Source organism: Scyliorhinus torazame, chromosome 18 (assembly GCF_047496885.1).
Source record: "Scyliorhinus torazame isolate Kashiwa2021f chromosome 18, sScyTor2.1, whole genome shotgun sequence".
NCBI classification, from domain to species: Eukaryota; Metazoa; Chordata; class Chondrichthyes; order Carcharhiniformes; family Scyliorhinidae; genus Scyliorhinus; species Scyliorhinus torazame.
In genome coordinates, this window is record NC_092724.1 from 118,749,111 (window position 1) to 118,807,629 (window position 58,519).

Consider the following 58,519-nt stretch of genomic DNA (forward strand, 5'->3'; position numbering starts at 1 on the left):
TATGGGGATGGGGTTATGGGGATTGGGTTATGAGGATTGGGTTAAGGGGATGGGATTATGGGGATGGGGTTATGGGGATGGGGTGATGGGGTTATGGGGTGATGGGATGGGGTTATGAGGATGTGGTTATGGGGATGGGGTTATGGTGTTATGGGGATAGGGTTGTGGGGATGGGTTTGTGGGGATGGGGCGATGGGGATGAGGTGATGGGGATGAGGTGATGGGGTTATGGGGATGGGGTGATGGGGATGAGGTGATGGGGATGAGGTGATGGGGTTATGGGGATGGGGATGGGGTGATGGGGATGAGGTTATGGGGATGGGGCCTCAGTATAGTGCTCTTTTGGAGGGTTGGTGCAGACCCAATAGCCCAAATGGCCTCCTTCTGGACTGTAGGGATACTATGGACTATTTGCCCTCTTACTCCCAACTTTGCTCCCTCTCCCAATTTTATCCCATTGCAGGTTTCCCCTCCCAACTGTGTCTCTCCTCCCAGTTTCCCCGCCTCCTCCCAGTTTCCACCACGTCCTCCAGATTTTACTCCCTCTCCTCCCAGTTTTACTCACTCATGCCAGTTTAACCCCCTCCTCCTAGTTTTATGCCCTCCTTCTAGTTTCCCCTCCCCAGTTTCCCCCCTCCCCATTGCACCCCTGCTCCAGCTTCCCCTCCTCCCCAGCTTTTCCCCCTCCCTCTTTCCCAGTTCTCCCTTCTCCCTCTCTCTTCCCCAGTTTCCCCCTCCACCCAGGTTTCCCCCACCCGTTTCCCCCACCCGTTTCCCCCTCACCAGTTTCACCCCTCTTCCCAGTTTCACCCCTCTTCCCAGTTTCACCCCTCTCCCCAGTTTATTCCCCCTTGCCAGTTTCCCCCTCCCTCTTTCCCAGTTTTCCCCCTCCCTCTTTCCCAGTTTTCCCCCTCCCTCTTTCCCAGTTTTCCCTCCCTTTCTCTTTCCCAATTCCCCCTTCTCTCTTCCCTTATTCCTCCCTCCTCCCAGTTTTTCCCTCTCTCTTTCCCAGTTTCCCCCTTCCCCTTATCTCTGGCTTCACTTTTGCATTACGTCACCTCAGCTCAAACAAAGCCTGTTGACCCAGTCACCCGCCCCGCCTCTCGCGACTAACCGACAGCAGCAGTGGCCAATAGGGCACCGGGACTTTGTGCCGCCCACCAATGAGGGGTGGGAACTCCCGGGATTTGAGCCAACGGGAGAGCAGTGGGGGCGGGGCTTGCAGCGGCTTTATAAATAAACAGCGGCGGCGCGCGACAGTGAGGACCGTTAACGAAAGGATCAAGGCAACAGTAAACCGGCGTGTGAAATGACCACAACCACCACATACCAGGGCCTGGACTCCACAGGCCGCAGCAGCTCCAGGTATTCCGGTTACCCGCGCAGTGCGGGGGTCTCCTTCGTCTTTTATCCCGGGATATGCGCCTCAGCAGCCCCCAGGACAAACCCGTACACGGACACCTTTGCATTGGGGGAGAGATGGGTGGTGCCACCTTATCCTCCAGGGGTGGGGTTTGAACCCTCTGCCCTGGGGCGTCAGGTCCATCCATCATGCTTCCCCGGGGTGAGGTTTCTACCCTTTTGGGGGAAGGGGTGATGGGGATGCTGTTCTCTTGGGCGTGGAATCTGAAGTGGGAGATGACCCTTGGGTTTCTCTTTATCCCTCCCCCTTTCCAAGGGTGGGGTCTCCAATCTGTTGTCTGCAGGGGAGGGTGTTATATCCTATAGGCGAGGATCTGTGCTGTGTGTGGTGTGGTTGGGGGGGGGGGGGGGGGGGTGGTCTGCGGTTGTGCCCCCTGCCTACCCTATTCCAGGGGAGCTGCCCCTTTGTAGCATCAGTGATTGTGTCCTGTTTGTATTATTGAAGCCAATTGTCATCTGGTTCTTTGAGGCAGACGCAGTGTTCAGACAATTGTGGACATTGGGCTTAGTGGTGGAGTCCATTAACAGCTGCTGCAGGACGTTGGCACATCTATAAACAGTACTGCAGTAATGACCTTAATTGGGCAAAAAGAGCCCTTTGTTTCATTCTTGTGAAAAATGTTCTTTGTTTTCCAAACGTATGACTGTAAGGATACAGCTGAATAGTTGTGACTGTGCATCTTGAACTCAAATTGGCATCCATTTTAATACACAATATTTCCAAGGGTCTGGTATTACTACCAAAGTAGTTGGTGAATCTGGCACTCTCTAACATAGGTTTCTGAATGACTGTTATAGCATGGAATATTACTAATTCAATGAATAAAAATTATATTGGTCCCTGTGAAATGATCCTGCCAAGAAACTTGGTGAGTTTTTCATTCGCTCTTTATTAGAGGAAATTTGTGGACGTCTGTTAACTTATTTCTATAATGTTCAACAATTCTGTTCTTGGGGTTGGGGATCACTGATTGGGCAGGAACCTGGTTTTTCTTCACCCTTGCCCCACCCAATGTTTTTTTTAAAAAAGGTTAAGATAATGATGGTTGCGTTCTGAGATCAACCTGTAAATTGTCCCGATGATTCTTGAAATGCATATGTTGTCTGCACTGTATGAGACTGCTTGTGTTTGGGTGTAAACCTTTTGTCTGGGCTTGGTGCTATCTGGGCCAGGTGATCATGCAGCACTGGGAACTTGGTCTGTCATTAAGGAGGATTTGCAATTATATTTTGCTTATTTAATATTGTGCATTCTACCATACATATGCAAGCATTGCAGAACTGTAATTAATTAATTCATGGTTTAGATTGAATGTTCACCGTCTGGTGCAAACACTGGTGCTGCTATTTAGGGAGTGGTTATGCATTTGCTGTCTCGTTCAATAATGGCACTTCACTGGCATTTTAAATATGCTCCTGTTTAAAATGCTTCCAGTCTGGGAACCTTTCAATCAAATGAGTTTTCTTGTGATTTCGTGTAGAGAATTAAATGATTCCCTTTTTAGATGTATTTTATTCCAAAAGAGTACAAAACATAAGCAATTTGGGGACCAAACTCCCTAACACATGGTATACAGTTTGTAAGAATTTTCCTCTTTTTCACCCCCTCCCTACGACGACCAGCTCCTCAAACATGGCCACGAATGCCCCCCAACCTTGTCTCAAACCCCTCTGCGGAGCCCCTTAATTCGTATTTAATAGTTTCCAACTGAAGAAAGTCATACAAGTCCCCCAGCCAAGCCACCACCATGGTGATGTTGCTGACTGTCACTCCAGCAGAAATCTTCGCCACGCAATCAGAGGCGAAGGCCACAGCATCAGCCCTCCTCACCTCCATCAGCTCTGGCTTCTCTGATATCGCCACCAATGGGTCTGGCACAACCGCCAACCCACTATCCTTGTTAGTGCCATGAACACTCTGCCCAAAATCTCCCTAACCTTTCGCAGACCCAGGTCAAATGAACATGATTTGCTGGTCCTCGTCCACACTTCTCGCACTTGTCTGTCACTCCCTGGAAGAACCCACTCATTCTTGCCCGAGTCATGTGTGCACTGTGCACCACCTTGAACTGTATCATCCTTGCACATGAGGTTGCATTTACTCTTCGTAGCGCCTCACTCCATACACTCCAGTTTATCCATCCTCCCAACTCTTCCTCTCTCTCCTCCTTAACCTTCATCACGTGCTCACCTCCCTGATCTCCCAGGTGCCTGTATATGTCTTCGATCCTGCCTTCCACATCTGGAAGCAGCAGTCGCTCCAACAGGGTGCACCTTGGCAACCTGAGGAACTCTTTCCAAACATTCCGTGTGAAGTACCTCACCTGCAGGCACCTAAACTCACTTCCTCCCGGGTGCCCTACCCACCCCTTCAGTTCCTCTATACTGGCAAATCCTTCTTCCAGGTAAAGATCCCTCGCCTTGACCAGCCCCACTTCCTATACATGACATCTAACCCTCCGGCTCAAAACCATGGTTTACGCACAATGGTGTCAACACCAAAATCCCCTTTATCCGAAAGTGCCTCCTCAGCTGGTTCCAGACCTTCACAGTGGAGTGCACTACAGGGCTCTCCGAGTGTTTTCTTGCCACCATTGGCAATGCTGCCATCATCATAGCCCTCGAGCTGGATCCCCTACAGGATTCTTCCTCCATCTTAACCTGTTCTATCCCTTCTCCTTCCCACCATCGCCTCACCTTCTCCACGTTCGCCACCCAGTTATAATGTAGCAGGTTCGGCAACGCCAATCCTCCCTTCTGCCTCCGTCTCGTTAACAGTGTCCTCTTTACCCTTGGTACCTTCTTTGCCCATTCTAAATTTGAAATAATCAAATCCAGTTTTCAAAAGAAGGCCTTCGGTACAAAGATCAGGAGTGTCTGGAATATGAATAGGAACCTCGGCAGAGGCTTTAGTCAGCGCAAACAGCAGTGACGACAGTGGACACCCCTGCTTTGTCCCCTGTGTAGTTCAAAGTTCTGTGAACCCATGTCATTGGTTCTCGCACTCACCATCGGTGCCACATATAACCTGCCACAAACTTCGACCTAAACCTTCCCAATACCTCAAGCAGGTACCGCCACTCCACAAGGTCAAACGCCTTCTCTGCGTCCATGGACACCACTCTGGCACCTGAGCTCTCAAAGGGGTCATGATCATGTTTAGCAGCCTTTTATTACTAGAAAGCTGCCCTTTATGAAGCCTGTTTAGTCCTCCGCAACCACCTGGGACACCACCTTCCATCCTTCCCGGCACCAACTTAGCCAGTACTTTCACGTCTGTATTTAACAACGATATGGGCCTATATGACCCACATTCCAATGGGTCGCTCCCCTTTTTGGTATTAATGTGATTATTGCCTGCGTCATCATCTCCGGGAGCTCCCCCTTCTCCAACACCTCATTTAAACGCCCCAAGAGGTGTAGTGCCAATTCCATCGCAAACTCCTTATAGAATTACGCCGGGTAACCAGCGGGCCCCCGGGGCCTTCCCCGACTTCACACCCCTTGTACTATCTAATACCTCCCTCAGCCCCAAGGGCTCCTCTAGTGTCTGCCTTTTCTCTTCCTCCAACTATGGAAACTCCAGTTCATCTAAGAACCGTTCCATGCCCATCTCTTCAGCTCCTTTTAAAGTAATCCCTAAACATCTTGTTTATCTTCCCCGGTTCCGACACCACATCCCCTGCCCCAGTCTGTATCTTCAATATTTCCCTGGACGCTGTCTTCCTCCGTAGTTGATGTGCTGACATTTGACTCTCCTTCTCCCCATATTCTTGCCCTATGCTGCTGTCCTATACCCCCCCCCCCCCCCCCCAAAATCATCAACCTATCAAATTGCCCCTGTAATTTTTTTCCTCCTCACCAATCTGTCCGTGGTGGGCACCCTCGAGTGCTCCTGTCTACCTCCAGTATCTCGCTCGAGCTGTTTATATTCCTCCCTCCTTTCCCTATACACGTGTGCCTTGAAAGAGATAATCTCCTTGGACCACCGCTTTTAGCGCTTCCCAAAATTTGACCGCTGACGCCTCCTCGTTTTGGTACAATTCTCCATACTCTTTAATCACAGTCCACACTTTGTCTCAAACCCCTCTATCTGCCAACAGCCCCGAATCGAGCCTCCACCCTGGCCTCTGATCCCATCCCAATCTAAGCTGAATCCATAGCCAATGGGGCACATGGTCTGAGATTACTATCCCTGCGTATTCTGCCCCCTCCACCCCAACCCAAACCTCCTGGCTCACCATGGAAAACCTGACCCACCCATCCCTTCCTCAGCCTAACCTGGTCCTTCGTGCGGCGGTGCATCTCATGCAGAAAGACCACCTCTGCTTTTAAACTCCTCAGGTGTGCAAAGACCCAAGACCTCTTCACCGGTCCATTGAACACTCGCACGTTCCATGTTATCAGCCGTACTGGGGGCTTGCGCCTCCATTCCCCTCGACCATCTGCCATCCTCAATTCTTTCCCCCCCCCCCCCCCCTGTTAATTTTGCCCTGTACCCGGCCCATCCAAGATGGCCCCTTTTTCTGCCCATGTTTCTTCTCCAACCTCGCCTCGTTGCATCACCCTCCCTTCCAGGGACAAAGGAAAAAACACAGCCCCAGGCAGCAGGTGGGTGGGGACGGTCGTCACCTTACAAATTTTTCACTCCTGCTACCCTTGTCGACCCGACGATAAAAGCTTTTACATCTGGGCCCCACTGCCTTATGTACCCAAAGATCTGTGGGTTGAGAATCAGCCTCTTTAGTCACTTGAAGATCCATGGCAGAAACGTGTGACCCGAAGGGGCAGCCGGCAACAACTAACCATTATTTGGGTTCAATCAGGATTACTTGACTCAAGAGCTGATTACGCTTGGTCCAAGCAAGGACAAAACTGAATTTTGGAAGCGGGTTGAGTAACTGCCTGGTGTTATGATCCCAGTTGATGTTAACTGGGCAGGAAGATTCCTGACTGGACTCAACCCGCTGGCCTCCCTGAACAGGTGCTGGAAAGTGGCGACTAGGCTTTTCACAGTAACTTCATTGAAGCCTACTCGTGACAATAAGCAATCATATTATTATGGCTCAAAGGCCAAAACATTTTTTGGGGTAAAACATGGGATGGAGTTTGGTGAAACATGGGAGGAACAATCACAGGACTGCTAATTAGTTTCAATGACAAGAAAGCAGACATTTGTTAAACATGCAAACATTTACCACCTCCCACTCTTGGCTTAACAAATACACAGCTTTAAAGATTAACATGGATTACATAGTACATCTTAAACTACAGTGGTCTCGGACAAGTCCCCTTTAAGCGCACAAGATGACTGTGGTCAAATACACACACTCTGCTCTGAACCCAAGTTTTACTATCTGTGGATTTCTCCTCTGAATCCCCCCCCCCGGATGATCACATGAGTTTCCAAACTCCACTCCCAAAAACACACTTCAAAATCTTCTCATAATAGTGCTTTCTGTCAGAGGTTTGCATTCTGAAATTAAGTTGTTTTACAAATTACTCCCAAGTTTCTGTTCCACTTTTAACAGCGAATCCAGTTAACAATTTTAGCGAACCCCTTTCGGTTTCATTTGCTTTAACTGCTTTTACATAAACTCCAAGATCCAGCCACCAATTTCATTGGTTATTTCAACCCATGCTCCACAGGCTGTAGTATAAAATCTCAAAGTTGATAATTACTTCAGATGTATCCCTGACATCTCTTCCTCCTTCTCAGCTCAGTCTGTCTTTACTGAACACCTCTCTGTTAATCTTTAACCTCCAACTTCTTGGAAACTTCTCTTCATTCTTCAGCTTAATTAGCTGCTTTTCAGATCTCTGCACTTGGTTTCTTAACAACAATTACTCCAGGTATGGCTTTAGCAAAACTGAGGGATATGTTCCCTCTCTAGCCCTCTAAAGTAACAGCTTCCAGCAGAGCTAAGAGAGCAGCCTTCTCTCTCTCTCGATCTACCTCCAGCTGCAATCAAATTAGCTAAAACCTCTACCATGCAAGGCCCCAGTTGCTAAGCAATGTCCAGATGCATCTGCTGGCCTATTTATTCTTCACACTGTCACGCCCTCTAAGCACAGTAAAATCACCGCTGGAACTTAACCAATCCCCACACACACAAATGATTATATTTAATGATTTAGGTTTTTACCCTTCCAGGCACAGAAACATAAACTAAATACTTCCAATCTGTAATGTTTACCAATACAAATATGAATTCCTTAAACTACTGGTAAAATTGAAGATGGTGCAATTTGGCAGTGGTTGGGGGAATAGGCAGAGCTTTCCCCTAGTTAGACCAAGCACAGGCCTAGATGGTTGTGGTTCCTGGAGGCTAAATATCCTAAATTAAAGGGCAGTGCCCTAGGTCCAACCTTTGACCTTCCCTTCAAAGTAATACAAAGAACAAAGAAATGTACAGCACAGGAACAGGCCCTTCGGCCCTCCAAGCCTGTGCCGACCATGCTGCCCGACTAAACTACAATCTTCTACACTTCCTGGGTCCATATCCTTCTATTCCCATCCTATTCATATATTTGTCAAGATGCCCCTTAAATGTCCCTATCGTCCCTGCTTCCACTACCTCCTCCGGTAGCGAGTTCCAGGCACCCACTACCCTCTGTGTAAGAAGTGTGCAAGTTCTGATTTTCCCCCAGTGTTCAGTTCCATTCACACTGCCTCTGATATTTAAAGCCCTGTTGTGGCTTTGTGCAGACTGGACTACTTCCAGGTTCTGGGCTGATGTGTGGCAAAAGATGTTACTTGTCACTTAAGAGCCAGGCAATGACCGTTTCCAACAAGAATTTCATCCCTTCCCTTGACACTTCCTTTGAACAAGGGTGTACTATTGGCAGTTCTACAGTATTTCAATGTTTCTATATCTGAGGAGAATTGAAAGATTTTGTCCACTACCTCCCCAGTTTCCACCCTTGCTTTCACAGTGCATCCCATTTGGTCCTGTTGACTTACCAACTTTAGTACAGCCAGCTTTTCCAAAACTAATTTTTAAAAATAAATTGAGAGCATCCAATTATTTTTTTTCAATTAAAGGGCAATTTAGAGTAACCAATCCACCTACCCTGCACATCTTTGGGTTGTGGGGGTGAGACCCACGCGGACACTGGGACAATGTGCAAACTCCACACACAGTGGCCTGGGTCCTCCGCTCCGTGAGGCAGCAGTGTTAACTGTGCCACCCTTTCCAAAACACCACCTATCCTATTTTAGCCCATCCAATATCTCAACTATTCTTCCCCGTTCACTATGACTTCAGCAGCATTCTTCTCGGTGAACCCACCTAAGCCGCCCGCTCTCGCGCGAGAGGGCGGGCGAGTGAGGGAGGGCGGGCGGGCGCCCGCTCTCGCCCGCCCGCTCTCGCCCGCCCGCTCTCGCCCGCCCGCTCTCGCCCGCCCGCTCTCGCCCGCCCGCTCTCGCCCGCCCGCTCTCGCGCGCCCGCTCTCGCGCGCCCGCTCTCGCGCGCCCGCTCTCGCGCGCCCGCTCTCGCGCGCCCGCTCTCGCGCGCCCGCTCTCGCGCGCCCGCTCTCGCCCGCCCGCTCTCGCCCGCCCGCTCTCGCCCGCCCGCTCTCGCCCGCCCGCTCTCGCCCGCCCGCTCTCGCCCGCCCGCTCTCGCCCGCCCGCTCTCGCCCGCCCGCTCTCGCGCGCCCGCTCTCGCGCGCCCGCTCTCGCGCGCCCGCTCTCGCGCGCCCGCTCTCGCGCGCCCCGCTCTCGCGCGCCCGCCCTCGCGCGCCCGCCCGCTGAGTACGATGTAACCTTTTCATTTTAAAAATAAATTTAGAGTACCCAATTATTTTTTTACCAATTAAAGGGCAATTTAGCGTGGCCAATCCACCTACACTGCACATTTTTGGGTTGTGGGGGTGAGACCCACACAGACACTGGGAGTGTGCACAAACTCTACACGGTCAGGATCTAACCCAGGTCCTCGGCACCGTGTGGCAGCAGTGCTGACCACTGCATCACCGTGCTGCCTGATGTAACCTTTTTATTTTATGTGATTTATTTTGTGATTAGCTAAATGCTAGAAGACCTAATTGAGGGCTAATGGGTAATTCAATGTTCTGGGGGCTGATATTTATGGAAGTTTGTTTTTCATTTTGTAAGCAGAGGGTTGCAGCCTCCTGGTGGAGGATCCAGCATCTCATTCGGGGTGGAGGAAAATGTCAAGCCAGTGCATTCTCGTTCAAACAAAACTGCATCAAATATCTTTGGACCACCAGTGGAAAACCAGCCTGTGGTTAGAAGAAGCAACCCACCAGGTGCAGTATAGTAATTCAAAAATAAAATACTATAAATGCTGGAAATACAAAATAAAAACAGAAAATGCTGGGCATACTCAGCAAGTCGGGGAACATCTGTGATGAGCGAAACCTTTAGTTTTGGGTTGATAACCCTTCAACGGAATTGAATAAAGATAGAAAAGTAGTAGGGGTTGAGCAAGTGAAGGGGGTTGGGTGGTGGTGGAGGAAGAAGAATAAATGGGAAGGTCTATGATTAGACAGGAGAGATCAAATGGCTAAAGGTTTCAGAGTACAAGATGAGTGGTAATGGGTCTAGTAAACAGATAGAAAAGTGTCCAGATGAAGTGTGATTGGCTGCATAGCAGCCATCTGAAGGTAATATGAAGGGATACAGAAAGAAATGAGGCAAAACTGAACCAGCAAAGAAAATGGGAGGCAGAGGTCATGTTTCTAGCTGTTGTCTCCACATTGAGTCCAGAAAGCTGAACACTGCCGAGTTAAAAGATGAGGTACTGTTCCTTGAGCTTCATTGGAACACTGTGAGAGGTCAAGGCTACAGATCAGAATGAGAGCAATGTGGAGAATTGAAATGACAAGCAACCAAAAGGTCAGGGTCACACTTACGGACTGAACACGGATTTCTGCAAAGCTATCATCTTGTCAGCATTTGGTCTCTTACTGTAGAAGCAACTACACTGAGCAGTGGATAAAATATACTAAATTGAAAGAAGTACAAGTAGATGCTAAATCACTGTTCACTTGGAAAGAGTATTTGGGGCCTTGGATGGCAAGAATAGAGGAGATACAGGATAGGTCTTGCCTAACTTGCACAGAAAGGTGTCGTAGGGAAGGGGGAGTTGGGTGTGACTGATAAGTGAACCTCCGGTTGTAGAGGGAACAATCCCTTTGGAATGCTGAAAAGAGAGCAGGGGTCTGGTGATGACAACACACTAGAGATGTCTGAAATGGCAGAGCGTGATCTGTTGAATAGAGGCTGATGGGGTGGAAGGTGAGGTCAATGGGAGCCCTAACATAATTCTGGAAGGGAGAGAATGGGCTGAGAGAGGTGTATGAAGTGGATCGGACACAGTGGGGGACCATGTTAACTATGCGAGGGGAGGTTAAAATTCTTTGTTGAGGAACGGAGAAGACTTGGCAAAAGTGCTAAAATGAAGGGCTGTATTGATTGATGGGAGATGGTTGAGGAACGGAGCAGACTTATCAAAAGTGCTAAAATGAAGGGAGATTGATGGGAGATGGAGAAACTGGGAGAATGGAAGAATGTCCCAACAGGAAGCAGTGTGTGAGGAAGTGTAGTCCAGGTAGCTGTGAAAATTCATGGGCTCCCATTGTGTAATGTCCAGCTGAATTTCAGCCTTGAATGTTCTCTACAGTCCCTCATCTTTAAGAACATTCATTCTTAGTGTGGAAGATTGTCTGATATGTCTGAGGCGTTGCGCGTGGAGTCTGAGGCGTTGCGCGTGGAGTCTGAGGCGTTGCGCGTGGGGCTCGAGGCGTTGCGCGTGGAGCTTGAGGAGATGGGAGAGGTGCTAAATGAATATTTTTTGTCCGTATTCACACAGGAAAAGAACAATGTTGTCGAGGAGAATAGTGAGATACAGGCGACTAGACTAGAAGGGCTTGAGGTTCATAAGGAGGAGGTGTTAGCAATCCTGGAAAGTATGAAAATAGATAAGTCCCCTAGGCCGGATGGGATTTATCCTAGGATTCTCTGGGAAGCTAGGGAGGAGATTGCTGAGCCTTTGGCTTTGATCTTTAAGTCATCTTAGTCTACAGGAATAATGCCAGAAGACTGGAGGATAGCAAATGTTGTCCCTTTGTTCAAGAAGGGGAGTAGAGACAACCCCGGTAACTATAGACCAGTGTGCCTTCTGTTGTGGGCAAAGTCTTGGAAAGGTTTATGAAAGATAGGATGTATAATCATCTGGAAAGGAATAATTTGATTAGAAATAGTCAACACTGTTTTGTGACGGGTAGGCCGTGCCTCACAAACCTTATTGAGTTCTTTGAGAAGGTGACCAAACAGGTGGACAAGGGTAAAGCAGTTGATGTGGTGTATATGGATTTCAGTAAAGCGTTTGATAAGGTTCCCCACGGTAGGCTATTGCAGAAAATACGGAGGCATGGGATTCAGGGTGATTTAGCAGTTTGGATCAGAAATTGGCTAGCTGGAAGAAGACAAAGGGTGGTGGTTGATGGGAAATGTTCAGACTGGAGTCCAGTTACTAGTGGTGTACCACAAGGATCTGTTTTGGGGCCACTGCTGTTCGTCATTTTTATAAATGACCTGGAGGAGGGCGTAGAAGGATGGGTGAGTAAATTTGCAGATTACACTAAAGTCGGTGGAGTTGTGGACAGTGCGGAAGGATGTTACAGAGGGACATAGATGAGCTGCAGAGCTGGGCTGAGAGGTGGCAAATGGAGTTTAATGCAGAAAAGTGTGAGGTGATTAATTTTGGAAGGAATAACAGGAAGACTGAGTACTGGGCTAATGGTAAGATTCTTGGTAGTGTGGATGAACAGAGAGATCTCGGTGTCCATCTGCATAGATCCCTGAAAGTTGCCACCCAGGTTGAGAGGGTTGTTAAGAAGGCGTACGGTGTGTTAGCTTTTATTGGTAGAGGGATTGAGTTTCGGAGCCATGAGGTCATGTTGCAGCTGTACAAAACTCTGGTGCGGCCGCATTTGGAGTATTGCGTACAATTCTGGTCGCCGCATTGTATGAAGGATGTGGAAGCATTGGAAAGGGTGCAGAGGAGATTTACCAGAATGTTGCCTGGTATGGAGGGAAGATCTTATGAGGGAAGGCTGAGGGACTTGAGGCTGTTTTCGTTAGCGAGAAGAAGGTTAAGAGGTGACTTAATTGAGGCATACAAGATGATCAGAGGATTGGATAGGGTGGACAGTGAGAGCCTTTTTCCTCGGATGGTGATGTCTAGCATGAGGGGACATAGCTTTAAATTGAGGGGAGATAGATATAGGGCAGATGTCAGAGGTAGGTTCTTTACTCGGAGAGTAATAAGGGTGTGGAATGCCCTGCCTGCAGCAGTAGTGGACTCACCAACATTAAGGGCTTTCAAATGGTCATTGGACAGACATATGGACGATAAAGGAATAGTGTAGATAGATGGGCTTTAGTGTTTTCACAGGTCGGCGCAACATCGAGGGCCGAAGGGCCTGTTCTGCGCTGTAATGTTCTATGTTCTGTGATGGAGGCAATTCTGCTGAATTGTACATATGCTGGTGTTTTAGTCTTCCACTTTCTGTAATTTGCTATCAAACACTTGTAGTGGCAGTCTCCCAGCAGATCTTTGTGTAGAATATCATTCCAAAGTTTCAGTGGACTATGTGTAATGCAATTCAGCTCATACTTGTGTTTATGTTGCCAGAGCAAACTCTGTACAATGTTAATCTGTTGAACAGTGTATGGGAGTTTTTGGGAGGATGAAACCAGGTGTTGGAATAACTGAAAGGCTGTGCTGCATCCCAAGACAAGTCATGAATTTTCAAGTCAAACATTATACTGCTCTGCGTATAAACTAAACTATTATGAGAATTTATGTGGTTGGAAGCAGACTTGGGTTCAGAAAATTAGGGATGTAAACATGTGGCTAAAGGAGTGGTGTGGGAAAGAGGGGTTCCATTTCATGGAGTGCTGGCATCTGTATTGGGACAGGAGACATCTGTGCCATTGGGATGGTCTCCACCTGAACTGATCTGGGACCAGTGTTCTAGTAGAAAGGATAAATAGGGTGGTCACAAGGACTTTAAACTAGCAAATGTGGAAGGGGTGGGGAAGGGAAGGGTAAAATTGCAACAAGTATAATAGTTAATTGCAACCAAAGCAGGAGGTCAGCATGTGAGAAGAAGGTAGAGGTTAATAGGAATAGGCAGGGCCAGTCTAACGACTACGAATGGGAATGGAAATGTTTTTTAAAAAATCAAAATTTAAGGGTGACTGGAAGTGAAAGTTGATGATGAGGCTGAGTGTTATCAGAGATAAAGGAGATCAGAATGCATGAAAAGCATAATGAACAAGAAAATCCTACAAGGGAATGATAAATCAGTAGGGCATATTTAAAAACGTTGTACCTAAATGCACGCAGTATTCTGAATAAGGTCAATGAGCTGATGGCACAAATAGAGACAAATGGTATGATCTGGTACAGGAGGACCTGGACTGGAGTTGAATGTCCAAGGGTACTCTATATTTTGAATGCATAGACAGGATGGAACAGGAGGTGGAGTTGCATTATTGATGAGAGATGGCTTCCAAGATTGTTAAGAAATTATATTGGCACTTAAGGGCCAAAATGTTGAATTGATCTGGGTGGAAATTTAAAAAAACGAGGGAAACAAAATCCTTGGTAGGAGTAATTTACAGGCCCCCGGCAATACTTCCAAGTGGGGCATAGTATGAGGGCTTGTGAAAAGGGCACAACGGTAATAATGGGTGAATTTAATATGCATATTGCCTGCACTAATCAAATTGGCAAAGGTAACCTCGAGTGCGATTTCGTAGAGGTATGAGGGATTGTTTCTTCGACCAATATGTTATGGAGCCAACCAGGGATCAGGCTATTTTAGATTTGGTATTATGTAATAAAGAAGGGTTGATATGTAATCTTGTTGTTAAGGACCCTCTTGGAAGGAGTGATCACAGCATGCTAGAATTTCAAATTCAGATTGAGCAAGAAAAGACCGTGCCATACTAGAATTTTAATGTTGGCAGAGGTAATTACACAGGCCTGAGGAAAGAGTTGCCCAAGCAGACTGGGCACAAATAGTGGGTAGGACAGTTGTGGAACAATGGTGGATGTTCAGGGAGATATTAAATACACTTGAGGAAGAGAAATTAGAAAAGGGAGAAAAACGTTCCATTGTTAAACAAGAAAGGCAAAAACTAGGGCATGCCATACTGCAAAAGCTAGTGGTTAGCTGGAGGATTGGGAAAACTTGGGTTCAGAAAAATGCCACTAAAAATAAAATCAAAAGAGCGAAGATGAAGTATGAAAGGAAACTGGCAGAAAACATAAACACTGATACCAAATGTTTCGCTAAGTATATAAAGAGGACGAGAATGGCCCTTGAGAGGACAATAATGGTGAAGTAATAATTGAGAACACAGATGGTGGAGGCACTGAACCAATATTTTGATTCTGTCTTCACAATAGAAGATAATAAAACATTTTCCAAAAACTGCAGTTAATGCGGAGGCACCTGGTGCAATAACCATCACTAGGGAAATGGTATTAAATAAACTTGTGATTAAAGGCAGATAGATCACTGGGACATATGGCCTGCACCCTAGGGTATTAAGGGAGGTAGCAGCAAAGATAGTGGATGCATTGATTATGATATTTCAGAATTCCCTGGTTTCTGGAAGAGTCCCGATGGAAACCTATTAGTGTGATCCCCTATTCAAAAAAGTAGGAAACTATAGACTGGTTAGCTTGACATCTGTGGTGGGGAAGTTGCAGGAATCTATCATTAAGGAGGAGGTGACTCAACATTTGAAGACAAAGCTCAATCCACCAGTGTCAACATGGTTTTTATGAGACCTTCAAGGTGGATAAGGGGAAACCTGTGGGCGTGGTATATCTAGACTTCCAGAAGGTGTTTGACAAGGTGTGGCATAAAAAAACTGATCCAGAAGGTGAAATCGCACGGGATTGGGGGTGGAGTACTAGATTGGATTGAGGGTTTGCTGACTGACAGAAAGTACAGGGTCGGGATAAATGGGTCCTTCTCTGGCTGGCAACTGTAATTAGCGGGCTGCCACGGAGGTCAGTCCTCGGACCGCAACTGTTCACAATCTATATAAATTATCTGTCAGCAGGAACAGTGTAACACAGCAAAATTTGCAGATAATACTAAAATAGGTGAGAAAGCAGGCAGTGAGAAGGTGGTAGAGATTTTGCAGATTGATATAGAGAGGCTAGGAGATTGGGCCAAAATTTGGCAGGTGGAGTTTGATGTAGATAAGTGTGACGTTATTTATTTTGGCTTAAAAAATAGAAAGGCAAATCATTAATTAAATGGAAAGCAGATTCAAAATGCGTCTGGGTAGAGGGTGTCTTTGTTCATGAATGTGCGGGTTAGGTTGGGTTACAGGGATTGGGTGGGGGAGTGGGCTTGGGTGAGGTGCGCTTCAGCTGGTCAGTGCAAACTCGATGGGCCGAATGGTCTCCTGCACTGTAGGGGATTCTATGTTCTAACCTCATGGTTTTCCTTCCTCCCCTTTCTTCAGTGGAGTGACGTATGTAATTTTTTAATCTAAAGGAGCAGTTTTCAAATCGGGAAAGTGTCAGAAGATTATAGTTGGTGCACCTGTTCTCACCTATTTCCTTAAACCCTGGGATGGTGGGACAGCACGGTGGCTCAGTGGGTTAGCCCTGCAGCCTCACGGCGCAGAGGTTCCAGGTTCGATCCCGACTCTGGGTCACTGTCCGTGTGGAGTTTGCACATTCACCCCGTGTTTGCGTGGGTTTCACCCTCCCAATCCAAAGATGTGCAGGGTAGGTGGATTGGCCATGCTAAATTGCCCCTTAATTGGAAAAAATTAATTGGGTGCACTAAATTTATTTTAAAAAAACCCTGGGATGGCATCATCTAGTCATGGGGATTTGTTACTCTAGTGCCATTGTTTTCTCCCTTACTGTTACTTTGTTAATTTTAGTGACTTTTCTGTCCCTGATTCTGTATTCGATCCCTTTAGATTGATTGCTGACTCTTTTGACCATATTACCGTCATCAATTTAAGCAGGCCATGTCCACATTTGAATTGATCTCCTAGGTAAATGAAGCTTCGCAAATTCCCTGTTGGATTTATTAGTGACAGTCTTGTAATTATCACCCCTAGTTTTGGTGTCTCCACAAGTGGGAACATTTTCGCAATCGTACATCTACCTTTTCAAGCCTTTCACAATATTCACAACCTCAAGTCCGGCCTGCAATCTTTGAGAGCATACTATATTTTAGTGCCCATTCCCCCTGCACATTGGATTATTGCGCTAGTGAGGACATTGCCGTGGCTCTGTTGGAGCAGGAAACCAAAACTGTATATAGCAATGCAGATGTGGTCTCATCAAAGCTGTGTCATTGCATTGAAACTTCTTTTACACTTCACCTTTGTAGTTAAGGAATGGGGGTAGAATGTACCATTTGCTTTCCAAGATGATGAATATGACGTAACCCTTTATTTTGTGATTGGCTAAATGCTATAAGATCTAATTGAGGGCTAATTTGATGTTGTGGGGCAGCACGGTGGACGTGTGCTTAGCACTGCTGCCTCACAGCTGCAAGGACCCGGTTGGATCCCGGCCCTTGGTCCGTGTGGAGTTTGCACATTCTCCCGTGTCTGCGTGTGTCTCTCCCCCACGACCGAAAGATGTGCAAGTTGGGTGGATTGGCCATGCTAAATTGCCCCTTAATTGGATTTAAAAATTGGGTACTCAATTATTTATCATTTAAAAAATTTGGATGGAGGGGGGTGGCAGCGACCATCTTGGGTGGGTCCGGGAGTTGGGCCTGGAGGAGTCTGTTCAGATTTGGGTATGGCTGATTGGGGATTAGGTGGGGGGTGGATGGAGCTCCCTGACCAAACTGGCCTCATGGAATGTGAGAGGACTGAATGGACTGATCAAAGGTCTCTGGTGTTTGCCTATTTAAAAAGTCTGAAGGCAGACGTGGACTTTATGCAGGAGACTCACCCGAGTCTTAAGGACCAAACAAGGTTGAGGAAATGGTGGGTGGGACAAGTGTTCCATTCGGTGTTAGAAACGAAGACGAGGGGGGCGGCGTTGCTCATCAACAAAAGTGTGGCACTTTCGGCAAATAACATAGTGGGGGATCTGGAGGGAAGATACATGATGGTGAGTGGAAGGTTGGATGGGGTACCTGTGGTGTAAGTGATGTGTATGCTCCTAACTAGGATTTGGATACACATTGGTTGATTATGGGAGGAGTCTTAAATTGTGCTGGACTGGCTGTGCCCCAAATCCCTGAAGGTGTCGGGGATGACAAAGGAATTGCTTGGGTTCATGGAGTGGGTGGGTGTCGCTCCGTGTAGATTTGGGTCCCCGAGGTTGAAGGAATGTTTTTCTTTTTCGCATGTACTCTTGATTTTTAAGTCCTGCTTTAGGTGTGGAAGATTCCAAATACTCACTGATTGTTATATCGGATCACATGCCACACTTTGTGGTACTGTGCATGGAGAAGGGGGCCACCCAGCGATCGCTGTGCAGGTTAGATGATGCACTGTTGGCAGATTAAGGAGGCAAGTAAGACGATTTGGGGTGGCTTTCGGCACATATGTTGAGTTCCATTAAAAACAAGGAATGGGGTCTCCTTCCACAGTATGGGAGGCATTGAAGGCAGTAAATAGAGGGTAGTTAACCTTGATTGAGGCACATAGGGAGAAGGTGGCGAGTTCAGCTGGTGTTGACAGGAAAAGTGGTCAGCCGGTTACAAGGGGTGTTTTATGAACCTAGGGAGAAGGCCAGTAGGTTGTTGGCACACCAGCTGAGATGGCTGGCGGCTTCGAGAGAGATCACGCAAATAAAGAACTCTGGGGACAAGGTGGTCTCTAACCCAGGTAAGGTGATTCGTTAGCCAGGATGGAACAGCATCCCATGTTGGTACAAGCTTTGATTTTGCTCATTTTGAAAAAGGATAAGGACCCAGTGAGGTGTGGTTCTTATTGACCAAATTATTGCTAACTACAGATGTGAAGGTGCTGGCAACATGTCGAGGGTGATAGCTGAGGACCAGATGGGGTTTGTGAAGGGGTGACAATTGGCAACCAATATTAGGAGGTTATTGAATGTGGTGATGACACCCCGATAGGTCAGGAAAGCAACAAGTTCGGGGTATTTTTGTTTACATGAGTACAAGACGGGGATGTCTAGTTTCCCCCTGAGCTGTTGGTGATGGTGCTTAGGGCGTCGAGGGGAATAGAGGGGGACGTGAAGCATCTAGTGTCCTTGTATGTGAACGGCTTGTTGTATGTGACCAACCCGCTCTCTAGTGAGTAGGATTATGGAGATGTTGATTAAATTTGACTTTCTTTGACTTCCGGGTGCGGTGATGACCAGCTGAGTCGCACATTTCGGCAGCTCCCTGTGAAACGGACTTTTGGGCTCTTGATAGGAGCCCCAACGGCAATTTTGACGGCTAAAAACACTGTGCGGTAAACCAGAAGGGAATCCCCCCTGGATACGGATGGAAAAAGGAGAGGGAAGTGGCCAGATTGCAGTGGATCCTTTAGAACAGTGGCAAGGAAGGCAAGCAAAAACCAAGATGGCGTCGGAAGGTGGCAGTTTAACATGGGGCCCTGAACAACAAGTGTTCTTGAAATGCTGTGTGGAAGAGATCAAAAAGGAAATGAAGAAAGAGCTGTTGGCCCCGATACTACAGGCGATCGAAGGGCTAAAGGAGGAACAAAAGACCCAGGAGCGGGAGCTTCGGGTCGTGAAGGCAAAGGCAGCCGAGAATGAGGACGGTATACAGGGCCTGGTGGTGAAGACGGAGACGCAGGAGGCACATCAGAAACGATGTGTGGAAAGGTTGGAGGCACTGGAAAACAACGCAAGGAGGAACAACCTGAGGATTCTTGGTCTTCCTGAAGGTGTGGAGGGAGCGGACGTCGGGGCATATGTGAGCACGATGCTGCACTCGTTAATGGGAGCGGAGGCCCCGGCAGGTCCGTTGGAGGTGGAGGGAGCATACCGAGTGATGGCGCGAGGACCGAGAGCAGGAGAAATTCCCAGAGCCATAGTGGTGAGATTCCTCCGTTTTAAGGACAGAGAAATGGTCCTTAGATGGGCGAAGAAAACTCGGAGTAGTAAATGGGAGAACGCGGTGATCCGCGTTTATCAAGACTGGAGTGCGGAGGTGGCGAGAAGGAGGGCGAGCTTTAATCGGGCCAAGGCGGTGCTTCATAAAAAGAAGATAAAATTTGGAATGCTGCAACCGGCAAGACTGTGGGTCACATATCGAGAGAGGCACCACTACTTTGAGACGGCGGATGAAGCGTGGACTTTTATTGTGGAAGAAAAACTGGAATGAGCGGGTTATTAAAAAGAACGTTCGAACAAAGTGGTGGGGCAAAGAGGGGTTTTATGTACTAATCCTGCGATGCGGTAACTTTTCTCTCTCCCACAGGTGGTGATGGGGGAGGAGGGGAGGTGGAGGAGATGGGGCGTTGGCCATTGGGGGTGGGGCCAAGGGAGAAGCGCGGGCTTGGTTCCCGCGCTATGATAATCATGGCGGGAATAGAGAAGCAGGAAGGAGGGGGCGTCGCACGGTGCGAGCCGAGGTCACGGGGGGAAGCCGAGGTCAGCCAGAGTTTGCTGACTTCTGGGAGCAACATGGGGGGAGTAATTACGCTAGCGGGGGATCTAGCGGGGGGGGTGGGAGGGGGGAATTACTGGGTTGCTGCTGCTTGGGAGAGGGGGGAGCTGGTATGGGAGAGGATGGGCGGGGGGGCACCGCCTGGGGGAGATACAGCTGCGTGGGAACCGGGTGAGGAGCTGGAAAAAGGTGATGGCTAATCGACAAGGGGGGGGGGGGTAGGAAGCCCCCCAACTCGGCTGATCACGTGGAACGTGAGAGGGCTGAACGGGCCGATAAAGAGGGCACGGGTACTCGCACACCTTAAGAAACTTAAGGCAGATGTGGTTATGTTACAGGAAACGCACCTGAAACTGATAGACCAGGTTAGGCTACGCAAAGGATGGGTGGGGCAGGTGTTCCATTCGGGGCTAGATGCGAAAAACAGGGGGGTGGCTATATTAGTGGGGAAGCGGGTAATGTTCGAGGCAAAGACTATAGTGGCGGATAACGGGGGCAGATACGTGATGGTGAGTGGCAAACTACAGGGGGAGACGGTGGTTTTGGTAAACGTATATGCCCCGAACTGGGATGATGCCAATTTTATGAGGCGGATGCTAGGACGCATTCCGGACCTAGAGATGGGAAAGCTGATAATGGGGGGAGATTTTAATACGGTGTTGGAACCAGGGCTGGATAGGTCGAAGTCCAGGACTGGAAGGAGGCCGGCAGCAGCCAAGGTACTTAAAGATTTTATGGAGCAGATGGGAGGTGTAGACCCGTGGAGATTTAGCAGACCTAGGAGTAAGGAGTTCTCGTTTTTCTCCTATGTCCATAAAGTCTACTCGCGAATAGACTTTTTTGTGCTGGGTAGGGCATTGATCCCGAAGGTGAGGGGAACGGAGTATACGGCTATAGCCATTTCGGATCACGCTCCACACTGGGTGGACTTGGAGATAGGGGAGGAAACAGGAGGGCGCCCACCCTGGAGAATGGACATGGGACTAATGGCAGATGAGGGGGGGGTGTCTAAGGGTGAGGGGGTGCATTGAAAAGTACTTGGAACTCAATGATAATGGGGAGGTCCAGGTGGGAGTGGTCTGGGAGGCGTTGAAGGCGGTGGTTAGAGGGGAGCTGATATCAATAAGGGCACATAAAGGGAAGCAGGAGAGTAAGGAACGGGAGCGGTTGCTGCAAGAACTTTTGAGGGTGGACAGACAATATGCGGAAGCACCGGAGGAGGGACTGTACAGGGAAAGGCAAAGGCTACATGTAGAATTTGACTTGCTGACTACAGGCACTGCAGAGGCACAATGGAGGAAGGCACAGGGTGTACAGTACGAATATGGGGAGAAGGCGAGCAGGTTGCTGGCACACCAATTGACGAAAAGGGGAGCAGCGAGGGAAATAGGGGGAGTGAGGGATGAGGAAGGAGAGATGGAGCGGGGAGCGGAGAGAGTGAATGGAGTGTTCAAGACATTTTATAAAAAATTATACGAAGCTCAACCCCCGGATGGAGGGAGAGAATGATGGGCTTCTTGGATCGGCTGGAATTTCCCAAGGTGGAAGAGCAGGAAAGGGTGGGACTGGGAGCACAGATCGAGGTAGAAGAAGTGGTGAAAGGAATTAGGAGCATGCAGGCGGGAAAGGCCCCGGGACCGGATGGATTCCCAGTCGAATTCTATAGAAAATATGTGGACTTGCTCGCCCCGGTACTGACGAGGACCTTTAATGAGGCAAAGGAAAGGGGACAACTGCCCCCGACTATGTCTGAAACAACGATATCTCTTCTCTTAAAGAAGGAAAAGGACCCGCTACAATGCGGGTCCTATAGACCTATTTCCCTCCTAAATGTAGATGCCAAGGTCCTGGCCAAGGTAATGGCAATGAGAATAGAGGAATGTGTCCCGGGGGTGGTCCACGAGGACCAAACTGGGTTTGTGAAGGGGAGACAGCTGAACACGAATATACGGAGGTTGTTAGGGGTAATGATGATGGCCGCACCAGAGGGAGAAACGGAGATAGTAGTGGCGATGGATGCCGAGAAAGCATTTGATAGAGTGGAGTGGGATTATTTGTGGGAGGTGTTGAGGAGATTTGGTTTTGGAGAGGGGTATGTTAGATGGGTGCAGCTGTTGTATAGGGCCCCAGTGGCGAGCGTGGTCACGAATGGACGGGGATCTGCATATTTTCGGCTCCATAGAGGGACAAGGCAGGGATGCCCTCTGTCCCCATTATTGTTTGCACTGGCGATTGAGCCCCTGGCGATAGCGTTGAGGGGTTCCAAGAAGTGGAGGGGAGTACTTAGGGGAGGAGAAGAGCACCGGGTATCTTTGTATGCGGACGATTTGCTACTATACGTGGCGGACCCGGCGGAGGGGATGCCAGAAATAATGCGGATACTTGGGGAGTTTGGGGATTTTTCAGGGTATAAATTGAACATGGGGAAAAGTGAGTTGTTTGTGGTGCATCCAGGGGAGCAGAGTAGAGAAATAGAGGACCTACCGTTGAGGAAGGTAACAAGGGACTTTCGTTACCTGGGGATCCAGATAGCTAAGAATTGGGGCACATTGCATAGGTTAAATTTAACGCGGTTGGTGGAACAGATGGAGGAGGATTTCAAGAGATGGGATATGGTATCCCTGTCAATGGCAGGGAGGGTGCAGGCGGTTAAGATGGTGGTCCTCCCGAGATTCCTCTTTGTGTTTCAGTGCCTCCCGGTGGTGATTACGAAGGCTTTTTTAAAAAAGGGTTGAAAAGAGCATCATGGGTTTTGTGTGGGCCGGGAAGACCCCGAGAGTGAGGAAGGGATTCTTACAGCGTAGCAGGGATAGGGGGAGGCTGGCACTACCGAGCCTAAGTGAGTATTATTGGGCCGCTAATATTTCAATGGTGAGTAAGTGGATGGGAGAGGAGGAGGGAGCGGCGTGGAAGAGATTAGAGAGGGCGTCCTGTAGGGGGACTAGCCTACAGGCTATGGTGACAGCCCCATTGCCGTTCTCACCGAGGAACTACACCACAAGCCCGGTGGTGGTGGCTACACTGAAGATTTGGGGACAGTGGAGACTGCATAGGGGAAAGACTGGAGCCTTGGGGGGGGTCCCCGATAAGAAACAACCATAGGTTTGCCCCGGGGGGAATGGATGGGGGATATGGAATGTGGCAAAGAGCAGGAATAACGCAACTGAAAGATCTGTTTGTGGATGGGAAGTTCGCGAGTCTGGGAGCGCTGACCGAGAAATATGGGTTGCCCCAAGGGAATGCATTCAGGTATATGCAACTGAGGGCTTTTGCGAGGCAACAGGTGAGGGAATTCCCGCAGCTCCCGACACAAGAGGTGCAGGACAGAGTGATCTCAAAGACATGGGTGGGGGATGGTAAGGTGTCAGATATATATAGGGAAATGAGGGACGAAGGGGAGACTATGGTAGATGAACTAAAAGGGAAATGGGAAGAAGAGCTGGGGGAGGAGATCGAGGAGGGGCTGTGGGCTGATACCCTAAGCAGGGTAAACTCGTCGTCCTCGTGTGCCAGGCTAAGCCTGATTCAGTTTAAGGTATTACACAGGGCACATATGACTGGAGCACGGCTCAGTAAATTTTTTGGGGTGGAGGATAGGTGTGCGAGGTGCTCGAGAAGCCCAGCGAATCATACCCATATGTTTTGGTCATGCCCAGCACTACAGGGGTTTTGGATGGGGGTGACAAAGGTGCTTTCAAAAGTAGTAGGAGTCCGGGTCGAACCAAGCTGGGGGTTGGCTATATTTGGGGTTGCACAAGAGCCGGGAGTGCAGGAGGCGAGAGAGGCCGATGTTTTGGCCTTTGCGTCCCTAGTAGCCCGGCACAGGATATTGCTAATGTGGAAAGAAGCCAAGCCCCCGGGGGTGGAGACCTGGGTAAATGACATGGCAGGGTTTATAAAGCTAGAGCGGATTAAGTTCGTCCTAAGGGGGTCGGCTCAAGGGTTCACCAGGCGGTGGCAACCGTTCGTCGAATACCTCGCAGAAAGATAGACGGAATGGGAAAAAGAAGGCAGCAGCAGCAGCCCAGGATCGGGGCGGGGGGGGCGGGGGGGGGGGGGGTAGGAACCAGAAGGACTCTCAGGGTTGTTAATATATACTGTATAGTATGTATAGGTCGTTGCTACAGATAATTATATATTGGACTGTTAAATTATATTTTTGGAGAGTGTTACTTGTGACAAGGCAGTTGCCAATTAGGGCTAGTTTTCATTTTTGTTATTTATTATTTATTCATTTTTTGTTTATAAAATAGGTCATTGTTATTTGTGTTGTTATAATATTGTGTAAAGGATGCACAATGTACTGTGTTGGTTGACCAAAAATTTTCAATAAAATATTTAATTAAAAAAAAAAAAAAATTTGACTTTCTTTTTCAGGGTACAAACTAAATGTGGGGAAGTATGAGGTATTTCCAGGTATAAGGTTGGGGCCTGGAGAAGTTGCCGCTTCGGCTGGTCAGGTTGAGTTTTCAGATGGCACATGGGCTCTGCACAAGTTGAATGCGGACAACTTGGTATTAAAGTGGTTCGATGTTCTCCATGAAAACGAGGGTCCTTCTGAAGTTTTTAATTATTTTCCTGAATCACCCAATTTTCCTACCTAAAGTTTGGGAAGGTAAATACGATCATTTCGACCTTTTGTATGGGTAGGTAAGGTGCCTCAGATTTGGAGAGCTGTTTTGCAGAGGGATAGATGGTCGGAGGAGGCGGGTGTGGAGGGAGGGTCGGTTTGGGTGCGGATGGTGGAAGTTTTATCTGTAGGGACAAGTCTGAGGGCACTGGTGATGGCTCCGCTTCTGATCTTGCTGGCCGAATACTCCACGAGTCCGGTTTGGGATCAATTTGGGCAACATTTTAAAACTGGACGCTGCCTCACCCGCCGATGGCCCAGGTTTGATCCCGGCACCGGGTCGGTTTCCAAAAAAGACTCCCAATTGCCGGTCCCCTTAAACACTGCTTGTATCTGTCCTCAACCTCCAGAAAGAACCCATTCATGGGGCAGCACAATGGTTAGCATTGCTTCCTCACTGCGCGAGGACCCAGGTTCGATACAAGCCCACTGTCCGTCTGCGTGGGTCTCACCCCCTCGTCTCTCATTTCCCTATATATATCTGACACCCTGCCATCACCCACCCATGCCCCCGAAATCACTCTGTCCTGGATCTCTTGCGCCGGGAGCTGCGGAAATTCCCTCACCTGTTGCCTCACAAATGCCCTCACTTGCATATAGCGAAATGCATTCCCAGGTGGCAGCCCATATTTTTCTGCCCGTGCTCCCAGACTCGCGAACGTCCCGTCTAAGAACAAGTCCTTCAATTTCGCAATTCCTGCTCGCTGCCAAGATTTAAATCCCCCATCTATCCTTCCCGGGACGAACCTATGATTGTTCCTTATCGGGGACCACACTGAGGCACCCGTCACTCCCTTATGTCGTCTCCACTGCCCTCAAATTTTCAGAGTTGCCACCACCACTGGGTTTGTGGTGTATTTTTTCGGGGACAACGGCGCCGTCGCCAGTGCTTTTAGGCTAGTTCCCCTACAGGACGCCATCTCCAGTCTTTTCCACGCCGCTCCTTCCCCTTCCCTCATCCACTTGCATATCATTGACACGTTGGCGGCCCAATAATAATCACTTAGACTCGGCAGTGCCAGTCCCCCTCTGTCCCTACTGCGCTGCAGGAACCCCCTCTTTACTCTTGGGGTCTTTCCAGCCCACACAAAGCTCATAATACTCTTGTCCACCTTTTTAAAAAAGGCCTTTGTAATCAGTACAGGGAGGCACTGGAACACAAAAAGAAACCTTGGAAGAACCACCATTTTAACCGCCTGCACCCTGCCCGCCAATGACGGGGGCACCATGTCCCACCTCCTAAAGTCCTCTTCCATCTGCTCTACCAGTCGTGCCAAGTTAAGCTTATGCAAGGTTCCCCCGTTCCTGGCCACCTGGATCCCCAAATACCGGAAATCCCTTGTTACCCTCCTCAACGGTAAATCGTCTATTCCCCTGCCCTGTCCCCCGGGGTGCATCACAAACAGTTCACTCTTCCCCATATTCAATTTATATCCTGAAAATTCTCCAAACTCCCTGCGTGTCTGCATTATCTCAGGCATCCCCTCCACTGGGTCCGCGACATACAACAACAAATCATCCGCGTATAATGACACCCGATGCTCTTCTCCTCCTCTAAGTACCCCCCTCCACTTCCTAGAGCCCCTCAGCGCTATGGCCAGTGGCTCAATTGCCAACGCAAACAGTAACGGGGACAGGGAACATCCCTGTCTTGTACCCCTATATAGTCGGAAGTGGTCAGATCGTTGCCTATTTATAATCACACTTGCCACCGGGGCCCTGTACAGGAGCTGAACCCATCTAATGAACCCCTCTCCAAATCCAAATCTCTTCAGTACTTCCCACAGGTAGTCCCACTCCACTCTATCAAATGCTTTCTCTGCATCCATCGCCACCACTATCTCCGCCTCCCCCTCTGGTGGGGGCATCATCATCACCCCCAGCAGCCTCCGTATATTAGCATTCAATTGCCTCCCTTTAACAAACTCCGTTTGATCATCATGCACCACCCCAGGGACACAGTCCTCTATCCTCGTCGCCATCACTTTGGCCAAAAGCTTGACATCTACGTTCAAGAGGGAAATAGGCCTGTATGACCCGCACTGCAGCGGGTCTTTGTCTCTTTTCAGGATCAGCGATATCGTCGCCTCCGACATCGTCGGGGGTAGTGTCCCCCTTTCCCTAGCCTCATTAAAGGTTCTCGTCAGAAGTGGGGCCAGCAGGTCCACGTATTTCCTATAGAACTCCACCGGGAACCCATCCGGTCCCGGGGCCTTCCCTGCCTGCATGTTCCCAATTCCTTTTACCACCTCCTCCACCTCAATCTGCGCTCCCAGTCCTGTCATCTCCTGTTCCTCAATCTTCGGGAACTCCAGCTGGTCTAGGACACGCATCATTCCCTCTTTCCCTTCCGGGGGTTGAGCCTTATATAGCCTCTCGTAAAATACCTTAAACACCCCGTTCACCCTCTCCGCTCCCCGTTCCATCTTTCCCTCCTCGTCTCTAACCCCTCCGATCTCTCTCCCCGCCCCCCTCTTCCTAAGCTGTTGGGCCAGCAGCCGGCTCGCCTTCTCTCCATATTCATACTGCACTCCCTGTGCCTTCCTCCATTGTGCCTCCGCCTTACCCATGGTCAACAAGTCAAAGTCCGTGTGCAATCTCCGTCTTTCCCTGTATAGCCCTTCATCTGGAGCCTCCGCATATTGCCTATCCACCCTCAAAATCTCCCTCAACAATCTCTCCCTTTCTTTACCCTCTTGTTTCCCCTTATGGGCCCTTATGGAGATCAGCTCCCCTTCAGCGCCTCCCAGACCACTCCCACCTGGACCTCTCCGTCATCATTAATCTCTAGGTACCTTTTCAATACATCCCCTCACCCTTACACATACCCCCTCGTCCGCCAACAGTCCCATATCTAATCTCCAGAGTGGGCGCTGTTCCGTTTCCTCTCTTACTTCCAGATCTACCCAATGTGGGGCATGATCTGAAATGACTATAGCCGAATACTCCGTTCCTGCCACCTTCTGGATCAGCGCCCTTCCCAGGACAAAGAAGTCTATCCGGGAGTACACTTTGTGGACAAGGGAGAAGAAGGAAAACTCTTTACTCCTTGGCCTAGTATATCTCTAGGGATCCATTCCTCCCATCTGCTCCATAAAGCCCTTAAGCACCTTGGCCGCTGCTGGCCTTCTCCCGGTCCTAGATCTGGACCGGTCCAGCCCTGGGTCCAGCACAGTGTTGAAGTCCCCCCCCCCCATTACCAACTTTCCCATCTCCAGGTCCGGGATGCGCCCCAACATACGCTTCATAAAGTTTGCGTCATCCCAGTTCGGGGCATATACATTCACCAGCACCACCGCCTCACCTTGCAGTCTGCCACTCACCATCACGCATCTACCCCCACTGTCCGCCACTATGTTCTTCGCCTCAAACAATACCCGTTTCCCCACCAGTATAGCCACCCCTCTATTTTTCGCAGCCAAGCCCGAGTGGAATACCTGTCCCACCCATCCTTTCCTTAATCTGACCTGATCCACCAGTTTCAGGTGCGTCTCCTGAAGCATGACCACGTCTGCCTTTAGCTTCTTTAGGTGCGCAAGTACCCTTGCCCTCTTAATCGGCCCGTTCAACCCTCTCACGTTCCACGTGATCAACCGGGTTGGGGGGCTCTTTTACCCCCCCCCCCCCCCCTTGTCGACTAGCCATCCCCTTTTTTAGACCAGCTCCTCACCCGGTTCCCACGTACCTGCTTTTCCCCCCCGACGGCACCATCCCATCCCGTAACAGCTCCCCCTTCCCCTTAGCAGCAGCAACCCAGTTAACCCCCCACCCCTCGCTAGATCCCTCTCTAGCTTAGTTGCTCCCCCCATATTGCTTCCGGAAGTCAGCAAACTCTGGCTGACCTCGGCTTCCCCTGTTTATCCTTAGCCTCCCATCATGTGAGGCCCCCTCCTTCCTGCGCCCCCTTTTCCCGCCATAATTTCCATAGCGCGGGGACAAAGCCCGCGCTTCCCTCTCGGCCCCGCTCCTGATGGCGCAGCTCCCTCTCTCCTTCCCCCTCCCCTTCCCCACCGGCGCCCACATTTCTTCGTGTGTCCCCCCCTTCGAGGGGAAAGACATTTCTCTTTTCCCCCCCCCCCCCCCCCATCTGATTCACAGTCCCTTGCCGCCACCTCAGTACTTCATTTCAAACACTTTCTCCAATCTAGTCCAACATCTCCTCTTCGATTAAATGTCCACGCCTCTTCTGCCGTCTTGAAGTAGTGGTGTTTACCCTGGTGTGTAACCCACAGTCTTGCCGGCTGCAACATTCCAAACTTCACTTTCCTCTTGTGGAGCACCGCCTTGGCCCGATTGACACTCGCCCTCCTTCTCGCCACCTCCGCACTCCAATCCTGATACACGCGGATCACCGCGTTCTCCCACCTGCTGCTCTGTGTCTTTTTCGCCCATCTCAGGACCATCCCCCTGCCCTTGTAGCGGTGGAACCTCATCACTATTGCTCGAGGTATTTCTCCTGCCTTTGGTCTTCTCACGTGGACTCGATACGCTCCCTCCACTTCCAGGGGGCCCGTCGGGGCCTCAGCTCCCATTAAGGTATGAAGCATCGTGCTCACATACACCCCAACGTCGGCTCCCTCTGCCCCTTCGGGAAGACCCAAGATTCTTAAGTTCTTCCTCGAGCAATTTTCCAGGGCTTCCAGTCTCTCCATACACCTCTTATGCAGTGCCTCGTGCGTCTCCGTCTTCGCCACCAAGCCCTGTATCTCGTCCTCATTTTCGGCAGCTTTTGCCTTCACTCCACGGAGCTCCATCTCTTGGGTCTTCTGCGCCTCCTTTAACCCCTCAATCGCCTGCAGCATCGGCACCAGCACCTCCTTCTTGAGCTCCTCCACACATCGCCGGAGGAACTCCTGCTGTTCCAGGCCCCATACCAACTGGCCTCCCTCCGCCGCCATCTTTCTTCTCACTTCCCTTCTTTGCCGCTGCTCCAGAGGATCCTCCGTAATCTGGCCACTATTATCTCTTCTGTCCATTCACATCCGGGGGGACTCCCTTCTATGTCGCCTCACAGTGGGTTTAGCCTTCGAAAATTGCCGTTGGGGCTCCCGATGAGAGCCCAAAAGTCCGTTAAAACGGGAGGTGCCGAAACGTGCGACATAACTGGTCATCGCCGCACCCGGAAGTCCTCAACTGTTGAAATTTTTAGGTTTGGAGAAGATTAGGTTTGCCATTAGTGGTTCAGAGGAGGGGTTCTACCAAGAGTTGGTAATCATCAGCAGGAGGGTTATTCTGTTTTGTCATTTATAAAATGGGGCATGTGGTATGGTGGGTGGGGTGTTGTAATGTTGGATTGAATGTTGTGTTTTGTATATAAAATGAAAAATGTCTGAATACAAATATTTTCTTGTATTTTAACAGAAAAAAATGTGCAAGGCAATAGGGAAAAGGCAGGGGAATGGCACTAAATCATGATGCTCATTTGGAGAGCTGGTACAGACATGATGGGTGGAAAGGCAAACCCCAGTGGCGTTACAGTTTTGTGATCCTGTAACATTTTGTAACCAGCTTTCTATACATTCTAATACTACTTAATTGAGATACACATCAACCATGATCTCATTGAATGGTGGAACATATTGAGGTGGTGAATGGACTGCCCCTGTTTATGTTCTTCAGATGTAACTTTAAACCATTTGGACACTTTCGTTTTTGTGTATCTGTTGCCAGGTAGATGTAGTTGAATTCCTGCATGGATATTAAAGCTTTGCTGTTCCTGTCTTGGTAATTATACATTCACTCAGATAGCTAGTTGAAATATGAGACAAACTTTTGTGTTGATTGCAGTGTTACTGCTACTAATTACCAAATTTCCAATGCCGCTGATGCTAATAAGAGATTAGATTAAAATTGCAAGGACTAGTTCTAGGTAATTAGTTGCTCAGCCAAACACTACCCCCTTTGCTGCAATGCAATTGATTATCCAATAAGAAAATATGTCCCGTGGCACCAATTTGTTTAGAAAGCTGAAATTCCGATATGGCTGACTGGTATGGCAATGCACGGTTCCCATGTTTCTGTTGTCCAGCTCTTATTTTTCTGCTATTTCTAGGTGGAAAGAGCAGCGGCATCTTTGGAGCAGCTACCACTGAATCACCAGATCCAAAGCAACGGAGAAACCCTCCTGGTGGCAAGACAAGTGGCATCTTCGACACCGTGAAAACACCCCCAAACACTCTGGTAAATACCGGTTTAAATCAGTCAGACGCTATTATACTAGACTTGTAACTTTAAACTTCTTTGCTGCAGAGTATCTGGTAATACATGATGGAATGAAAATACAAATTAGGAGTAGGCCAGTCAGTCCCACGAGCCTGCTCAGTATTTAGTAAAACCATGGCTAACCTGATTGACACCTCAACTGCATGTTCCCACTTACCCTTGATAACCTTTCACCTCTTCTTATCAAGAATCTATCTACTTCTTCCTGAAAAATATTCAAAGCCTGCTTCCACAACCTTTTTGAGGAAGAGTTCCAAAGATCAAGAATCTTCTTGACCCTCAAAAATAAATTCTCCTCATCTGTCTCAATTGGGCAACCATATTTTAAAAACAAAGTGACCCTTGGTTCCAGATGTTTCCAGAAGAGGAAGCATCCTTTCCACATCCACCCTGTTGAGACACCTCGGTATCTTGTTTCAATCAAATCAACTCTTGCCCTTCTAAACTCCAGTGGATACAAGCCCAGTCTGTATGACCTTTCCTTATAAGACCAACCCTCCCATAGAGCTGAAGCATAATCTCCTTACTTTTGTATTCAGTTCGCCTTGTAATAAATGATAACTTTCTATTAGCTTTCCCAATTACTTGCTGTACCTGCATGTTAATCTTCTATCTTTGCCAATATGTTGCCACCTACACCGTGAGCTTTTATTTTCCACAATAACCTTTTGATGGCACCTTACCTCTGTCTCATTTGGACTGTCGAGCCTTTCCTTAGCATACCAGTTCCCTGATGCAACGACTACAGAACGCTGCAGTCCTATGGGGTATTGTTGACTAAATTACAGTTGAACAGGTAACAATATTCCTTATCTTCTTGAGTAATGCAGAATAAATTGAATAGAACTGAAGGTCCACTAATTGGTGAAATGCAGGTACTTTAGAAGTAGAAAAAATGTGGTAGATTCTTTTTTTGGTTATCTGGGAGAATTGCAGTTCTCTTTGTAATGAGATTGAATTCTGTATGGGAGTGTTCCCAATTTTGGCTGGATCTGTAAATACTTTGATGTGATAAAACATGCTTGTTTTCTATTATGATTTGAATGCTGCCGCCTTGGTCTTCTCACCATATCTATATACTTTTTATATTCCATTCCTCTTGCAGTAAACGGCAACATTTCATTAGCCTTCCTAATCACTTGCTGTACTTGCATACTAACTTTGTGATTATGTACCAAGACACTCCGTTCTCTGTACCAGTGGGTCTGCAATCTTTCCATTTAAATAGCATATTGCTTTTCTATCCTTCCTGCTAAAGTGGACAAGTTCACATTTTCCCCACATTATACTCTCATCTGTCAATTTTTTTTGCCAATTGTTGAACCAATCTATATTTGTTTGCAGACACTCTACCTCCTCTTGCCTTCCCACCTATCTTAGTGCCATTTTTTTTTTTTTTTTTTTTTTTTTGAAAAACATTTTATTGGAGGCATTTTCAAATGCATACATAAAAGAAGCAAAAACCAACTGTGGCAGCAACAAACGGTCAAAATATCCTTACCCGCTGCCACCCCAGCACCTGCCCCCTCTTTTTAGCTTTTGACCCAACCTGAACTGAAAAAGGAACCCTCCCCCGACCAAATATTGACAACCTGATACTGACGCCCTTCTGAAAAGATGGCAAAATATCAATCGGGGCCAGGACTCCCTCCTTGCTAACTGAAGTGCTGTGGTCAATTGGCCCATTCCTATGCAAAATGAATTCAGCCAGATCTGCTCTCTGCAAAGATTATTTCCAGCATCTGCAGTGTTTTGCCTTTTTATATAACTTATTTCAGTTGTTGACTAACTTGTATTCCTGGTCTGTGTGGCTTAATATATATCGCCTGAATGAGGTGTGACTATGGTTATTTCTATCCCTCTCCTTTGGGATATTGGGGATTTAATGCAATGCCTTGAGTGCTGCCCCAACTGAACTAATTTGGTTATGTGTAGACCTGGGATCTTGCTCGATACAACATTCAAATTTGTCCCACCTGAGTCTGACATGTTCTCATGACATGTCATAACAACTTGTTCATAATCAAGCAGCTTAATTGTACCTAAAATGTGATCAATGGTTAATGTACTTTTATACAGATAAACGAGTATAGCCTACTTGTCTGTTCCTGTTAATTGTAACAATTTTTAAAAATTGAACTATAGTCTAGATTTTCATGCTAATGACCTTTTAATGCTTTTTAAAATCTAGGACTTCACAGCTGGAAAAGATCAAAAGTGCCCAGATTCATGTAAGTAAAATTCTAGTGTAACTGGCATGGTGGAGATTCATGTTCGGATTTTTTACATTGTTTTCTATGTGCTTTTGCTCCACTTCTGCCCTAAAACTGACATATGAATCTTTTTTAAAAAAAATACCCAATTATTTTTTCGCAATTTAAAAAAAAAAAAAAAAAACTTTAGAGTACCCAATTCATTTTTTCCAATTAAGGGACAATTTAGTGTGTTCAATCCAACTACCTTGCACATCTTTGGGTTGTTGGGGCGAAACCCAGGCAAACATGGAGAATGTGCAAACTCCACACTGACCGTGACCCAGAGCCGGGATCGAACCTGGGACCTCGGTGCCGTGAGACTGCAGTGCTGCCACCGTGCTGCCCTTTAAGGGGCAATTTAGCATTGCTAATCCATCTAACCTGCACATCTTTGGGTTGTGGGGGTGAAACCCACGCAGACACAGGGAGAATGTACAAACTCCACACAGTGACCCAGGCGGGATCGAACCGGGATCCTCAGCGCCATAGGCAACAGTGCTAGCCACTGTGCCATCGTGATGCCCACTGCCCTATGAATCTTGCAGTTTATTTATTGAATAAGCCTACATGGGTTAGATTTAAAGTTTAAACTGCTGTACCTGGTATTTTTATTAGCTGGGTTTCCTTGTGCAGTACTGCTAACTGTCCAGATCTTGCTTCCATGCGTTAGTTGTTGGCTGCTGAATGCTTTGCATGGACTAAAACCACTGTTAACCATTCTGAAATGACTTACTACACCAGGTTGATTTAACTTGAGTCCCGCTTGCTGTTGGGTTCTGTCTGGTTAGCTGACTTCTCTGGTGTTTGAAGCTGATCTTATTTTTCATCAAAAAAACATGTTAGCCTGGTTCCAGTCATTGCAGTTTAGATTTCAGTAACTTGCACCTAGGTCAAAAATTGGCCTGTCTGGAAACCCACTGCAGGAATGTTATCAATCATTGGATCTTAAGTGGTACTGAAAGCCAATGGAGGGCTGCCCTTTGAAGACTATAGCTCTGTGGGAACCAGAGCTTGCAAGGGCAACTGGTATATGGAGGAACTTCAAACCCTTTTCAGAGTAAATCCTAGACTTGAATTCAGAGTTTAACTGGATTCATTAAATTTATTGAATTGAACTGCTAAAATTGTGAGTATCTGGCTTGAAGCTGGATCTCTTTTCTGTAGTGGAAGAGATGAAGTATGTCAAATATGGGCTCTGGCTATAATGGGTATTGCAGACTCTGCTTTAAAAATGTGTTCATCATTGTGTTCTCTGTGGGAATCCGCCTTTTGGCTGCTCCCTTCATTTAAAAGAAAATAAATAATAATTCCAATTAAGGGGCAATTTAGTGTTGCCAATCCACCTACCCTGCACATCTTTTGAGTTGTGGGGGTGAGACCCACACAAATACTGGCGAATGTGCAAACTCCACACAGACAGTGACCTGGGGCTGGGATCAAACCCGGGTCCTCAGCGCTGTGAGGTGGCAGCGCTGACCAATGTGCCACTGTGCTGCCGCAGATGACCCTTCATGAGTGTTGACGATTGGCAGATTATTTCTCTGGGAATTGTGATCCATGTCCAACAGAAATCAACCAACTCACTACAGATCTGGCACGTTGTTTGTGAGACTGAACTATAGATCAGATGTGGGAATGCTTAATCTGATTACCATTGTGGATGTATATTCCATGTAAATGGTGGGAGAAAGAGTGACTCCCATGAAAGGACTGTATCTAAACTTTTTTTTATTGCAGGTTTCTTATTGAGATAGTGACAGTATCTTCAGTTCCCTACTTCACTATGGAATCTGTTTCATTGTTGCAATCTGTTTCTTGAGGATGAACGGTGGTCTCCTATTTTCATGAATGGCCATGGCTGAGGGGCATATAGATTGAATCATTATTGCACTCCAGTCACTTCTCACACTAGAGGTTCTTTAATCTCTTGACTACCTGAAAATTGAAGCCATGGCTATTTAAACTGCTAGGAATTTGCAGCAAGGAATTGGAACTTAGCCACCCCATGATGGATTTTTCAGGGTATCTTGCTTATTTATTTTATTGTTGCCTGTTAATATATGCAGAGAAAGAGTTGCAGTGGGAAAGGCGTGGGTTCCTATAGAAATGTGGAGGTCATGATAAACACTGACAAGGGCCCTTGCCTATGTATAATCCCAACTAATTGGGTATTTTACGCAGTAGTCTTCTTGGGCATTACCTCAAGGTCGAGGATGACACTATATAGTATGCTTTGACTGGAATTTCTGACTTCTGCATGTTGAATCTTAAAACTGATCTTCCATTGTTAAACCTGAAAATTTTCAAAGTGGTTTTATACTGGCTTCAGGTTGCAGCATTGACCACTTCAGTGCTTTGAGAATATTGACTCTAATCCAGTTAAATGCACAATGCACGTTCCCTATAAGTGATCAGATTTTTACAGCTTCTAATGTCGAAACGTGGTTCAGACATCACTCCATTCAGCTCGTTGTCTTTGTTAACTTGTAATTAATGAGCTTATCCCTGTCAGATAAATCTGGCCCAGGGAGATGCTGGTTGGAGCTGCGATAATCACTCTTGCTAGTTGTTTTAGTTTAGATTTGGAGAGAGTGCTGCCCTGCCTATTTTTTTAATATAATAACCAGCTGTCTTGCCCTACTAGAATACTAGAGGGTAAATTTTGAGTCGAACAACTTGAGACTGAAGGCCCAGACTTTTGTAATTTGTTCTTTTCTACCTAGTCTGAATCCCTACATTCCAATTGGTAGGAATTATGCACCACAAATATTTCGGAATATGGCTGGAATTAGATAAAATTGATAGTGCAGCTCTACTTGCTGCTGGTATTGAGAATACAAGTTTGAACACCACCTCTTCTATCAGCTTAGCTCTATGGGCTGACACCTGAATTCAATGGCAGATCAGTTAAACATCTAGACTGCTTTAATGAACTTATGCTTCAGTATCTGAACTTATTGCGAGGATTGTTTCACACTTTTGAGTATGACGTTCACTGCCATGATTCCTATGCATGATGTAACTCAATGCCTGCATTTTATTTAATACCCATTGTGCCTTGTACAATCTTTTCATACATGTGTTTTCATTCACCCATGTTTTGAAAATCTTAAAAACTAAGTGCGAACAATTAGGCCAAGAGTCTGGTGAGTAGTGCAGACAAAAATGGCTCAACATGAGCTAACAATGACTGACCAAAAAAGCAGGGTAATGAGATGCCAGAATTACTATTTATGTTTTTTGATCTATATTTCAGTGAAGTGGACCTGCTGAATCTAAATGAGCATGCTCAGATACTTGGGTTAGTGATGGCTGAAGTGAGACTACCTCCAATTGCCTTTGTTTTGCCCTCCATTTAATTCGTTCACGTCCTATTTTAACTTGCTACTCCATCCTAACTTGGTATCGTCTGCAGACTTGTTTGAAGGAATAGTTATAATAGCCAGTCAAATGATAGTTGAGTCTCCAGAACAGATCCTTGGTGGGGTTGCGAGTGGGGGTACCACTTGTCACATCCCACTAATCAGTGTATCTTATAATAATCTTTATTAATGTCACAAGTAGACTTACATTAACACTACAATGAAGTTACTGGAAAATCCCCTAGTCGCCACACTACGGAACCTGTTTGGGTACACTGCGGGAGAATTCGGAATGTCCAATTCAAGCATTACTTTCAGGACTTGTGGAGAAAACCGGAGCACCCGGAGGAAACCCACGCAGACACTGGCTTGTTTTTGCTGATCTCGTTTGGCACCTTGATTTATAGTGCCTATATTTGCCAATTAATCAAAGTGACCCAGAACCCACCAGTAGTTCACTTATAATGCTTAGTCATTTCTAGCCCTAATGACAGAGTCCTCACAACTGACATTAAACCGATGGGTATCTTGTTTCTTTCAACAACTATCTTAATGAAATGAAATGAAAATCGCTTATTGTCACAAGTAGGCTTCAATGAAGTTACTGTGAAAAGCCCCTAGTCGCCACATTCCGGCACCTGTTCGGGGAGGCTGGTACGGGAATTGAACCTTGCTGCTGGCCTGCCTTGGTCTGCTTTAAAAGCCAGCTATTTAGCCCAGTGTGCTAAACAAAATTCCAATGTAATGTACAATTCCAGAATTAAAGCGATTGGGAAATGAATGATTGCTTGCAATCAGGTCCCAGATTTCCAACCATCTAGAGTCTCATTATTTTCTCCATTACTGTTTTTTGTTTATATACTCTTATTGAATTCAGTAAGTTTGTCCTTTATTTGTTTCCCTTCTATCACATTGTTTATTGTACAAGTGGCTACAAAGTACTCCTTTAATAAATCTGCCATTACCTTATGTTAAGATTGGGCTAGGGGCCAGTACGTTTGTTTAAAGTAGACAAAATTTGAGGATAGCACGGTGGCACAGTGGTTAGCACTGCTGCCTCACGGCACCGAGATCCCAGGTTCAATCCTGAGTCTGGGTCACTGTCCGTGTGGAGTTTGCCCATTCTCTCCGTGTTTGCGTGGGCTTCGCCCCCACAACCCAAAAGATGTGCAGGGTAGGTGGATTGGCCACGCTAAATTGCCCCTTAATTGGGGAAAATGAATTGGGGACTCTAAAATTAAAAAAATAAATAAAGTAGACCAGTTTGAAGTTTCAAATAGCTACTAGAAGAAAAAACCACAAGATTCCATGGTTTTCAATGAACAACGTAAACTTTACTATACAAAATCAGAAAAGTAAAATAATTTACAATCCTCTTTCTAACAATCAGAATTAACATGAGGGCAAGTATGGATTAACAGACTAACTGTGATTGAACACCCCACACTGCACATTAAAAGACAGCTGCAATCAGACACCACACAGATTCCTCAGCAACCCACACAAACTGTCTCATGAGGGATTTTAATTCTTTATTTTTGAAAATTCAGCCTTTGAATTTCCTCAGTTGATCCAACTAAAAACTGCCTTCTCCTGATGGTTCAGTCTCTTCTCCTGAGACTGCATTGCACAGAGTTCATAAAGCTGCACTGCCACCTCTAATTACCAGCACATTTCAACTCTTGGCAGACTGTTAGCCTCACTAAGCTTAACTGCCTGGAGCCTGCCAACAGCAAAACCCTTTGTGACGTCTCTTCCCCTGCTGTAGAACACTTGCTCTCCCAGCAAACACATCAATTGAAATCAGACAACCTTGTCTCCACCCATCCTCCATGATGACTTAGCTTTCAGGGTTCACTGTTTTTAAACTAATTTAGTAATAATTCCCAAAACATCTATGGACTGCCCTTCTTTGCAAGTAGTGTAGACATCATGGGCGCGATTCTCCCAGGCCTGCGCCGGGCTGGAGAATCGCCACAACCGCACCACGCCGCGCCGGCGTGCGATTCTGAGGTGCGGAGAATCGGCGGCTTTTGGCACGTCGTGGGCCACTGTCCGCGGCCGGGTTGCTGATTCCCGGCCCAAATGGGCCGAGCAGCTGCGCGGAAACGGCAGTCCCGCCGGCGGCGTTCACCCCTGGTCGCTGCTGGCGGGAACTCTGTGCGAAGGGTTGGGGGATGGCCTAGGGAGGGGGGCTCCGTCCCGGGGGGGGGGGGGGGGGGGGGCTCTCCGATGGGGCCTGGCCTGCGATCGGGGCCCACCTATCGGTGGGCCGGCCTCTTTTTTTTTTTTCCCCCCTCGCTGAAGAAGTCCCCTGCGCATGCGCGGGTTGGCGCGGCCCCCATTTGGCGGCGGGAAGGGAGGCTGGAGCGGCATGAACCACTCCAGCGCCGTGCTGGCCCACTGTGCAGAACACTTAGTTTCCATATCAGAAGATCGTTGTGCATATCTCCAGCTAAATAAGCTCACTTACGGCTCTTGCCTTCATAGCTTTTAGCGCTCTAAGTCAACAAACATGTCCCCAGTCTTTTAGGTTTAATGGACTCCAAGCTGCTTTAATTGCATTTATCTACAGTTAAACTTTAGTCTCTCCAGAGCTAAACATTATCTCAATTGAACCATGAACTAGATATTTGTCACAGTTGTGAACTCTTTCTTCCCTCCCACTCCCCTTAATTATGCCCAAATGACACTGGATGCCCAGGCTGTCTATTCCAGATAGAATATGCAAGGTCCCAAGTGTTACACTTAAACTATTCAAATCCACTAAGTCATGGTTAGAAATTGAGATTCTGTTTTATTTTTTGGTACCATATTCTCTTAATAGCTTCAGAAAATTCTGCTCGTGCTGTAGATGCCCCTGTACAGATTATTCCCCCTGAAGGGTAACCAGTCCTATAGACCATAAGACAGGAGCAGAAGTAGGCCACTTGGCTCATCAAATTTGCTCTGTCATTCAATGAGATCATGGCTGCTCAATCTTCAATTCCAATTTCCCGCCTTATCCCCATAACCCTTGATTCCCTGACTGATTAAACATCTGTCTATCATAGCCTTGAAAGCACTCAACCCAGCCTCTACAACTCTCTGCGGTAAAGAATTCCACAGATTCACTGCCCTCTGAGAAGAAATTCCTCCTCATCTGTCTTAACCCACTTACCTACTCTTGATTATGCCCTCTGGTCCCAGACTCGCCCACAAAGGAAAACAGCCTCTCAGCATCTACCCTGTCAAGTCCCTTTAGAATCCCATGTGCCAATAAGGTCACCTCCCATTCTTCTAAACTGAGTACAGGCCCAATCTACTCAACCTCTCATCAGAAGAAAATCCCTCTATATCTGGGATCAACCTAGGGAACCTTTCCTGGTCTGCCTCCTATGCCAGTATGCCTTCCTTTCCTCCGATAAGGGGCCTATGTATTCAGTACTCTTAAGTGTGGCCTAACTAGTGCTGCCTTTTTGCAGGACTTCCCTATTTTTATTTTATACTCCATTCCCTTTGAAATAAAGACCAATACTCCATTGGCCTTCCCTATGACCTGCTGTACTTGCATGCTAGCTTTTTGTGATGTATGCCCGTGGACTCAAATCTCTCTGCTGCCGTCTTCTGCTGTCTTTCACCATTGAAATAATATTCAGCTCCTTTTATTCTTCTTAAAAGTGCATAACTTCACATTTTCCTACATTATATTCCATCTACCAAGTTTTTGCCCACACCTGTCTATATCCCTCTGTCATCCTTGCCACTTACCTTCCCACCTATCTTTTTTGTATCATCCACAACTTGGAAATAATGCATTCACTTCCCTTGTCCAAGTCATTAATATATATTGTGAATAATTGTGGCTCCAGCATGGATCGCTGTGGCCCTTCACTAGTTACAGGCTACCATCCTGAAAATACTCCTTCTCCCAACTCCAGTCCTCTATCCATGTTAATATACTACCCCCAACACCATGGTCTCTTAGCTCAAGTAACCTTTTGTGGGCAGCACAGTGGTGCAAGTGGTTAGCACGGTTGCCTCACGGCTCTGAGGTTTCAGGTTCGATCCCGGCTCTGGGTCACTGTCCGTGTGGAGTTTGCACATTCTCCCCGTGTTTGTATGGGTTTCGCCCCCACAACCCAAAAGATGTGCAGGATAGGTGGATTGGGCACGCTAAATTGCCCCTTAATTGGAAAAAATGAATTGGATACTCTAAATTTATTTATTTTTTTTAAAATTAAGTAACCTTTTGTGTGGTACCTTGTCGAACACTTTGGAAATCCAAGTATATTTCATCTACTGGTTCTCTGTCATCTACCATCCTCAATACCATCTTAAAAACCTTCCAAATTTGTCGGGCTTGATTGCCTTGAAGCTGTGCTGACTCACTTGATTATAATTATGCATTTCTAAATTCTCTGCTATTACATCCTTTTATAATTGACTCTTCTTCAGTCTTTCGGATAATGTTAGTTAACTGGCCTATAGTTGTTTTTTGTCTCCTTTTTGAATCAAGGTGTTATATTGGCAGTTTTCCAATCCTCTGACTTTTCCAGAATTTAAGGATTCTTAGCTACCAGTGCATCTGTTATCGCTGTAGCTACTTCCTTTAGTATCCTGGGATGCAATCCATGTCCAGGGGACATATCGGCCTTTCGCCCCATTACTCCATTAGTTTCCCTAATACATTTCCCTAGTGATTGCTATTCTATTTCATTCCTCTCCATCCTTGATTCTGTAATTTTTAGAAGCTATCAGTGTCTTCCACTGGACTGACACGTGTTTGTTTAACTTCTGCCATTCCCCAGTTCCATGTTCACTTTGGCCTCTCCCTTTTTTATGTTTAAATAAACTCTTGCTGTCCATTTTTGTATTGCTTGCTAGTTTATCCTCCTAGTTTATGTTCTCCCTCTTTTTGGTCTTTTTTTAATGTTCACAATCCTCTGGCTTACCATTAATCTTTTCCATGTTTTTTTTTCTTTCAGTTTAATACTATTCCTCACTTCCTTGTTTAACCATGGTTGATTTATTCCCTTCTTTGGTTCAAACATGTACAAAAGAGCTAAACCCAGAGGTGAGAGTGACTGCCCTTGACATCAAGGCCACATTTAACTGTCATCAAGTAGCCCTAGCAAAACTAGAGTCAATGGAGGTTGGGGGAAACTCTGCTGGCAGGAGCCATACCTTTTTTTTCCAATTAAGGAGCAATTTAGCATGGCTAATCCACTTAACCTGCACATCTTTGGGTTGTGGAAGTGAAACCCACGCAGACATGGGGAGAATGTGCAAACTCCACAGTGATCCAGGGCCGGAATTCGAACCCAGGTCCTCAGCGCCACAGTCCCAGTGCTAACCACTGTGCCACGTGCTGCCCTGGCAGGAGCCATACCTAACGCAAAGGAAGATGGTATGGTTGTTGCTCAGTCTCAACTCCAGGACATCACTGCAGAAGTTCCTCTGGCCTAGGCCCAACCATCTTCAGCTGCTGCATTAATGACCACCTTTCCATCATAAGGTCAGAAGTGGGGATGTTCATGCTGTTCAGCACAATTTGTGACTCCAGTGCTGAAGTAGTCCATATTTTTTTTAATTTAATTTGTGGGATGTGGGCATCACTGGCTGGGCCAGCATTTATTGTTCATCCCTAACTGTCCTCCATTTCAGTCGACCACATTGCTGTGGATCTGAAGTCACATGTAGGCCAGAGCAGGTAAGGATGGCAGATTTCCTTCCCTAAAGGATATTAGTGAATTAGTGTTGAGATTTGAAGCTGGATCCCCAGCTCTTGTCCTGGGTCTCTGTAACAATACCACTATGCAACTTACCTCTCCCTAAATGCAGCAACACCTGGACAATATCAAGGCTTGGGCTGAAGTGGCAAGTTTTAGTGTTGCAAATGTCAGGCAATTACCATCCCAAGAAGAGAGAATGAAAGCTTTGCCCCATGACATTCAATGGCATTACATCATTGACTCCCCCACTATCACCAACCTGGGGATTACAGTTGACCAGAAACTTAACTGGACTAGCCATGTAAATACTTGGCTACAATAGCAGGTCAGAGGCTAGGAATCCTGTGGCAAGTAACACTCCTCCTGACTCACCAAAGCCTGTCTGTCCTCCATCGACCAGGTGCAAGTCAGGAGTCTCTCCTCTCTCTCTCTCTCTCTCTCTCTCTCTTTAACTGTGGCATTTATCCAACTTTTTGAAAGTCCATATACACTATCTTCAACCTACTGTTATCTAAATGAAGAACACAATCCGGTTTCAGATTTTTTTTGTCTTTAACAAGTCAGTATTGACTTATTTATTATATCTTGCTTTTTCCCAAGTGACAATTAACAATGTTTCCCGCTACTGACATTGTTAACTGTCTATATTTGCTGGGTTTATCTTTTTGCGACCCTGCAGTCCTTTTGCATCACACCCATCCAGAGCTTCTGCTATTTCCACCCTATCCTCAGCAATAGGAGATGTACCCCATCTGGACCAGCTCTTTACTTTAAGCACTGGCAACTTAAACATCTTCCATCTATTAAGTTTATCTTTTACTAATACACTTGCAGCATTGTCTTTAGTGAAGAACAATGCAAAACATTTGGAGCTTCTGTAGATATGCCCTGTACCACCACAAAAATAATTTAATTTGGGTCTGTAATTGACTACCTTTTGTGACTATTCTTTTACTCTTTGTAAAGTATTTTGTTGCCTAATTAGTCTATTTCCTGACATTTGGTGTCTCCCATTTCATTTTTCAATTCTCTGCTTTCTTTTGCTTGATTCTCCAGTATCCAATGGACCAGTCATTTTCATGAGTCTCTGGCTGTTAACTTTGCATCCCCTCCCAATAAAAAATCTCAACTCTACCTGACATATTCCTTGGAGACATCACCATTGCCCATTTACAGTTTATTTGTGGTCTTTGATACAAGGCTCACTGAAATCCACCCTCCTCCACTTCATCATCATTGTATCTTTAATTTTTCCATAATTACTTTAAACTGCTGACTGCTGTTCACAGTCATGAATAGCTTTTAACAAGTTATATCTTTGATAGGGTAACTTTATTGCTAACGATATTTGTACTTTTAATGTACAAGAGCAATTTGCAGTATCTGAAATAAATTTACAAATGTACAATAAAGTACATGTTCCACCTACCCCACTCCTATTTCCAGAACTTAATTGAATACCTGCTGCTGTACGGCTGGATGAATGCTGATCAGGAAGTTCTCTTGCACTCATTTCAGTAGCCTTCATTTATTTCCCGTTGCTATTTTTCCAGGTCTAAATTTGAATTTCCCATTATCGCTATTATTTTTACCATTTGTAATCGGTTAATTATTCACACCGTCTGATTTTTTTTCCCCCCTTCCCCCAACTGTCAGTCAAATTGGTAACTAAAATTCTTGTCCAATTAGCCCCTGGTTCATGTGGTTAACCTCCTTATCTGCGTGCCCTGATTTTCAGCTTGTGACTGTCATACCATCGTTGCACAAGTTTCCTTTCCAATCTGACTAAATTCAAGGCCACTGATTTGCTGTTTTCATGGAAGGAGGAATTGTGGGATATGAACCTCCTTTTTAAAATAATTCTGTCTTAATCTGTACACCAAAATGCCTAAAATGATTTTGTCTTATCTGAAATAAATCTTGCAAGTGAAATGCTTTGTGTTGGTATACCGTAGTTTCCCCACCCCTTCAAATAAAACTGTGTGCTTCACCATCCATCCAGTTATAAGTGTGGATGTGAAGCTTTGCAGTGGATATATCGAGCTGCCACAATTCTCCGATAATGAATTATGTACATCTCTCCAGAAATGAAAATTAGTTTGCATGTATGCATGTAAAAATTTGAGAAGTGACAAGCACTAGAGGATAAAAGGATAGTTCCAAAAGGTAATGCGTGTATTTTTTCAAATATCTATTTCATTCACTACCTCTGTGCACAGTCATTATACTGTGTAATATAGTTTGTCTGCACGTTGTCTGACCTTCAGTTTATAGTAGTTCTAAACAGCAAGACATTGTTTGTGCCTTCAAGAAGTTGTATCCATTGCAACCTTGATTCATTAAGTCAGTGCCCCTAATTAATATTTAGATCTGGCACAACATTTGTGTTGTAGGCAAACCTTTCAGTCACCTCAGACTTCAAGAAGGCTTTCATTTCACCCCAAAATGTTGCCCTTCAAATCATTGCAGGGTTGTAACTTGATCATTTACAATAAACACTTGTTTGGAATCGATCAATGATTTGTTTTCTGGAAGAAATGTCAAGTTGAAGAGGCAGCCTTTTATTATTTGAGCATTTGTTAATCAACTTTTCAAAAAGAAGGGATTCCTGTTTAATGGCATGCTCTGACATGTGTTGTATAGAGGACCAGTTGTGTACAGGTTGAGCATATATTTACAGAATATTGCGAACTTCATTGTGCAGATCATCATAGCACTAAGCTTTCATTACAGAAATTGCTGAGCTATATATGAAGGAACGCATGGAAAACTGTTGTTTGATAATGTGCTTTTATGCTCCTTAATGACCCTTTTGACTTGCTTGTAACACCTCTCTCAAAGATCCTGTATAGTCTTGCCAATGACATCATTCAGCTGTAATAGTTTCTGCTGCATTGTGGTACAGATGTGATTTCTTGCAGTTTGACTGGCATCAGTAAAAATGAACAGAGTACATAAGCGGCTTGGATAAAGGTGAAGCTGAGAATTCTGCAAATGGTCTGTGGAAAGATTCCAACTGCCCACCTTGGTTACCATTTCCTTCAGATTTATGGAGTTTACGTGAAAATAAATTACCTGAATTTTGGAAATGCTACCATTTTTGCTAACCTCCTTTCTCTCTCCTTATAGTTCGCGCTGGCCAGTAGGAATGTCAGGTAACAAATGCATGCACAAACTGTACATTATCTCCTTTGTTCTGGATTTAAAATTTGAATATGGAAGGGTTTTGCTGTGTTTTTGGTAAACCTCTTCGTGATTTTATTGGGTTCTAGTTGTATACATCTCATCGTTTGGAACAGGAAAGCTTTACTCGTAGTGTGACGGAACCTGCTTCAAAGTTTAAAATTGAATAATAAGAAGGCACTACCTTACTACCTAATAATTTGCTCAGTGAAGCTGGATTTGTACTAGTTCTGCTGAACCATTCAACAATTTCCATCAGAAATGAGGAACAGATGGGACTAACTGGGAGAAACTGCATCTGCCTTTTTTAGGTTGTCCAGATCTTCTGGAGACATAATCTAAAACTTAGTCCAATCTTCCAGATATGAAATGAAACTTTTCCACACTGAAAATGCCAAAGAAATTTGGAAGTTCTGCAAATGGAAATTGATAATTTTTAAACTGAGGTTGATGGAATTTTGTGCAAAAAGGCATTGAGGGATATGAGGCAAAAAAGTTGGATGATGGCTGATCTGTGACCTCATTGTGGAACAGGTTTGATTGGTGAAATGGCATACTCTATTCCTCCCACAGGTGACTACCATGGACAGTGATTTACTATGATTCACTTGATTTCTTGACTCCAATGAATTTGCTCTGTCAGTTAGCATTGCTTCATCTGCGTTGTCACTGGAAAAGTAATATGATTGACTTGTGTAGTCATATTCCAACCCATTAATTACTTGTACAGAGATGACTAGGATCTTGCTTGTGTTTGTTGCTATATAACAAAATAGCAGCCAGGGTTATGCATCAATTTAAGGCTCGAGCTAGTTGCTAAGAGATGCCACCAATTTGCTCATCGATGAACAAGGTCCAAAATTAGCTCGTCTTACTCACTTTCCACAGCTACCAACAGTGCGATTGTTCTACCCTAAACATGTTGATGCAGAGTTAATGGCAAAGGGCTGTACACTCCTTGATTATAGTTAATGTTTCAGTTGAGAATGTTCTTACGTGATATAAATGATACAGACAGATGGAACAATAGTGATATTTATTGAGGATTACAAATTGGTAGATATGACATCATGAGAATTGTGAAATCCTACAGGATACCTTTTGGCATGTGGACAAGAGGTGCCAAATGCATTTCGGTTAGAAAACATATTGAAGTGGGAATGAGCTTTTAAATGATGACCAGGGACCATTGATGTGCAGATAATACAAGTGGCCACACAAATGATGAGCCCAGAAAAAGACAGGCCCAAATCCTTGAATTTGTATCTAGTACAAAGTTGTATCCTGGAGTACTGGCTTCTGACCTACAAAGTAGATGAAATGAATGGAAAAGGATGCAGTGTAACTTCACTAGGTGTGTTATCAGTGCGAGGTCACAGGTTTGAAGAGATTTGAAAGCTTAAGAAATGTTGACATAAACTGAAAATGTTGAGGAATGACTTGATGGAGACCCCCATCATGATTGGGTACACAGTGACATTTGTTAAGGTGGTTATGAGTGGGTACAAATTGAAGGTACATTTAAAATTCTTTTCAGTGGTGGTGGGGTGGCAGGGGAATGGAATGACCTTCAATGGGGGTATTCGTCAAAATTTAACTTGTCATTGCAGCCCAAGGACATTGCTGCAGGTGTCCTCTGCCAAACATATGCAGCTGCTTCAACAACCTCTCCTCTCCCTGTCATAAGGTGTGGGGTAGGTCTGTTTGAAAATGTGTAGACTATAATGAGCAGCTATTCCACACTTCCCAAGAGTAGCAAGACTTGGGCAGAATTTGTACTACTTCTGACTAATAGAAGATAACAGCCTACCATACAAATGTCAACCAGAAAAAGGCCAACCAATTCCCAGCTTGCATATCACCTTTGACCAAAAGCTAAACTGGACCAGCCACAGCATCACCAGCCTACAACACTCTGCCCCTTCACCATCGTCAAGAGTGATGGAACACCAGCCATTTGCCTGGATGGATGCAGCTTCAATAAATACGAAAGGAAGAGAAGTTTGCTTGATAGACAAGCCTGGTGACAGATATCAAATGTAACTGCTGTGTATGTACAACTCTAAGCTCCACAGCTCCATTTAACACCACTCCAGAATTCTACCTCCAAGATGAGCAATGGGAAATCATATGATCTGCAGAATCCTGTCCAATTTGCACACCAGCCTAAAATGGCTATACACTGCTGTTTCTTTATTGTCACAGTCAAAATCCAGGAATTCCCTTGTCATTTGGGAGTGCCATTAATACAAAAACTACAATGGTTCAAGGAAAGGGTAAACTAATGGCCACCAGGAATAGGCAATAAATGTAACTTTGCCAACATCACTCACTCCTGAGACTAAATTCAATGATGCAAATAGTGGAGGTTTCTCCACACCATTGTTTAGTTACCTGGTGTAGGATGAGTCATCTAGTATCTGGTCATGGTATACCTGAAATGGGTTTATGCTCCATGAGCTTCCTCACTTTATCAACATTATCCCTCTTTTTTTCCCCCTTTTTGTATGTTCCTCTACTGTTGCCTTAAATGCATCTATCCCAATTGCCTCTACTCCTTGTAGAAAGTTCCACATTCAAATCACTCCCCTGAATAAAAATTTCTCCTGAATCTCCCTTGTGTCTTTGTTCTGGTCCTACACAAGCTCGCGGTCACTTTGGCTATTCTTATTTCCAAAATATAAAGATCTACCTTGCCCTCAACACAGATTTGGTCATCAGCACAATGCTGTTTGTAGGAAAGAGCTTGCTGTAAGCAAATGAGAGCTGTTTTCTTCAATTACATACGACTATATAGCCAATGTGATAGTGGATGCTTTGTCACGGGTTTAAGAGCTTTTTAAAACTTTTTTTTTTTTTTCAAATTTAGAGTACCCAATTAAGGAGCAATTTATCATGGCCAATCCACCTATCCACATCTTTTGTGTTGTGGGGTGGGACCCACGGAGACACTGGGAGAATGTACAAACTCCACACGGACAGTGACCCGGGGCCGAGATTGAACCTGGGTCCTCAGTGCTGAGAGGCAGCAGTGGTAAGGGTCTGAGAGCTGACTAGTTACGAGAATTTATATGATGGGAATGGATAATTGTGATTTGGTCTTCAGTACCCGATTCCCTTTTTCCAATTAAGGAGCAATTTAGCGTGGCCAGTCCACCTACCCTCCACATCTTCAGGTTGTGGGGTGAGACCCACGCAGACACTAGGAGACTGTGCAAACCCCGCATGGACAGTGGACTGGGGTCGGAGGTAGCAGTGCCAACCACCATGCCACCCTTGGTCTTGCATACCTCACAATGAAAATCAGGGCTGCACAATAGCTAGCACTGCTGCCTCAAGGTGCTGAGAAACCAGGTTTGATCCTGGTCCTGGGTTACTGTCCATGTGGTTTCCTTGTGTCTGCGTGGGTCTCACCCCCACAACCCAAAGTGTTGTACAGGATGGGTGGATTGGCCAAGCTTAATTGCCCTTTAATTAGAAAAAATACTTGGGTACTCTTAATGTCCTTGCCCTGGCGTTTCATTTCTTTTAGGGAGGGAGATATGCAAGGGCCCTTCCTATTGATTCCCTTATTTCCCATATTTTCTTTTTTGCTGTTCTCATTTTGCGCTCCATGGATGCTTGAGCTGGGGAAGAAAGGAACTCAAAAGTTACAGAACACTGCTACCCTTCGGACAGAACTCCAACCCAAGAGATCGGTAGTTCAATTGGTTGACTGGTAGCCAATGAATTGGCCAAAAGACCATGTTCTGTCTCGATCCTGAAACATAGTTTGAATCCTGGATGCTCAGGGGAAAGCTCTCTCTCTCTCTCTCTCTCTCCCTCCCCATGTGTTTTCTCCAGAAAAGCTGCTGTATTTCTGAAACTGCAGAGACCTTAATGACTACAGTGTAAACCATTACAGACTGGACATTTATCCTTTTTACTTATTATTCTACCCTTTTGTCTGTTTTGTGTGGGTGGGATGAGTTACACTGAGTATGTGTGTTCGTGGGGGGCGGGGGGAGCATTAGATAATTAACTTGTATTTTCTACATAAATTATGCTTGCGATTAATTAAATTTACAAACCTGGTGAGTACATTGTGTGAAGAAAAATGTTGCGACTCCAGGTCATGAGGCTGGAATTGACCGCACACTAATAGCCGAGGGGGTAGTAACAGCATTGCTTCATTTGCTCTTGTAGATGTTGCCACTACATCATAGCACTATTTGTAAACTCACTGACCACAAACACTACTAAAATATCAAGCAAAGTTTCCAGACTCTAACTTCCTCTGCACTTGTAGGGAGATGCTGAGGAGCTTGTAACTTTCAAGGCTAGAAACCACTTTTTTTTTTTAAATATAAATTTGGAGAACCCAATATTTTTTCCAATAAAGGGCAATTTAGTGTGGCCAATCCACCTAATCTGCACATCTTTGGGTTGTGGGGGTAAAACCCACGCAGACACAGGGAGAATGTGGCAAGAAACCACTGTTGATGGTAGATGATCACTTAACATAACTCTGCAATATATTTTTCCTATTTTAATGGTGGGGTTAACCTGCTGATTTTAAAATGGATTGTGTTCCCTTGAGGCTCACCTGAACAGTTGTTCAGTCACTGACTAATTTTGTACTGGTGTTTCAGTTGCTTTGTGAGTTTGAAGGCAGACCCTTCAGTAGGAAGAGCATAACAATTGACTTTGGTCAGTATATAACCTGTTCGTGCTGTTATTTATCTCAATTGGTCTATACCATTTCCCTATGGGTTACCACACTCGACTGTTGCTTGGACTGATACAGACATTCTGGCAGAATCACAAATTTTGACATGGGACATGGGTGTTGCTGGCTGGGCCAGCATTTCACATTTCCAATTGCCCTTAAACTGAGTGATTTGCTCAGTCAGATAAGAGTAAACCACATGCTGTAGGCCAGACCAGGTAAGGATGGCAGATTTCCTTCCCTAAGACATTAGTGAACCAAATGTTTTTTATGACCATGGTTTCATGTGCTGTGTTGGGATTTGAACCCAGGTCCCCATAACATTACTCTGGGTTCTGGATTACTAGTCCAGTGACAATGCCACTAGGTCACCACCTCCCCATCCGGTTAAGTGCTCCAACTTGGCAGACCCACCCAGTTAAGTACTCTTAAGTTAAACTTGGCAGAGTTCACTTGTGTTGGTCTTGTGTATAATGAATGACCTTTGTACCTCCATTGAAGTGAATGGATCTCTTCCAGCTGATAATACAATGCATTCAACAATGTACTGATTCCACTGTCGTGCAATACCAGGTCATTCTGGCATAGGAAATAGATTCTGATGTTATCTTCCCTCCCGGACTATGTACCTAGCTAATGTTTCACCAGTGATTTGTCAATTTTCAGTTCCACCTTTGTTCAAATGTAATTTCTGCTGGAAAAATAGATAAGCATTCTTGCTCCTGCTGGGGGGAGGGTGTCGATGGAGAACATAGTGCAGAAGGAGGCCATTTGCCCCATCGAGTCTGCACCAACCCACTTAAGCCCTCACTTCCACCCTATCCCCGTAACCCAATAACCCCTCCTAACCTTTTTGATCACTAAGAACAATTTATCATGGCCAATCCACCTAACCTGCACGTCTTTGGACTGTGGAAGGAAACTGGAGCACCCAGAGGAAACCCATGCAGACACTGGAAGAACGTGCAGACTCCGCACAGACACTGACCCAGCGGGGATTCGAACCTGGGACCCTGATGCTGTAAAGCCACAGTGCTGTCCACTTGTGCTATCGTGCTGCCCAGTATTAATGAGGATTTGGTTAAGTGTGTCAATGTAACAAGAGGGATGGGGTATTGGTGTATCAGGGACGCAGGTCGCTCACAACAGATTGTGTATAACAATTGCTGTGTGAAGTGATCCACTGGATACAACTATTGACATAACTATCAATAACAATTAGACCATGCTGTCAGAGGATGGAAGCAGAAAGATGGACAATAACACTGTCTGCCTAAATTTGGATCTTGCTCTCCATTATACCACTGCCTGTCTCCCATTCACGACATGCAAATGTCAGCATTTTCCTCCCCTCAATCCCTGGGACCAATGGTTGAAATGTGGTCAAGTCCTGGGATTGAAGGTGCAACGGTGGTGGGAAGAAGGGGTAGAGTGGGTTAGGATGGTGAAGGAATCTTGTAAGGGGTCTAGTTTGAGGACTATGGTGACGGCAGCATTGCCAATGGCTCAGAATAGGTATTCTGGGAGCCCGATGGTGCAGTCCATAGTGAAGATGTGGAATCAGCTGAGGCATTTAGGGTGCTAACGCCACTGCGAGAATTATGGGTTTGAGCCGAGGGGGATGGATAGTGTATACAGGAGGTGGATGGAAATGGGGTTGGTCAGGATGAGGGATTTGTATTTGGAGGAAGGGTTCGCCAGTCTGGAGGAGCTAAGGGAGAGGGTAGAGCTGCCGAGGGGGAGTGAGTTCAGGTATCTGCAGGTTAGGGACTTTGCGCAAAAAGTCTGGAAGGAGTTGCCTAGATTGCCGGGATACACCCTGCTGGAGCGACTGCTGCTTCTGGAAGGAGAGGGAAGAATTGCAGATATATACAAGTGGCTGGGGAGCAGGGAGGTGAGCGGATGGGGAAACGCGGAGAAATGGGAAGTGGAGATCAATTGCGGAATATGGAGTGAGGCACTGCGAAGGGTAAATGGGTCCTCCTTGTGCACGGATGAGCCTGATACAGTTTAAGGTGGTGCATAGGACTCTGCTGAGAATGAGTGGGTTGGTTCAGGGGGTAGCAGATGTGTGAGGTGTGGGCGGGGCCAACAAATCACACGCACATGTTTTGGGGTTGCAAAAAAATTGGGATGATTCTGGGTGGGAGTGTTCGCGGTCTTAGCCAGGGTAGTGGAGGAGGAGGTGGACCCAGACCCTTTGGTGGTGATATTTGGGGTTTGAGAAGCCGGAGCTCATGGAGAGGAGGAAGGCCGATGTTGTGGCCCTCGCCTCTCTTGATTGCATGGTGGCGAGATTTTTCTAGAGTGGCGGTCAGCATTGCCACTGGGGTAGTGGCATGGTTGGGTGACCTGTACGACTTCCTGCGGTTCGGTTAGAGAAGATAAAATAGGTGTTAAGGGGCTCAGCAGGTGGGTTTGAGAAACTGTGGGGATGTTTGTGACCGTGTTTGTTTGAGGTGCTGTTCGGGGGGGGGGGGGGGGGGGGGGGTTAAAAACTGTACAGTTAATTGTTGGGAAGTATGTTTCCCAGGATGTTTTATTTGCTGTAACCTGTTTTGATACTTGTTTGTAATAAAATACTTTTTTTTTTAAAAAGTCCTGGGATTGACAGTAGTAACCTGAAATCTCCCAATTTAAAGGATGGTCCTCTAGATATCTTTGTCTAATATCACATCGACCTTTGGAAAGTGGATGGTTCAGGCCTCCATGCTAATCCAACCCCATTCTCTTGCTTGTTGCGGTAAGTTCCCTTAGTTTACTGGACAAATTTCAAGTGCCATCCCTCCTGCAAGCATCCAGTTGCCATTGCTGCACTTAACAGGTGTTACAAGGAAAATGGGGACTTCTCTTGCCTGCAGTCAACCTTGTTCTAAATGTTGTGCGTTGTCTAGTTTTACATCACTTGCATGTTGATTAGATCATACCTTTCAAATAGCATATTAGATTAAACTGTATTTGTTTGCATTGCATACTTCCTGTGTCGCGAGACGCTATAGTTTCTTGTTCTAACTCTTGTGGTTTTGTTTAGGTAATCGTGAAACTGAAAACCAAGTAGTGGCCCAGGGAATGAAGGACAAGTCCATCCCCAGCCCAGTAATGCCTGCGGAACCATTTCGACCCAGAAAAGTCCCACCTGGTGGTGTCTCCAGTCTTGTTCTGGGATAAACCCACCATTTACTTCTTTATCTGAGTTGCAGACTGAATAAATGTTAATTTTATTGCGAACTGCGAAGTTTCAGCCCTACTGTTTTTGGTCTAGCACTTTACATTTCACTGTTTCATGGGTGCCTGCTCCATTTTCCTCAAGTGCACCAAACAACAGGCCTGCTGGGAAAGGCATAAAGGGATTCCTCCCTGTGATGTGGTTTTGAGTATGTTTATGTATTTCATATGTGACTTCAGCATAAATTCTGGCATTTTGAACTTTGTACTTGGGTATATTGGAATGATTTGTGATGCAAGTAAAAATTGTTCTCCAGATGAGACTTTTGACTTATTCTTCATCTCATTAGTATGACTGTGCTAAGTTACTAAGCTATAGACTCTAAATATTACAAGGAAACAAGAGAGCTGACAGAACAACTCCTTCATAACTTTTCCCCTGCTCATCTCACCTGCTGAAATCTTTATCCACACTTTTGTAACTTTTAAAACTAGATTATTCCATTGCACATTCAAAACTCTTCTGCTTGTGTCTTAGCAAGTCACATTCATCCATCATACCCACAGTTTCAGCACAGATAAGGTTTATTTTACAAAGTCTCATTATACAGCAATCCTCACTGAACTATCTGATGAAGACAAAGTTGGAAAGTGACAGTCTGGGTGGAGAGCTCTGAACGGTCTCCGTTCAAATGCTCTCCCTGGCCAGTCTCACCACCACCTGTAGTGTGCATAGGCTCGATTTGCTTCAGCCATTTTGTGAAGGTCTCGTTTCCTCTTGATCACATTGCCCTCGTTATTAAATGCAGCAAGCAGCTCCTGCGACAACTTCTCATACATGTGAGTGCGCCGGTGCCGGTTCTCGCTGCATTCTGTAATAAACCATTTCATGGCCAGGAAGCGCCGGCGGTTATCGGTTAGGGGTGTTGGAACCTATATGAAAATATAGATCAGCATATCATTAGTGAACCCAGCAAAGAGCCTCCCCATGCACCCCCGCCCCCCACTCAAGCCCATAACCAGATATTGATGTTCCCAGTGCCACACGGTCAGAGGGTAGACACTGAGGGAGTACTGTTGGGACAATGTAGAGGTTATGAAGGCAAGGATCAGCATTTCAGCAGCAGATGAGCTGAGGCAAGGGGTCAGGCGATGTTGGAGGTGGAAATAAGTAGTCTTGTGATGGTACGAGTATTTGAGGTTGGAAGCACAACTAGGGGTTGAATGTGGCACCATGATTGTGAATAGATTTGCTTAATCTTTGAACTGTTGCCAGTGAGAGGTAGAGTTGGTAACCAGGGAATGGAGTCTGAAACAATGGCTCCAATGTTATTTTAATTGAGGAAATTTATGCTCATCCAGTATCTATGTAAAGAACAGGGTGAAGTGTGATATTCTGCACGCAGCAGCAGTGAACAGCCTTACCTGATAAGACTTTCCACCTCTCTGTATGTTTGTTAAACCGATGACCGGCATACAGTTCTCTAAAGCTTGGTGGAAAATCTTGTGCGGGTTACACTCAATAGTGTCCTTATCAGACTCTGGTGCTTTGTGGTAACTTTCAATCTGCTTCCGTTTAATGGTTTCAAAAGTCTAGGGAACACAATTATCTCATTAGATCAGACCATATGATGATTTCAGTCTGCATTCCTGCATTCCCCATTTTATTCTCCAACATAAATTAACACTGAGCACAAAATAATCAGCTCTCAACCAGACCAGGCACAATGATACACCAGACTCACGGAATGGATGACAGACTAGGAGGAAACCACCGACACCGATGAGACCAGGAAAAATATCCACAACATCACCGACTCTGATCATCCAAATTTGGGCTACACTCGCAAATACATTTTGCAGTTCTGGTCTGTCGCTGTATAACACTGGGGTACAGTACTGGTGGGGACAGGTTTGTCACCGACGCTGGGGTACAGTACTGGTGGGGTCACATCTGTCACTATAACATGGCACAGTATTGGTGGGGACAGGTCTGTCACTGTATAACAGTGGGTCCAGTACTGGTGGGGGAAGGTCTCCCTATATAACACTGGGGTATAGTACTTGTTTGGGGGGGGGAGGAGAGTCTGTTACTGGTGTACTGGGAGCAAAGTTAAGGTTCTGAGTCGTTTCAGAATAAAATGTGGTTTAATTGAGGTTTATGGCGTAGTTACACTAAATAGGCTCACCAACATGCAATCTAGTCAGGGTCTGAGTGATGCTCCCTTTCCTGCACAGAGAGATTGCTTTCTTCATCTCTACTCGGTCTGTTACCCTCCTAAAATCGCCGGGCAAACCCTACGGTTTACTGGACACTGAAAAAGCAGACTTTACCTTGCTCATGATTGATCGGGACAGTAATTTCTGACCTCGCTGCATCATCATGTTGATGAATTTGCTGAAAGTATTGAAAGTTTTTAAAGTTATTGGGTTGGTTTTCTTGTAGGCTACTAAACATAAATGACAGAACAGTGTGTTTGATCAGGACTGTAAACCAGAAACAAAGACCCAAAGTATGACTTGCACAAACTAGCTCCTTGGTTCACCGACAACCCAGATTTTAATTACTCCACCATCAGTGGCTGTGTCTTCACTCCTTGGGTCCTGAACTCAAATTCCTGCAGCATGGTGGTGCAGTGGTTGGCACTGCTGCATCAGGGTGCCAAGGACCCAGGTTCGATCCCAGGTCACTGTCCGTGTGGAGTTTGCACATTCTCTCCATGTCTGCGTGGGCCTCACCCCCACAACACAAAGATGTGCAGGATAGATGGATTGGTCACGCTAAATTGTCCCTGAATTGAAAAAAAAATTGGGTACTTAAAATTTTTTTAAGATTCCTTCTACCTCTCAACACTCCTTAAAACCTACTTGTAATCTGTCCTTTTACTTGTTTCATTTATGGGATGTGGGCCCTGTGGGCTAGGCCAACATTTATTGCCCAATCCTAATTACCCCTGAAAAGGTGGTGGTGAGCTGCCTTCAACTGCTGCAGTCTACGTGGTGTGGGTTCATCCACAGTGCTGTTAAAGGGGCTCCAGCATTTTGACCCAGCAACAGTGAAGGAACAATTAAATAGTTCCAAGTCAGGATGTTGAGTGACTTGGAGGGGAACTTGCAGGTGGTGGTGTGCCCATGCACCTGCTACCCTTATCCTTCGAGGCGGTATGGGGTTGTGGGTTTGGAAAATGCTATTGAAGGAGCCCTTGGTAGGTTGCTGCAGTGCATCTTGTACATGGTACATACCGCTGTCACTGTATGTCAGTTTAACATTTTGCTTCTGATAATGCCCTTACAAAGCATCTCGGGAAATGTTACTTTGTTAAAAAGCTGCTTTGTTAAAGTTGGTTAAAATCAGAGATGCACAAACAACCAGAAATTAAGGATATCTCAGAGGGTTGTGGTGCCAGGGGAAATTACAGCAATAAGGAGGAGTGAAGCCACGGAAAACGAAGATATCCATTTTAAAGTTGAGGCGTTGCTGAACAAGGAGCCAAAGTAGTTCAATGCGCACAAGCAGTCAAGGATGAGCAGGTCTTGGTGTACGTTAGGACATGAATAGCAGGGTTATGGATGAGAAGTAGGTGGGGAGATGAACATAGATTACTCACTGACCTGGTCAAGGGGTCACTGAAGACACTGCTGCTCTGGTTAATCGTTGCTGCTTTAATGGGTCGAACTGCCCTGAGCTCTAGTGCTGCACTTTCCTCTGGCCCAAGCTCAGTAACCAGGATTCGGTGCCACTCCTTGTTAAGCTCCGGTTCCAAGTAATGGGGGTTGTATCGAGACCCCCGCACAGGCATCACCCATATCAAGGGTGGGCTAGTGAGAAAACAATTCAATGTCAGGAGACAAAGGCCAGCATCCCTCCTGCACTTGCATTCAATACCCCCCCCCCCCCAATAGCTCCCTTAACCACAGCATTCCCCTTCCAATACCCACCCTCCCCAATGCCCCCAACAATCACTGACGCCGACATCTATACCCCACTGCAAACACGCCCTCCTACCACCCAACCAGCCCCACTCTCCCCACCTGCGACAGCATCACAATCCCCAAAGCCTGCACTCCACCACTCTTCCTCCCAGACCTCTCTGCCCCTGACTTGAGATCCCGTTCCTGCCTCAACGCCTCCCTGTCTTGACACCCTTCCCCTACCCCAATATCTTCCTTGGCCAGCGCACGCACATAGCTTGTCCCCACACCCACCAACCCCAAGCACACACCCCACCTCCCCATCATCCCCTCACATACCGATTATCTCCCAATTCTCCTCCCACCCCCGATTCTCACCCATCCCCAATTCTCACCCATCCTTCGATTCTCCTCCCATCCCCAATTTTCCCCAGCCCCGATTTCCCCATCCTCAATTCTCTCCCCCAACCCCTGTTTCTTGCCGTATACCCAGATTCTTCCTCCATCCCCCGATCTTTCCCCATCCCCGCGATCACACACATCCCCCCCCCCCCCCCCGATTCCCCATCTCAATACGGGATCAGGACACGATGTAGGGGTTAAAAAAAACCCTGACTCACCCGGGTATCCAGCCCCTCCTGTTCAGACAGCCGCCTCCGGCCCTGATCACAGGTCCCAGCTGCGACCGCCAGCTCCAGCCCGCCGCCATCTTGAATGAGACATTCAGGACCCCGGCCATAGCTGACCCTGCCGCGCCTGACTGCCCCGTTGCCTAGCAGCCGGAATTGGGCGTCCTGCAGGAGGGAGTTTTCTGCTGCATAAAATCGCTGAGCAAAAAGGCCGTCCGGCCCATCTTACCTATACTGGCTCTTCGAAAAAGCAGCTGCCTTTTGTCCATAGATCTGTATGTTTTGTCATGATATGCAAACATGCAACCAATGAACATTCAGAATAGGACACAACCAATGGGCAGTCAGGACACTCAGAGGTGGCATCGCCACAAGGGGGCATGACATAAACACTAAAAGGGATGAGGCACTCACACCTTGCCTCTTTCCACAGACAGACATCTAGAGAGTTAGACAGGGTTGATCAGCAGCACCACACCCCAGCACGTGGCTTAGAGCAAGCTGGTACAGTTAGACTGAGTTACTACAGTTAGATTAGCAGAGAGTTGAACTCATTTGAGAACTGTGTTCAATAAACACGTTGAACTCATTTCAGAGTCTCGAGCATCCTTTAGTTAAGACTGCATCAAGTAGCAGCCTGTGTTATCCGAAGCAGCATAACACAAAAAGTTTCTCATCCTGAATTATCTA

The 58,519-nt window shown here is 46.3% G+C and overlaps 2 protein-coding genes across 3 annotated transcripts; one reads left to right on the top strand and one right to left on the bottom strand.

Annotated features, from left to right (window-relative positions):
* The first annotated feature begins 1,193 nt into the window (after positions 1–1,193).
* Positions 1,194–53,604, top strand: jpt1b (Jupiter microtubule associated homolog 1b). 2 transcript variants are annotated; one of them, XM_072483222.1, is made up of 5 exons: positions 1,194–1,365; positions 9,539–9,693; positions 30,732–30,859; positions 33,093–33,132; positions 53,155–53,604. In XM_072483222.1, exons 1-5 carry the CDS (start codon positions 1,310–1,312, stop codon positions 53,289–53,291), a joined length of 516 nt encoding a protein of 171 aa, XP_072339323.1. In that variant the 5' UTR covers positions 1,194–1,309; the 3' UTR covers positions 53,292–53,604. The 2 variants fall into 2 exon arrangements, with proteins under 2 accessions (XP_072339323.1, XP_072339325.1); XM_072483224.1 differs by having other exon boundaries at positions 1,216–1,365; positions 9,542–9,693.
* Positions 53,605–53,855: 251 nt separating this feature from the next.
* mrps7 (mitochondrial ribosomal protein S7) lies at positions 53,856–57,978 on the bottom strand. The gene is made up of 5 exons (XM_072483221.1): positions 57,821–57,978; positions 56,901–57,107; positions 55,623–55,686; positions 54,714–54,881; positions 53,856–54,221 (listed from the first exon to the last, which is right to left on the bottom strand). The coding sequence occupies exons 1-5, from the start codon at positions 57,937–57,939 to the stop codon at positions 54,000–54,002; spliced, it is 780 nt and encodes a 259-aa protein (XP_072339322.1). The 5' UTR covers positions 57,940–57,978; the 3' UTR covers positions 53,856–53,999.
* Between the last annotated feature and the right edge of the window lie 541 nt (positions 57,979–58,519).

Coding starts and splice junctions, on each gene's coding strand:
- jpt1b (XM_072483222.1), top strand. CDS start 1,310: ATGACCACAACCACCACATACCAGGGCCTGGACTCCACAGGCCGCAGC. Junction 30,860..33,092: donor AAACACCCCCAAACACTCTG/GTAAATACCGGT, acceptor TTTAAAATCTAG/GACTTCACAGCTGGAAAAGA. Junction 33,133..53,154: donor TCAAAAGTGCCCAGATTCAT/GTAAGTAAAATT, acceptor GGTTTTGTTTAG/GTAATCGTGAAACTGAAAAC.
- mrps7 (XM_072483221.1), bottom strand. CDS start 57,939: ATGGCCGGGGTCCTGAATGTCTCATTCAAGATGGCGGCGGGCTGGAGC. Junction 54,882..55,622: donor CCCGATCAATCATGAGCAAG/GTAAAGTCTGCT, acceptor TGTGTTCCCTAG/ACTTTTGAAACCATTAAACG. Junction 54,222..54,713: donor GAGGTGGAAAGTCTTATCAG/GTAAGGCTGTTC, acceptor ATTTTCATATAG/GTTCCAACACCCCTAACCGA.